This window comes from Oncorhynchus keta, chromosome 7 (assembly GCF_023373465.1).
Source record: "Oncorhynchus keta strain PuntledgeMale-10-30-2019 chromosome 7, Oket_V2, whole genome shotgun sequence".
NCBI classification, from domain to species: domain Eukaryota; kingdom Metazoa; phylum Chordata; class Actinopteri; order Salmoniformes; family Salmonidae; genus Oncorhynchus; species Oncorhynchus keta.
Genome location: NC_068427.1, coordinates 9,699,738 through 9,760,685, shown reverse-complemented (window position 1 = coordinate 9,760,685; position 60,948 = coordinate 9,699,738). Strand labels below are relative to the sequence as shown.

General features: G+C 41.3%; 2 protein-coding genes and 1 long non-coding RNA gene across 3 annotated transcripts; 1 reads left to right on the top strand and 2 right to left on the bottom strand.

Annotated features, from left to right (window-relative positions):
* Positions 1-4,259: 4,259 nt before the first annotated feature.
* LOC118385958 (aspartate--tRNA ligase, cytoplasmic-like) lies at positions 4,260-32,554 on the bottom strand. The gene is made up of 18 exons (XM_035773229.2): positions 32,387-32,554; positions 23,890-23,992; positions 23,649-23,678; positions 23,419-23,476; positions 22,672-22,764; positions 18,711-18,813; positions 15,556-15,658; positions 15,182-15,262; positions 11,723-11,782; positions 9,687-9,798; positions 7,492-7,626; positions 6,594-6,741; positions 6,252-6,398; positions 6,041-6,083; positions 5,356-5,436; positions 5,151-5,262; positions 4,917-4,988; positions 4,260-4,736 (listed from the first exon to the last, which is right to left on the bottom strand). Exons 1-18 carry the CDS (start codon positions 32,407-32,409, stop codon positions 4,645-4,647), a joined length of 1,596 nt encoding a protein of 531 aa, XP_035629122.1. The 5' UTR covers positions 32,410-32,554; the 3' UTR covers positions 4,260-4,644.
* Positions 32,555-38,272: 5,718 nt separating this feature from the next.
* On the bottom strand, positions 38,273-40,248 carry cxcr4b (chemokine (C-X-C motif), receptor 4b). Its single transcript, XM_035773228.2, has 2 exons — positions 40,152-40,248; positions 38,273-39,850 (listed from the first exon to the last, which is right to left on the bottom strand). The coding sequence occupies exons 1-2, from the start codon at positions 40,167-40,169 to the stop codon at positions 38,795-38,797; spliced, it is 1,074 nt and encodes a 357-aa protein (XP_035629121.1). The 5' UTR covers positions 40,170-40,248; the 3' UTR covers positions 38,273-38,794.
* Positions 40,249-40,256: 8 nt separating this feature from the next.
* LOC118385957 (uncharacterized) lies at positions 40,257-42,344 on the top strand. Its single transcript, XR_004826133.2, has 2 exons — positions 40,257-40,878; positions 41,140-42,344. It is a non-coding gene; the product is annotated as an uncharacterized LOC118385957 (long non-coding RNA).
* Positions 42,345-60,948: the final 18,604 nt, after the last annotated feature.

Below are 60,948 nucleotides of genomic sequence, written 5' to 3'. Positions count from 1 at the left end.
GGCACATTGTTTTACATGTGAATGTTTATCCTTTTAAGCTTGGAAAGGAGAACGTTAAACCCAGACTTGGTTCACACACCCTTGTCTCCACCCTTCTCTAGGTGTCGCCCATCTTCCCCATTATCCCCTGGGTACTTATACATGTGTTTTCTATTTGCCTGTTGCCAGTTCGTCTTGTTTGTTCAAGTCAACCAGCGTTTTGTCTCAGCTGCTTTTTCCCAGTCTCTCTTTTTCTCGTCCTCTTGGTTTTGACCCTTGCTTGTCCTGACTCTGAGCCTGCCTGCCGTCCTGTGCCCCTACTCTGGATTAGCGACTTCTGCCTGACCCTGGATCTGCCTGCCGTCCTGTACCTTGGCCCCACTACTCTGGATTATCGACCCCTTTCTGCCTTGACCTGTTACTTGAACACGGTCTGCACTTGGGTCTTACCTGAGACCTGATAGTTCCTTTATTAAGAGTCTCCTTATGTTAGTACCTAACATTTTCATAGGAATGTTCCAGTGATGTACAAGGAATGTTTCTAACAGACCATTCCCTTAATGTGAAACAGACCTTACCCAGGTGCTGGGTCTCCGCTAGGGATGTCCTGGACTCAGGCCTCATATTAATGTTCTAGACATGTTTCATGGGAACGTTGCAAGAACATTCTATTTCTTTGGGACCGCCTGGAAAGGTCCTGATGACTGACACACAGGAATGTTCTTGCAACGTTCCCATGAAACGTATCTAGAACATTCTTATCTTATATTCTGAGAAAATGGCAATCATGTTCTGTGTATGTTTGGTGGGATGTTGATGGAACATAAAAATGGTATGTGGATGAAGGTCATGCTTCGGTAGAAGATATTTATTTGGTAAAAGACCGAGTCCATATTATGGCAAGAACTTATCAGATAAGCAAAGAGAAATGACAGTCCATCATTACTTTAAGACATGAAGGTCAGTCAATCAAGAACTTTGGGTAAGTTCATTAGAGTTACCAGGTCAAATAGATTCTTCACAGAGTTCAAATAACAGACACAACTCAACATCAACTGTTGTGCTAATTAATTACTTAAAAATCATACAATGTAATATTCTGGATTTTTGTTTTAGATTCCGTCTCTCGCAGTTGAAGTGTACCTATAATAAACATTACAGACCTCTACATGCTTTGTAAGTAAGAAAACCTGCAAAATTGGCAGTGTATCAAATACTTGTTCTCCCCACTGTATATGAAGTTAGAGTTCATAGTCCATTCATGTGCCATTTTATGAAACATTCCAACAATTGGACCTTATTGATTGTCTTATGACCAATGATGTGAATAACATGTAGCTATGTCTATGCTTACGGCAGGTGGATTTTACATCTTGTGGGAGGGGGGACTTTTAGGTATTCTTGCCATCGTAGTCTTAGTTACTGGGATAATCACCTCCATAGTACTATCCTTCACGTATGTAAGTGCCTCGGTGTAGTCAAATGTTGAACTATTGAAAAAAAAGCTGAAATAATAATATGCTTGCATCTTTTTCACATCAAATGCACTTCAATAGTAGGGCGTATCTCTATTTGTAAGTACACTATATATACGAAAGTAGGTGGACACCCCTTAAAATGAGTGGATTTGGCTTTTTCAGCCACACCCGTTGCTGACAGGTGTATAAAATTGAGCACACGTCCATGCAATCTCCATAGACAAATATTGACAGAATGGCCATACTGAAGAGCTCAGTGATTTTCAATGTGGCACCGTCATAGGATGCCACCTTTCCAACAGGTAAGTTCAATACATTTCTGCCCTGCTAGAGCTACCCCGGTCAACTGTAAGGGCTGTTAATGTGAAATGGAAACGTCTAGGTGCAATAACGGCTCAGCCGTGAAGTGGTAGGCCACACAAGCTCAAAGAAAAAGACTGCCAAGTGCTGAAGCGTGTAAACATCATCTGTCCTCGGTTGCAAAACTCACTACCAAGTTCCAAACGGCCTCTGGAAGCAACGTACTGTTTGTCGGGAGCTCCATGAAATGGGTTTCCATGGCCGAGCAGTAGCACACACGCCTAAGATCACCATGTGCAATGATAAGCGTCGGATGGAGTGGTGTAAAGCTCACCGCCATTGGACTATGGAACAGTGGAAATGCATTCCCTGGAGTGATGAATCGCGCTTCACCATCTGGCAGTCCGACTAACGAATCTGGGTTTGGTGGATGCCAGGAGAACGCTACCTACCCATATGCATGGTGCCAACTGATTTTTGTGGTTCGGCCTAGGCCCCTTAGTTCCAGTGATGGGAAATCTTAATGCATACTATGACATTCTAGATCCTTCTGTGCTTCCAACTTTGTGGCAACAGTTTGGGGAAGGCCTTTTCCTGTTTTAGCATGACAATGCCCCTGTGTACAAATTAAAGTCCATACAGAAATGGTTTGTTGAGATCGGTGTGTAAGAACTTGACTGGCCTGCACAGAGCCTTGACCCCAACCCCATCGAATATCTTCGGTATGAATTGGAACGCCGACAGCGAGCCAGGCCTATCACCCAACATCAGTCCCCAACCTCACTAATGCTCTTGTAGCTTAATGGAATTAAGTCCCCGCAGCAATGTCTCAACATCTAGTGAAAAGCCTTCCCAGAAGAGTGGAGGCTGTTAAGCAGCAAAAGGGGGACAAACTCCATATTAATGCCCATGATTTTGTAATGAGCTATTTTTATTTAACTACCGGTAGGCAAGTCAGTTAACAAGTTCTTATTTACAATGACGGCCTACACCGGCCAAACACGGATGACGCTGGGCCAATTGTGCGCCGCCCTATACCACATACTTCTGGTCATGTCTTGTATCTGATAAATGTAGGCCTATACATACAGTACAGAAGGTCCTGTGTTTTCTTCCACTCGCAGGTCCCACGGCTTCACGTGCTATATGTTGCAATCGGAGCTGTCGTTTACACACTGGTGAGTTCATTGAAAACCCTCAGTATTTCAGAGGGAACTGGAGAAATGTACATTTCTCTTGAACCAACCTGTATGGAATGAACCATTTCTTGAAATGTTTAGCACCTAGCTACTCCTCGGAAAACGTGAGCTTTCCGTCATCCCAGATGAGTGTTTTTTGGAGCACTTTCACTTTATGTTGACATCGTCCAGATCTTTATTTTCCTCTTGCAACTAGTTGGCGCTTCCACAGAACAAAGGCAGGGGGATGACGTTTGACCTGGTGTGGATCATCCTTCTATTGTATTTATTCGCCCAATCTGTCACTGCTCCAAAACAAAACAAAAAATGTCTTTGTCTTTTGACGCCGTTAACATGGTAACCTTATGAGAGTGCTGCACAATTTCAATTAAGATTAAATATATACCACAGTATATTTATTATTCCCACTAATGGATGTTATGAATGCAACAAGCTTGTCTGAATGACCTATGACTTGACCTAAGTATTTTTGTCAAAAAATGTCCTTACGTTGCCTTTTCTCCTGAAACAGTACACATTTAAAACATAATTAAATATGAATTGTCAATAGATTAAATGTTAAAATAGCTCAATAAACTGTGTGCTTGTATGCATCCATTGATACTATATTACAAATGACAGTATATTCTAACATCGCTTCTCTTAGAAATTGAATGTGATACACTGTAGAAAGGGATGAACTTTCCTTGAGATATACATTTCAGAACCCCTCCTTAATCGAGACAAGTACATATCAAAAGGTCTCTGTAGTTCTGCAGTTCGGTCTGTGAAAAAGCAATTATTCCATGGGGACTTAATTACAACCCAATCACCAACCTAACTGATTTAGGATGGAATAGAGGGGGGGGGGTGTAATGAAAAAAAGCATGTTCTCATATACAGCTTATCAGTATAGGGACTTTTCCAATTATGAGCCTACTGATGAGTTCTTCCCTTGAGTTGATTTCAGACACTATTCCTTTCAGGTGCCATTTCACCATGGTGCTTTTCCTGACAAAGGGAGCTTTATCATGTCCACCAATTATAAAAAGTATAATGAACCCTGAAATATGTTTCAAACATGACATCAGCCGTCCCCACAGGTAATCAAAAGACTTCTACATTGTTTCTCAAGTAACCAGGCTTGTATTGATAAAAACGCCCGAATGAATCAGTAGAGAAAAGCAAGCACATTCTCTATAGCAAAGAATGTGTTGAATACGATAGGGGTTGTTTCTCCCATAAAAAGAACGTAAAGAAATTAAATGTGCTTTTCAAGTTCTTAATACTTTTTACTTTAAAAACATCAAACAATTACAACAAATGTCAGCAGACCATGATTATTTATTAGTCATACCTCTGTAGTGTGACAAAGACTGGTATCAAAGTTGATCAACCCCATAGAAAAGTGTTAAGAGATACAACACAAGGTAAGTAATGCATAGGTGAGCCTAAGCCAACACATCCCTTAATCATATTCCACTTCTGTATTAAGACTCTTTCTCCCTTATATTATTAATCTATTTCTTCATGTGTCATTTTCTATTACTGAATACTGTTGACCGTAGTAGTACCCTGGCTTGATTCTCTATTTGTTAATCGCAGTAGCACTTCAGTGTCGTGGCACTAATTTCTCAACTCTGTCTGGTGTTTTGCAGATGAATATAGATTCCCCATGTCCTGCATCTGTCTCCAGTGGCGATGGCCGTTCAGGGGGTCAAGCGTTTGGGGTCACGGGGGAACATGGAGACCTGGCGGACATTGTGAAGACCCAGGTAGAGCATGCAGACTCTTTCCAGCCCTGAGGGAGAGAACTCACCGTCACCGTCACCGTCACAGTACACTAACGATGAGCATATTTAGAGTACCTTTACAATGTTTTTCATAATGACTATATTTACCATGAGTATATTTAGCATATATTTACATTGGATTTCATATTGAGAGGGTATGGGTTTAGAATAAGTATTTAATGTCTTACCAATGCCACCACCTCCGTGTGGGGGAGCTCCGTAACGGAAAGAGTCGATGTAGGACTTGATCTTCTCCAGATCTGCATCAACACTTTACATATCAGCACCAGCCACCAGTGTATTTGTAACATAGTAAAAATATGCTTATTCTCTAGCAATCGCTTGAGAGGAGGGAAGGAAGCATGATTTATTGAGTGACAAATATTGCCGCTTTGAATAACAAGGCAGAGTTGTCTAATTACCAATGTTGTGGTGAATGGCCCTCTCAGTAAGCAGCTGGGCATCGTGGATCCTCTGAGCGCCAGAGAGGATCTCCTCTCCTCTCATGAACATGTCGTAGGAGTTGGAGTATTTCTGAGGAGGAAACATAAGTCGTATAACAAGTTCAGTGAATGCCACAATGGTGTCATGAGCATGTGTTGTGTGCGTGTTTAGTGACGCGCATACTTTGTCATTGGGGTCAGGCATGGTGTAGAAGGGCCTCACAGCCAGGGGGTACTTGTCCAGCACATAGAAGTCAGTGTCATACTAACAGAAAGGAAACAGAGATGAGTTAGTCCGCTTTACAGCTAGATATGACCTGCATGTGTACCTACAGGTAACTGCCAAAAATAAAGGAAACACCAACTTTCGTGTCTTAATAGGGCATAGGGAAACCACGAGCCGGCATGGATTCCACAAGTGTCTGGAGCTCGATTGAAGGGATGTAATGCCATTCTTACAAAATAATTTCCATAATTTGGTGTTTTGCTGGTGGTGGGAAATGCTATCTCTGGCGCCGCTCCAGAATCTCCCATAAGTGTTCAATTGTGTTGAGATCTGGTGACTGAGACAGCCAGGGCATATGCTTTACATCATTTTCATGCTCATCAAACCATTAAGTGACCACTCGTGCCCTGTGATTCGTTATCCTATGGGGGCATAGCCATGGTAGCCAAAATAATGGCCTACCCAGCATTTTATACATGATTAACTCCGAAACCACACCTGTGTGGAAGCACCTGCTTTCAATACACTTTGTATCCCTTGTTTACTCAAGTGTTTCCAATATTTGGGCAGCTACCTGTAGATACAGAGAGTAATATAACTACATGTGTTGTCACCCCGAGAAGTCAATGGCATGATAACATACCTTTTCTTTCACCAGACGACCGAGCAACTTCTCATTTGGAGTGCTGTGAAAAATGTTAAACAATTGACTTTAGATCAATTAAAAGATAAACAAGAAAAACATCAGTTCCCGACTTAAAAACAAAGCCGTCTTTATTTGAACTTTACTTGAAGGTGTTATCAACAACATGCGTAAACGTAACACTGCTGCAAACTCTTGACCCGCCACGGACCTGAGGTCCTCCTCGTCTCCCATGTCCACCCCGGCCTCCCGGAGCATGGCCACGCCCTCCGTGTACTCTAGCCTCAGAGTGGGCTCCAGGAACCTGAAGGGCTCACTGGAGTACTGCTTCCCCACCGTCTGGATCTCAGTCTGGAACCTGGACAACATACACACACATAAACAAACAAGCGAGCGAACATACACATCGATGCCGTGCCCTTTCAGCGGTGTACTTTCTATAGGGCATCATCCATGTGTTCCAGTTATAGCCCTGTAACGGGCCCTCTAAAGATTCAACCGTACTCATTCACTTTGCTTGCAAATATGGGTTAGAAGTGCATCAACATCTTACTTTTCTCTGAGCCCTTTGAAGATCTGCACCATGGTGTCGGTGATGGACTCGATCACTTCGTGGTAGTGGTAGTTGAACGCCAACTCAATATCCAGACCTACAAACTCTGTCAGATGACGATGGGTGTTGGAGTCTTCTGCTCTGAACACTGGAACGGAGAACATCTTCAGTTAGTATCAGCGCCATTGTATTTCACTAAGAGGATTAGATCCATCACCTCAGAGGTATACTAGACATCGGCGGCAGCGTCTCAAATGGCACCCTACTCCCTTTATAGTGCACTATTTCGACCAGGGCACATTGACCAGACATACGAGACTGCAGTGGGGGGAGAAGTCATTACTCCCCTGGTTATGTGTGGATCTGGCCAGGTGATGTCCCTGTTGAGCTACCTCACAGAGAAGAGACTGGGGACATTATGCAACCAAGCACAAGCCAGTGAGATAAATGTTTCCTATGGCTCAACATGTGCGCAGTCACAACACCATCTAAATATGCATGAAATAATCTGTGTATATGTGGTAATCCGCCCAGGTTTAATATTGTGTAGGTCACTTTTCCTGAATAGTGTTTGTTTGTTGACTACATAACTAGCGACTGATGTATTCAACACAACAGTTTCATTCATTCCCATTATTGGATAGTGTTCATTGGGGAGTGAAAAGGGGTTAGGTGAAGGGCTTAGAGATGTTGTCTTTTCAATATATATCTTTTTATAGTTGACACTTTATTCAGATGGCTTGAAAGAAAAGGGGAGAGACGGTCAAGCAGGAACACAGAAGTAAGGGGGGACGCGAGGATGGAACCCTTGTCTCTGGGGGTGGGGGGTATAAAGTATATGTGCCTGGCGGGAAGCATTACAGCTAGACCACAGGTTCTGCCCTAGATATTGACTCACCTGGTCCCACACAAAACACCTTGTCAAAGTCAGCACAGATACACATCTGCTTGTAGAGCTGGGGAGACTGGGCCAGGTAGGCGCTGGTTTTGAAGTAGGACACAGTGAAGACGTTCGCGCCACCCTCACTGGCAGCTAGAGAGGAGAAAGATACCTTTGAGTCAAACTATCCCAGAAGAGAAGCAACACATGACCCAAAATAATATTTTTGAACTAACCTTTGTGACAATTCAATTTCCTAACAATGTAAGCATTTCACTGTTAATCTACATCTGCTGTTTACGAAGCATGTGAGAAATACAATTTGATTCGATTTTGATTCCAATTATTAACCTTTAAAAGAGATTCTACATTACTTTTAGCTAGTAGTTCTAAAAGTAGCGGCCAGGTCCAAAAGTGGTCCCCGGAAAATGCGTATTACAGCAGATATGTGCCCCACTTCATTGCTCTCTCACTCTCTAAAATGTTTATATTTTTTTGGTTTTTAAACTCATTTACCGACTTCGGTACAATTATTTGAATTCCATTATGTTTTTTTTCTTTCTGTGAGCTCAATGTGCAGTTTCTGTAGAGATAAATCAGATCAAGCCTAAACTGTGATATGTAGTAGGGAGTTGTAGTTTCCAACAGGCCAATATTCTACATAGTTTAAGGCAGAAAAGGTGGTAACAACAATGACCATAATCCATTGTGCGTTTGCCTACTTGTGCGGTCTGTATTGAGCTATAATAAGAACAGTGTAGGAAGACAACTTGCTTCGCTACCCGAAAATACCTGATATAAGTGATTGATAGTTGGTATTCAGTAGTCATAAAAGCATGCCTTGTTTACTTTTAAGAACTTCTAAAATTGTGATTTTGTCAGACAGCATAGGAAGCAGCTCTATAGAGGAGACGATGACTAGGAATTAAATAATAAAGTCATCAAATAAAATTAAGTAATGTGAATAAATTATGGTTAATAAGTAATAAGCAGTAATGGGCACTAACCTTCATTTTAGATTTTTTAAAACTTGTATTTAATGTAAAGAAAGAAGAAGATTGAAACCGAAACCCGTGGTTATTTTTTGTGGAATCTAACTGTAACCGAATGAACCTCAAAAAGCACTAACATTGACACATCCAGCCCAAAGCAGGACGTTTAAAAAAAAAAAAAACTTAGTAGGCGCCACATTTCTGGAGCATGTCTCTAACTTACGTATGAGCCATATTTGACAAAGGTGTTGTCCTTTACAGAAGGGTGGTCACAGAGTACATTTTGTACAGTGTACGTGTGATGGGTGTTGGCAGAGGAAAATACGTTTTTTATTTGAGTAGTAAACACTGTTGATACACAGCTGCTTGCACCTAAAAAGGCGGCAATTTTAAATGTGTCAATGCCAGGCTGGGCTTATTTCATTGGCTCCTACAGTTGAGGAAGTGAAAGGAACACTTGTTACACCCCAGCTCAGTACACTACACGAGGTAGTACATGTTGTGATGTGGTGGAATGTACAGCAGTAAACAACACTTATGTCTTACGTTGGTTTAAAGCTTATTTCTATAGCTACAAAATATGACACACGCTCACTCATTATGTGCTCACACTTGTGAAGTGCAGTTTAGCTCATCAATAAGAGCACGAATGACCAGACAAAGTCGAGCTGGCACTGCTCCACAAGGTAACTGGTAGACAGTAATCCTACTGTGAATTATCTCAAGGGTATGTGAACTAGAGACCCTATCAGCAAGAGGAATGAATGGCCTTTTGAGCTTGAATTTCTACACTGCTCACACTCTACTCCCCACCTTCCATTACCCAAACCCATCTGAACATGAAAGAGCATGTATCCTTGAGACAGTTTGCAATTTGCAGACAAAATAGTGGAAAAGTACCTTGTCTTCCCTACTACCTGTAAATAATACAAGTCAAGTAGGAATCTACTTGACTTGGGGTGGCAGCGTAGCCTAGTGGTTAGAGCGTTGGACGAGCGTCAAACCCCCGAGCTGACAAGGTACAAATCTGTCGTTCTGCCCCTGAACAGGCAGTTAACCCACTGTTCCCAGGCCGTCATTGAAAATAAGAATGTGTTCTTAACTGACTTGCCTGGTTAAATAAAGGTAAAATAAAAAAAATAAAGGCCAATATTGTTGGCCTTTAAACTTTTAATTGACAAATAATGTCCAGTCTGAGACACAGTGGCACGTTGGTGGTACCTGATATGATTTTGGGGGTCTGGATCTCCACAAAGCCCTTGTTGGTCAGGGTGTCTCTAAAGAGCTGGCAAACTCCCGACTGCAGGCGGAAGATGGCCTGGCTGGTTGTTGTCTACCAGAGGAGCAACAAGCAGAAACAACAAGAGTCAACAGAGGTATTTATTACACAATGCCAAAGATGAGTCAATAACACTGCTTTGAGTCACATCTTGCCTCATACAGTCTCGACACCTTTCATTTCATTAAAGGGAGTGGAAATAGTAAGGCTTGGCCTATTTCATAATGGAACACTCAATTTTACCTTTTTATTTTACTTTTTCAATTGTACTTTTTGCCGTTGATTCAAGTTAGAGTAGGGTGCATTTCACACTAATGTAAGCCTTTAGAAAATAAACATGAGATATAAAGCTTTGTTCTCTTTTTAAAACCTAACATTAGCAAACAAGTTCATCTGAAATTCTCTATTCACATACAAACATATAGTCACATATAAAATCAGCTTTGAGCAATCTGGTTGTATACAGAGGTAAACTTAGTTGCATAGAAAATAACCCAATCATCAAAACAACTCGTGATGAGGCACGTCAATGAGCTGGGTATTACACAGAACGTCTGGGAAAGAGCAGAGGAACCGTTAAAACACCCCCAACCCTATGACCGTTGGGCTACAAACAGCATTGTGAATAGGTGTGTTCTTTCTTAGTTCTAAGTTGACTCATTTCTTAATATGACTGGTGTTATTAGTAAGGATTTATTCAACCAGTTCTATCTGGCTTCATGCATCTACATAAAGCCAGGGTCAGGCACTTTGATGAACCTCCTGATTGAAAAAAGGCTCACATTTCTATCTTCTAGACTTTCCCAAAGTCCTGAACGGGAGTTTTCTGTGTGACTATCCTATTGTCAGACAATGACTCTGGGCCAGTCAGACTTTAGTTCAGGGCCCTGTTAGAAATGGTCAACTGATATTTTAGTCCATGAACCCCCCCGCCCCAGCTCATGGATTATATGTATAGTTGACAGAGGTCAGAAAATAACTACTGCTCTGATGAATAAAAACACTTCTGAAGAACCCTAGAAAAAAACACTAGACAAATACCATACCCGGCGAGCCAACCAACTGCTATGATAGCCTGAGTAGGAACTGACATATCAAAAGTATTTACATAACTCAAGGATTTCCTGTGTAAAACACCTCCACTGTGAGCAGATGGGCGGGGCTGTGGTGTCATCATAGATCACTTCTCTTTCGACATCCTCACACCAGGGTGGAGGGTATAAAAGAGAGTGAGAGCAAAATAGCTCAGTGCGTCACTCTCGTTGACATTCAAGCTCTCAAAACAAGTGTCTAACGGGCCATGGCTTGTGGTTTTGGTCACATGCCACCACTCAGATTGTGACTTACTGCTATTGTCTTTCATTAGAGTGCAGCAATTTATTTTCAGCAAAAATGTCTAGCTAGTATATCTATTTCTCAGAAAATTCTGGGAACTAATCCTTCCATTTTCACAACAACTTGGAAAACCCGAGCCTGGTGTGTTAGGAGCTGTTTCATTACTTTTGACCCTTGATTGTTGAGCCGGGTTTGGGGTCTGTGTGAAAACCGCTTTATGGGTTTACTGTTCATTTAAGTGTGGTTGTGATAACAGGCCCAAGTCCATGAGCTCAAAGAGACATTGTGTAGAAGCAGGTGTTGTGACAAAGCCAGTCTGAGGCGAGCGCTAAAGCTGTTTTCCTGCTGCTGCCACATCAGTGTGGGCGCCTCAGAACAGGGCACAACAATGAGACCTCTAGCAACCCTTTCCTTCCCGAATCCCTGCAGTTCTATACTGCACTCTACAAGCAGGCTAACTCAGTGCCTTCCTGCGAAAAGGGACATATGATTCTGTCACAAATGGCATCTCATCATTACAATATCTGTTGATACAAATGTAATGTCTTCAAAAAAAAAAAAACTCATTATGTTTCGTTTTTGTGTAATTAATTTGTCATCGAAGAAGGTAACACTGGCTTATGAGTGATAGTGTAGAACTTACTCTGAGATCAATGACTCGGTTGTCCAGTCTGGTGTCCTGGTTGACCGTCGCTCTTCCGTCCTGAGGAGACACACAACAATCATTTCACCACATTACAAAACACTGAAGTATTTAACACATCTGAAGAACATCGGAACAAGCTAAGTGTGAAAACTGTGCCTACGGTGTGATATTCAAAATGTATCAAATGTTGTGTGTCATACAGTACACTGAGTGTACCAAACATTAGGAACACCTTCCAAATACTGAGTTGCGCACCCTGGATTCACCTGTTCAGTCTACATCTTAGAAAGAAAAAGTGTTCTTAATGTTTTGTACACTCAGTGTATATCTATGTCTGTATGTTTTTAAACAAAGCAGGTCTATAAGGTTTAAAAATTGAACAGGATAGAACACAATATAAAAATATATATATTATAATAAAATGTAGTGCAGCAGTAAATATACAAATAGTATGTAAACATTATTAAAGTGACCAGTGTTCACGACTATGGTCATGGAGCAGCAGTCTCTAAGGTGCAGGATAGAGTATCCGGTGGTAGCCGGCTATTGACAGTGACTAAGGAGCAGAGTAGGGTACTGGGCAGAGGTCGTCATGTGGTGGCTGTTTAAAAGTCTGATGGCCTGGGGATGGAAGCTGTTAATCAGTCTCTCGGTCCCAGCTTTGAAGCACCTGTACTGTTGCCGCCTTCTAGATGGTAGTGGGGTAAACAGGCCATGACTCCGGTGGCTGAGGTCCTTGATGATCTTCTTGACCTTCCTGTGACACCGGGTGCAGAAGTTGTCCTGGAGGGCAGGCAGTGTGCCGTATGATGGTGAGCTGGGCAGACCGCACCACCCTCTGGAGAGCCCTGCGGTTGCAGACGGTGCAATTGCTGTACTGGGGAGTTATGCAGCCCGACAGGATGCTCTCAATGGTGCATTTGTAGGAGTTGGTGAGGGTTTTAGGGAACAAGTCAAATTTGTTCAGCCTCCTGAGGTTGAAGAGGCGGTGTTGCGCCTTCACCACACTTATGTGAAGGGACCATTTCAGGTCCACAGTGACGTGAACAACGAGGAACTTGAAGCTTGTGGATGGGACGTGCACTCTCTGCTGACTCCTGTAGTCCACGATCAGCTCCTTCGTTTTGTTGACGTGAAGGGAGAGATTATTTTCCTGGCACCACTTCACCAAGGCACTCACCTCCTCCCTGTAGGCTGTCTCATCGTTGTTGGTAATCACCCCAACCACTGTTGTGTAGTCAGCAAGCTTGATGATTGAGGCTGGAGACGTGTGTGGCCACACAGTCATGGGTGAACAGGGAGTATAGGAGGGGGCTGAGCGCACACCCTTGTGGGGCTCCCGTGTTGAGGATCGGCGTGGTTGTGGTGTTTGTTACCGTAAGCCACAGTATTTGGCTGGCAGCCACATGCATGGCCATCATATTTCTAATGTTTATCATATAAAGAATGTAGGGCACAATGCTACATTCTTTATATGATAAACATTAGAAATATCATGACGGCCTCTGCCCAGTAAGTACCCTACTCAATACATTTCCACTGTTTTGCTTAAAGTTCATCTTTAATCTTACCAGAAAAAAGTAGGTTGGATACACTGGATACATACACAATATACAGAAAAAAGTAGCTACACATCAGTCAGAGCGCTGTCTGCTGACCGAATGCCCGTTTGTAAATTCTCATCTGAGTGGAGAAGTGCAACAGAAGGCCAAAATGAGTCTGATGCCGAGCAGAAATGACAAGAAGCACTTTATATCTGCGTTTTATATTTTGTTTTTCCTGTGTGGAAAAAAACACAGAATTCTGCGTTGACACGACCTCTAAGTTGAAGCAAGTGGCTGAATAAATAAGGTGACGGGGCATTATATAGTGTTCACTTTCTACCGTGTTTGAGAAGTCCAAGCCCATTGGACGAGTTATCTGTACAGCTGCCACTGCTTGTTTTTTTCTCCTCTCTGTTCTCGGCCTGTCTGCTCCTCCCCCCTCTTCTCCGAGCAGAGCCGGCAGGCCCGTTGCCCTAACGACCCCATACGCCACACAGACAAAGCGTGTACACTGTACTGTTCTTCCTTCAGACAAGCATGTGTCAAGAATTTGTTCATTAGCACAATGTCTCTCGTTCACATTCACTTGTATATGACCAAACTCGTTAGACCCTACCTACATATGTGTAACTTTATAAGCTGGATTGCCTGTTTTAGCATTTTGTTTATTTTAGTTTGAGCTCCATGGAAATTCGCTATTACATGTGCTAATTTTGTTAGCATTCAGGAAATAGACACCCAATGGGCTGTTGCGTTTTTGGCGACCCCTTATGTACTAAGCCGGTAATACCGTAAATCCCGGTATGTGAGGAGGACGGTATGACGATATGAAAATCTGGATAGCGCCCAACCCTACGAAACACCTTCACCCATTTCAAGGAAAACAACAAAGCCACCGACGTGGTCCCCTGCCACTCTTGAGGACTGTGTGCTCCCAATCTACGTGGCCGACGTGAATAAGACATTTAACCCTTGCAAGGCTGCCAGCCCAGACGGCATCCCATGCCGCGTCCTCAGAGCATGCATAGACCAGCTGGCTGGAGTGTTTACGGACATATTCAATCTCTCACTGTCCCAGTCTGTTATCCCCACTGGCTTTAAGATGTCCGACATCGTCCCTGTACCCTAGAAAAGAGTAGGTAACTGAAGTAAATTACTTTTGCCCCGGAGCACTCACTTCTGTAATCATGAAGTGCTTTGAGAGGCTATTTAGGGACGATATTACCTAGATCTTACCCAACACCTTAGATCCACTACAATTTACATACCGCCCCAACAGATACACAGACAATGCAATCACCAATGAACTGTTTGAATACAACCAATTCCAATCATATAAAAGATTAAAAGAGCACAGAAGCTCCTAAATATTAGAACACGATGCCCAAGATTGTCAGGCTTCCTGGAACTCACGTGGGGTTAAAACAGCCTTTGAACACAGTTCACACATCCTGCTCAGACAGGGAGACACAGAGCCAGCCCTCCCCAACGGCAGGTGCTGTAACTGACAGACAGAACAGACAGGCCCAGCCCAGAGTCTCCTCCCCAACGGCAGGTGCTGTAACTTAGTGACGGACAGACAACACCTGGGCCGCATCTGCAGCTGGGTTTTGCTTATGGCATAAACACCGACACCCTTCAGCTGTCTCTGAACTGAACCACACTAGAGAGAGGCGACCCTTGAGACAGACACCGACCGAGAACATGGCAGTATAGGACCAACACAACTCCAAAACAACAGCCACAGGCATTGAGTGTGGGGACCAAGTCATGCATTTTTCATCCAGTGTCTGTGTTTGAACTGGAACAGCATTAGAAGAGAGGATCATCTCTGAATGCAATGAGTTTGACATTTGATCAGCTACAAAGGGCTGCCTGCGGGAGGCCCAGGAGGCCTGGCCCTCATCCTCACCTCATCCCCCTCTCCATCCGGCCTCACACAATCCTCCAGCTGCAGGGGCAGGCGAGGCTCGGCCTGGCTGATCACAAAAATCTGAGACAGGGGGGAAGGTGATTTAGTTTTATTTATTTTTTTTAGAAGGGAGATGTTGGTTCAAATAGATTTACAGTTAGAGTACCTCTACATTCATGGTACTTTCCAAGTTTAACTGCTGAGTGGAAAGGAAAGTACCACAATTCCAAAATCAGAAAGCAAATCAAGTCTCATACAGTTATCTTTTAACCAGTAGTTTCTCTGATTAATAATGAGAGTCAATGGCTTTCCCTTCGTCACAGTAAGTCTGTTGGACTGTGGGTGTGGTCAGGCGGAGCATCAGACAGCCCTACCCTCTCAATGTGCAGCTCCACATCCTGCTGAGTGCAGCTCTCGATCTTCTGCTCCACTTTCCTCACCATCGCCTCCACGTCCACGATGCTCTCCTTGTTGATGCTACAGGCGGGGGGGATGAGAAGCACAGCGCTTAGAAGTCTACACAGTTCAATTGGAGTCAAACAAGTGGGAGGCTAGCTGAGAACTGAAAGTTTCCATTCAAAACCCTGATTGAAGTTCAAACAGTCACAGAAGTGTTTCAAAAGCTGAGAAAATTGTGTTTGTGTGTGTGTGGGGGGGGACTGAGATTTTAAAAAAAAAATAATAAAACAAATCATAACACTGACTACTCTTCCTGAGGTAAAATGTCACAGGATCACATTGTTTGGATGGTTTCGATATGACCATATTGACAGATATATTTTGATTGAATCAGTCTATTGGGAGAACGTGTAAAAAAAATGTTTTAAACATAATGAGACACCAATATGAACTACAGTAAAACACCAGTGGCCACACAACAATAAGTCAGAGGTTAATCAACTATCTAAAAGACATGTTGAGAGAACACCGGAACAGGCCACCGCTGTCCTTTCTCAATGTTCTAGATCCAACAGAGCCTTATAGAAATATGATGAGCTATCAATACCAATTGTCACATAGCATGGGGCCAGATGGAACAAGCCCAGTGTAATCCTTCACCTCTTCTCATTAAAAAGCAGTAACAAGAGACAGGACAGTGGTGAATGGTGATCCCAGTCAGTCCTCTGCAGCTGCCTCAGTCACAGACATCCACTACGAGGATCAGCTAGACAAATAAAGCCCACATTAATAACCTCCTCCCTCAAACATCCTACCAGCCTGCCCGGGGACAATAAACACTGCCCATCAACTAATGAGTCATACAAGTAAGGCTTTTGATTGACCGGACTAGTGTCTTGTCCACGGGCTGTACTTGTACATCAAGCTGCCTTCACAATACAGAAAAAGGAGATCCTATGGACCGCTCTGGCTCAGACATGGCTACTTACTATAGTCTTAGCGAACAACAGACTATATATTATAAAGATATGTGAAACCTTTCAATGCATTGTTTAACGTGCTCTAGTAAGAGAAAGTAAAACGAGACACGTAGAGGAAATTGTTGACCGGGACGCAGAGGATACCCTAACCCTAATTTAACTCTGTATGGGGAAGTTTAAATACTATATGTGACAGGTGTTGCAAGCTCTTCTCTATATATCACCACTAACCTCAATCAACCTTGATGAATATGAAAGGACTCCTGTAATGCAAAGCTTACTAAGCGTCCATAGAATTCAAGGAACATAGAACATTAAGAGGCTTGATTTGAACAACTTGTTAGGGCCAAGTGTGTGCTTTGATAGATGCTGAGTGTGCTTTGATAGAAGCTGGTTTGTGACTGATGCTTAGTCATGGATCAAATGGGTAGTATCCCAAATGGCACCCTATTCCCTATATAGTGCACTACTTTTGATCAGAGCGGTCAAAAGTAGTACATTATGCAGGGAACAGAGTGCTATTTGGGAAGGAGCCATCCATGGGGTAAGTGGTTGCATGCAATAAGTGCAATACAATCAACTGCCACATCAAACCACATGACATTACACAAGCAAAGGAAAAAGGAACCAAATTATTTGAGGAATCGCACCACAGGATTTCTATGAAACACACAATCTGATAGACAAGATCAAGCCAGAGCATTAATGTCCTTAAAGAAGTAAAAACCAGGGTCGTATTCACTAGGAACCAAGCGAAAGCAAATGGGCCAAAACAGGGGTCTTGCTAAATTTGTCCAATAAGAAACGCATGTTTTTGTTCTCGGTTGCAAAGAGTTTTGCTTCGGCCTGCACTAATGAATACGAGCCAGCTCTGAAGCAACCTTCAGATTGTATCACTACACACAAAAGGTTGAGAGGAAACAGAGTGGTCAAACCACTCTGATACAACTTACAAGGCTGGTCAGAGGTTTCCGTCAATGAGGTGGACCAGTGTGACTTGAGCCTTGGCCTAAATAACTTGTGTGGCCTTTATTTGTGGTCAGTTTCCTTCCTTACCAGTCTAAGCCTGACATAGACCTAGTTCAGCAGGAAACCAACAAGTGGCTGAGACCTGGTAAGAGCTTTTCTGGGGTCTGGCAAACATGTGACATTAAGTGGAATTCATTTTTATTACCTTTATTTAACTAGGCAAGTCAGTTAATAACTAATTCTTATTTTCAATGACGACCTAGGAACAGTGGGTAAACTGCCTTGTTCAGGGGCAGAACGGCAGATTTGTACCTTGTCAGCTAGGGGATACAATCCGGCAACCTTTCGGTTACTAGTCCAACGCTCTAACCACTAGGCTACCTGCCGCCCCAAATACGCATGGAAGGTGCGTCACAATCGCTACATGTAAACAACTGGAGACACTGCCATTTTTGGAGACATGTTATTGGCAAAGCAGCGCTATTGTAGCTAGAATAAGAGTGTAGGAGTGATTGTTAATTGTTAATAATTTTTGCTGGCTAAACGTGGGTCTAACTTTAAACAATTCACTTATTTACCGTTAATTAGCCACCACAAATCTCTTTGCTAGCCAACGTGACATTGTCTCCAAGGTGTCTCCAGTAAAGTTAATGTTTTGACGTTTGTTTCCACATTCCAAGCTTATTGGACTGATTTACTGATCACAAAACAAGTGGCGTTTGACCTATCTCGTCCTCCCGTTTACACTTCATAGTTTGTAACGAGTGTTAAGAGTCATTCATTACTGTCAGGTGCAATCAAGTCAACTGAAAGAGATGAGAACATGTCACATGCTTGGTATGGAAAAGTACAGTATCCTCTTATTGTTATGCTTTTCATAAAAAGCTCCAGTAATGGACTAATTTGACTCTGACCCCAGAATGACTAATGATGCTTAGGCTCTAAACAACCTCTTCAACTTTGATGTACTGTATATATTGTATCTACTCTTATCTGGGCAGGAACGGCTCCATTAAACACTTGTGTACTGTATCCCATCTGAAAAAGTGGACCCTTTTGTCGGGAGCGGAAAAATTAACAATTCTTTCAGAATGTGTGAAAATGAATCGGGAGCCCATTAGGATCCAGCTTTTCCCACCATTGTTTGTCGGGGCCACCAGGAAATGCAGTCTTGTACTCACTTGGCGGCAAACTTCACCATCTGCTTGCTGGCACGCTCCCCCACGGCGACTAGGGCCTGCACGTTAAACTGCTGCTGACGCAGGACCAAGAAGCACTGCTTCCCTATAATGACCACAACAACACAATAGACATCAGCTGGGTACATCTAATTGGGTATAGCAACTCCTAATGCACGTGTCAAAAAAGGAGCCATGGTTCTACACAATGCCAGGTCACTATCTCAGGCCAACATGGCAGAGGTCATACCTGCTTTAGATACCACCTCTCGCCCCCAAAAAAACAAAAACATTTTCAATGCATTTCCAGGTAACGGTCAGAGAGCAGTGAACGGACGACCCTTTAAAGAAAGTGTAAGGGGGGGGTGGGGGGGGGGGTCGAGAGCCAATTCCCAAACCACACACCTTGAGACCAAGGTAAACTATCATGCCAATATCAGAGACCACCCAAGTGCTTTGATGTGGTTTCCTCTGTTCATTGACTGGAGGAGGGCCGATTACAAAAAAAACATTCACTTCATCCCAGTGTAAATCAGGATGTTATTCTGCTCTCAAGGACATCCTTCACTGTAGAGTTGAATGAATGGAGGGGTTTTCCTGGAAGGAAGCCGCCACGAGATCATCACAATATGATGGTTTATTGATTAGCATATTGTTATCACAGATGTGTACGTGCTCGATGTTTCGAATCATTCTGGATGGGATCCGACTACGGCAAGGCTCACTGAGTTCATTGTATTATAGCCTCAAACTCAGACAACCTCGGAAAATGACTACATGTAATCCAAGTTTGTGGTGCCATTTAAATAACTGAGCTTTGGTCTGAGTTTTCAAACTTTTCAAAAAGGAACTTGCATGTGCCTGTGTAATACCTACAGAGGAATCTGTACTGAACAAAAATATAAACATAACATGTAAAGTGTTGATCCCAAGTTTCATGAGCTGAAATAAAAGATACCAGAAGTGTTCCATATGCACAAAAAGCTTATTTCTCTAAAATGTTTTGCACAAATTTGTTTACATCCCTGTTAGTGAGCTTTTCTCCTCTGCCAAGATAATCCATCCACCTGACAGGTGTGACGTATCAAGAAGCTGATTAAACAGCATGATCATTCATTACACAGGTGCACCTTATGCTGGGGGGCAATAAAAGGCCGCTCTAAAATGTGCAGTTTTGTCACACAACACGCCACAGATGTCTCAAGTTTTAAAGGGCGGTGTAATATGCATGCTGATTGCAGGAATGTCCACCAGAGCTGTTGCCAGATAATTTAATGTTTATTTCTCTACCATAAGCCACCTCCAATGTCATTTTAGAGAATTTGGCAGTATGTCCAACTGGCCTCACAACAGCAGACCACGAGTACCACACCAGCCCAGTACCTCCACATCCGGCTTCTACACCTGCGGTTCGTCTGAGACCAGCCATCCGGACATTTGATGAAACTGTGGGTTTAAACAACTGGAGAATGTCTGCACAAACTGTCAGAAACTGTCTCAGTGAAGCTCTACTGCGCGCTTGTCGTCCTCACCAGGGTCTTGACCTGACAGCAGTTTGGAGTTGTAACCGACTTCAGTGGGAAGATGTTCACCTTCGATGGCCACTGGCATGCTGCAGAAGTGTGTTTTTCATGGATGAATCCCGGTTTCAACTGTACGGGGCAGATGGCAGACAGCGTGTATGGCATTGTGTGGGCGAGCTGTTTGCAGATGTCAACGTTGTGAACAGAGTCCCATGGTAGTGCTGGGGTTATGGTATGGCAGGCATAAGCTACCGACAATGAACAGAATTGCATTTTATCGATGGCAATTTGAATGCACAAAGACACTGTGACGAGATCCTGAGGCCCATTGTCGTGCCATTCATCCGCCGCCATCACCTCATGTTTCAGCATAATAGTGCACTGCCCCATGTCAACAGCCTGATCAACTCTATGCGAAGGAGATGTGTCGCGCAGCATGAGGCCAAGGGTGGTCACACCAGATACTGACTGTTTTTTCTGATCCACACCTCTACCTTTTTTTTTTTTTAAGGTATCCGTGACCAACAGATGCAAATCTGTATTCCCAGTCTTGGGAAATCCATTAGGGCCTAATGAATTTATTTCAAATGACAGATTTCCTGACATGACCGGTAACTCTGCGAGTTATATAAAACTTTGCACTCTGCGACCCCCATCCCCTAGGTCCCTCACCACCCGGGTTGCAAATAAGGTGAAAAACTCCATTCTGGTACCATGCAGTTATTTTCCTAAATTGTGTACATTTCTAGTAGCTGTTGACCACATTTGCCAACCTGAGGAGAGTTGACTGAAAATAATGTCTATTTCACCAGCCACGTTGGCGGGTGGTCAACTTGCAGGGCTCCACAGTGTGAGCGTTATATTTGAGAATAACAATGGTCAAAGTCAAGTATGTGGAAGTCAGGGTTAGAAAAAAGCTGCAGTAGCCGTTCTCAAAGTTTTTCTGCTGTTCTGTTTCATAGCTGCTAAACGCACAAAGAAATAGGAATCCTATAACCCACCTCGCAAAGTAACACTGCTTGGCAGGAAAGCTGTGCGAACTGAGTGAAATGCTGATAGATTCATTTTTGGAGGCGCTGCACACAGGCATAAAAGTTGGTCTAATTTACTTGAAAGTTTACAAAGTGAAACTTTGTCCTCGTGTTTCTTGGCTATTTACATTTAACTAATTTAGCAGATGCTCTTATCCAGAGCGACTTACAGGAGCAATTAGGGTTAAAATGTCTTGCTCAAGGGCACATCGACAGATTTTTCACCTCGTCGGCTCGGTGATTCGAACGAGTGACCTATCGATTACTGGCCCAACGCATTGAAAATGTACATTGTTTGTTCACAAGCTTGGTTGTTTTTCAACGTTAGTTTGAGTCTGCTGCTTCAACTGATAGCGAAGAGACGCCCTAGTCAGAACTCAAATCTCAAACACACAATGACTCGAGTGGACCCGTTACCACGGTAACTGCACGCCCTTAAAGGGGCAGCTGAACTTTTTGGTTAAAAGACTCCAGTAACAAAAACTGAAATTAAATTGAGCAATATACCACATTACTTCTTACGAATACATTTCTTGTTTCAGAAACAATAGAAAGCATGGTCATCTGTTTTGTGTTTTTGAATGTAATTTATGGCAAATAAATATTTTTGTTGGTTAAAGATCTGAGTGACTGGAAGATTTTTGATCTTCCTGCTACAGTGACTGGTGAACCAAATAGTTCATTTTAGGCCCTGATATTTGGCACAAGGACAGTTGATGATCTGTTTGGTAAACCCTAAGGTTCAGTTACAGAGCCATTTAGATTGGAAGCAGTGGTGTAAGGTACTTAAGTAAAAATACTTTAAAGTACTTTTTTAAGTATCTATACTTTACTTATATTATTGACAACTTTTACTTTTACTTCACTACATTCTTAAAGAAAATATTGTACTTTTTACTCCATACATTTTCCCTGACAACCAAAAGCACTTGTTACATTTTGAATGCATATCAGGACAGGAAATGGTCAAATTCACACACTTATCAAGATAACACTTGGTCATCCCTACTGCCTCTGGGCTGGCGGACTCAAACACACAAATGCATCTTTTATAAATAATGTCTGAGTGTTGGAGTGTACGCCTGGCTATACGTACATTTTAAAAACAAGAAAATGATGCGGTCTGCTTTGCTTAATATAAGGAATGTTAAATGATATATACTTTTACTTGGGTATATTTTAGCAATTACATTTACTTTTGATACTTTCGTATATTTAAAACCAAATACTTTTAGACTTTTACTCAAGTAGTATTTTACTGGCTGACTTTTACTTCGAGTAGCTTTCTATTAAGGTATCTATACTTTTAATTAAGTATGAGAATTGGGTACTTTTCCCACTACTGATAAGAAACATGGCTGTGGCCTGAGGAAGTGTGTTATAAAACTGGACAAAGATGGAGAATCTCACCTTTAGCTCTGCTGGTGTGAATCCTGGCACGCACCCAGATCAGCTGGTCAGCCTTCTCAGGTGTCAGCTTCTGGACACGCACCAACACCCTGTCTGGCTCACAAGGCAGAAAAGAGCAGCTTTCAATACAACTTAAAAGACCATATATCCCCTTCCCCCCACACACACTCATATTACGAGGAGAACAAAAGTCATAAATATGAAACACTGCATAGAAGTCGCCCCATTCTCTGTGCCTTATGACAAATGGACTCGGCTTTGCCGTGTCACTCTGAGGCATGCTTAACGTTATTACGATCAGCTAGTTGAGACAGAGAGCGGCCTCATGCGCCCCGACGGCTGTGAGCCGCCCATTTGGCTGAACCTGATTCCACCCACATGAAAGGCAGGCTGGCTGTCTCTATCGTTCCTCATCCCCGAGGACAGGCATGCAGGTGAGAAACAAACTTTGTTCTCTGCCATTGGAGCTGAAAGAGTAGGCAGACAGGTGGACGACCCAGTTTCTTTCACGTTTATCTGGGAGCAATGGCAGGCTATTAGTCACCACAATCATCTTTGATGTCCACAGGCCGTCTCTACTACTGCCACTACTGACGCCATGTCCCTGAGTCACTCAGATATAATCACGTTGTCTATATTACTTAACAAGTAGTAGTAAACATGGTTGTTGAAATGGAGATATCCTCTGTATATAATATGTTTGTTTTGAAAAACAAAGAGGAGGAGGAAGTTGCTGACTGTACTGACCCAGTTTCTGCTGGGACTGGACCATCTGGGGGACACCGTACCGATCCTTGGCAAAGTCCTGCACAAATAACAAATAATCTGCTAAGCATTTAAATCCAATAGCATTAAAGGAATCATCAGAGGTGCATAAAATGTAATATTCATTTAACATTTCACCATATAGAAAAGGTGTAAATCAATAAGTAACATCTGAAAACTGAAAAAGTGAATTGTTCCTCCAGGATATTTACATCTTCATCTGTGCTTTGTGTGTCAGCAGCCTGAAAACAATAGAGGCAAAACAGTTAGTTAATGCAACGGGACATCCTGATGAATCCTGATAAAGGGCCTTGTATTGGAAACAGCTAGTGGACTGATATTATGACAAATATAACTGATAAACAATGGAACCCCCCTCCCTTGCCCGATTGTGCCCTCCGCACGTCACGTCAACAGCTGTGAGGGGCAGAGAGGCAGATAAAACCCACTGACCAGCTTGGCCTGCTTCTCAGCTTTCTTCGCCGCTTTCTCTGCTTCCTTCTGCTGTTTCTTCAGGCCTTTCTTCGACTGGGCCTGGTCCGCCTCCTCCGCGGCTCTGCAACAGGAAGTGCAGAACGCAAAACATTTAAGTCCACTTCCTAGGTCTATTTTTCCAGCTTCCTGTAGGAAGTTTTTGACCAGTTAATTCAAGCCATCACCACCTCTGGCTTGCTGTCCCAGTGACAGGCTTTTAAGTTTGTCTACCTTTAATCCTATTGTTTTCACATGCTTTCAAACACAGCAGTTAGCATGTGAACTCTGGGATGGAGCGGGGAAAGGTGTTTACACTGTCACACAGTGAGATTAGATGGATAAACACAAAGCAGGTATGAGCTGGGGAGTAGAACAATGCGTTTACTATTCCTCTCTAATCCCCTCAAAAGGAGAAAAGCCCTCGAAATGAATAGTAGATACGGATAACCGTGTTATGATAGCATTCATCTGGATAACTAGTGGTGCCTTTATTTGCAAACAATGTGTTATGCTGACAATTCAATAACTCAAGGGGAGCTGGACAGAATACAATCAGTCTACTGTGAAGACAAATAAGGATGTGGACATTAATTGCTGACGACATAGCCTGGACAGCAACATGGCTCATCAACCTAACAATGGACACAACTATTAGGGAACTAATAGGTTGCTTCAAATTCTTGGTCAATGGGATTAAGGACTACAAGGGTATCAAGCCTACAGTTGAAGTTGGAAGTTTACATACACCTTAGCCAAATACATTTATACTCAATTTTCCACAATTCCTGACATTTAATCCTAGTAAAAATTGCCCGTCTTAGGTCAGTTAGGATCACCACTTTATTTTAAGAACATGAAATGTCAGAATAATAGTAGAGAATGATTTATTTCAGTGTGTATTTCTTTCATCACATTCCCAGTGGATCAGAAGTTTACATACACTCAATTAGTATTTGGTAGCATTGCCTTTAAATTGTTTAACTTGGGTCAAAAGTTTCAGGTAGCCTTCCACAAGCTTCCCACAATAAGTTGGGTGAATTTTGGCCCATTCCTCCTGACAGAGCTGGTGTAACCGAGTCAGGTTTGTAGGCCTCCATGCTCACACACGTTTTTTCAGTTCTGCCCACAAATTATCTATAGGATTGAGGTCAGGGCTTTGTGAGGGCCACTCCAATACCTTGACTTTGTTGTCCTTAAGCCATTTTGCAACATCTTTGGAAGTATGCTTGGGTTCATTGTCCATTTGGAAAAACAATTTGCGACCAAGCTTTAATTTCCTAACTGATGTCTTGAGATGTTGCTTCAATATATCCATACTTTTCCTCCCTTATGATGCCATCTATCTTGTGAAGTGCACCAGTCCCTCCTGCAGCAAAGCACCCCCACAACACGATGCTGCCACCCCCATGCTCCACGGTTGGGATGGTGTTCTTCGGCTTGCAAGCTTCCCCTATTTCCACCAAACATAACAATGGTCATTATGGCCAAACAGTTCTATTTTTGATTCATCAGACCAGAGGACATTTGCAAACCGTAGTCTGGCTTTTTTATGGCAGTTTTGGAGCAGTGGCTTCTGTTTTACTGTGGCTAGAGATACTTTTGTACCCGTTCCCTCCAGCATCTTCACAGGGTCCTTTGTTGTTGTTCTGGGATTGATTTGCACTTTTCGCGCCAAAGTATGTTTATCTCTAGGACACAGAACATGGTAATAATATTACTAACCAGTTAGGTGTCGCAAGACAGGAGGTATTCTTCTAATACACAACCTGTGATAGTCAAGAGGTTTCATTGTACTCAGACAGTAAATGGTCTACAGGAAATAACACTGATCGAGGGAGAACGGTGATATAAATAGCAATATAAAACAACATTCACAACAGCATTAGATGACGTTGTGCACATGATTTTAAAAGAACGACATGAAGCACCTACCAGTATTTTTTAACAATTCCCGGTCAACTTGTTTTCTTTCGCAAAGGAAATCTTAATAGCTTTTTTCACTTTAAAATATACACTACCGGTCAAAGGTTTTAGAACACCTACTCATTCAAGGGTTCTCCTTTATTTTTACTATTTTCTACATTGTAGCATAATAGTGAAGACATCAAAACTATGAAATAACAAATATGGAATCATGTTGTATTCCAAAAAAAGTGTTAAATAAATCAAAATATATTTTATATTTGAGATTCTTCAAATAGCCACCCTTTACCTTGATGACAACTTTTTGCACACTCTCGGCATTCTCTCAACCAACTTCATGAGGTAGTCACCTGGAATGAATTTCAATCAACAGGTGTGCCTTAAAAGTTATTGAGGTCACATGATAAATTCACTTCAAAATGTAGATGAAGGGGAGGAGACAAGTTAAAGAAGTATTTTTAAGCCTTGAACATGGATTGTGTGTGTGTGCCATCCAGAGGGTGAATGGGCAAGACAAAAGATTTAAGTGCTTTTGAACAGGGTATGGTAGTACGTGCCAGGTGCACCGGTTTGTGTCAAAAACATCAACGCTGTTTTTCAAGCTCAACAGTTTCCTGTGTGTATCAAGAATGGTCCACCACCCAAAGGACCTCCAGTCAACTTGACACAACTGTGGGCAGCAGTGGAGGCAACATGGGCCAGCATTAGGGTTGCAAAGGGTCGTAAACTTTCTGGTAAATTTCCGAAATGTGTCTTTCATGGGAAGTTAAGCACGGGAATTTGGGGAATTTTGCTTAAATTCATCAAAAAGGTTAGCTTAAAACAGTGAACCTTTTTTTGTGGGATACACAAGGCAATCCTAGGTCTTGTAGCATATTTTGGTTAAACTATACCAAATTCAATGGAATTGCAACCCACTGCATGCACAGTACATTCTTCCATCACAGTACATTCTTCCATCACATGTACAGCTGATTCTCAAGATCTTGCAAACTAATGAGATTCAATTGAGCCCACAGTATTACACTGTCTGAGCCAATGACTACACGCTTTCTGGTAAGTTTTGATTACAATACTGGGTGGGGGGAATATATTGTATATGACAAACATTGTTTTTTTGTTAACTTCTTGAGTGTAGGGGGCAGTATTTTCGTTATTGGCTAAAAAACATACCCATTTGAAACTGCCTATTTCTCAGGCCTAGAAACTAGAATATGCATATAATTGTCAGATTAGGATAGAAAACACTCTAACGTTTCCAAAAACTGTCAAAATATTGTCTGTGAGTATAACAGAACTGATATTGCAGGCGAAAACCTGAGGAAAATCCATCAAGGAAATGCTGTTTTTCCTGAAAGCTCTCTGTTCCATTGGATGCCTTGCCTCCATTTAAAGGGATATCAACCAGATTCCTTTTCCTATGGCTTCATCAAGCTGTGAACAGTCTTTAGGCATAGTTTCAGGCTTTTATTTTGAAAAAATGAGCGAGAAAGAACCCATCGCATCAGTGGATGGCTGGATGCCAGCAGAGTTTTTCATGCGCAACAGCCATTTTCTCACGCTCGCCTTTCTACACACTTTACGGATACTATTTGGAATTTTCATCTGCGATGTCGTGACCGCTCGAGCCTGTGGATTTCTGAACATAACGCGCCAAACAAATGGAGGTATTTTGGAAATAAAAATCATCTTTACAGAACAAAAGGAACATTTATTGTGTAACTGGGAGTCTCGTGAGTGCAAACAGCCGAAGATCATCAAAGGTAAGCAATTTAATGTATTGTTTTTCTGATCGTGAACAATCTACTTGGTTGCTAGCTGTTTGTAATATTTTGTCTACTGAGAGATGTTCTTAGATAAACGCTTGTTATGCTTTCGCCAAAAAGTTTTATTGAAATCTGACACGCCAGGTCGATTAACAACAAGCTAAGCAGTGTTTTGCTATAGTGCACTTGTGATTTCCTGAAAATTTAATATTTTTTGTAATTTCATTTTAATCTGTCGCTGTGCAATTCAGCGGATGTTGATGAAAATGATCCCACTAACGGGATGGGTGCGTCAAGAAGTTAACTAGTAAATAGTAGCCTACAGCAAAGTGTGTTTAAATCAACTTGTTAACAATTTCTGCTGGTTCGTTTTTATATGCCATTTAGCAGACACTTTTATCCAAAGCGACTTACAGTCATGTGTGCATACATTCTACGTATGGGTGGTCCCGGGAATCGAACCCACTACCCTGGCGTTACAAGCGCCATGCTCTACCAACTGAGCTACAGAAGGACCGTTTTTGCTACCATGTGGGTTTGAGCTTGCTTGAGCCTGCTCACTGAGGAGTGTTAATTCACCTGTTTCCATACATATTTCATTTTAAAACATTTGTCTTACAAAGGAGTTGTTTAATCTAAATGCTTAACTATTTATCTATACATGGAATTGTATTTGGTTTTAACAGGAAAATGTTACGGGCACCATCTGATGTGTGGAGACATTTCACCTCAGTAATGTAGAAGGAAAAGTTTTGTACATTTGCAAATACTGTGCCAAAACAAATGTGAGGAATACAACAAAGATGCAGAATCATCTGGCCAAGTACATAAAGTTCCCTCAGCGCTCACAACAAGCAACCTCTGACAAAAGTCCCTCCTCTACTTCTAGTCGAAGTGAAAATGATGAATCAGACACCTTATCGAAAGCAACAGCTCATGGTCCTCCTGGAATAAGAAGTATTTTTGACTCACGCACAAAAAAACAATACACAGCAAAGTTGCTTAGAAGCTAGAAGCAGAGCTGCCATATCTGTCGGCACCATCTTGTTCTTGTTTGGTATACTAAGTGTATGTCTGCTGCAGAGAGACAAGAGAGAGAATGACAAAACATAATAAATCAGGGGATAAAAAAAAGTGCTAAAAACATGTTGGCTCACAATTAAAAAGATGAAGAACAAGCTATAGGATGAAAAATATCTGCGTTTTGTCGCAGGTATAGCCATCTAGCGCTAGCTGACGCTACCTACAGTAGCAAAAAAAGAAAAAAATATGTAATTGTAGTGATTTTTCACCCCCATCATTAGAGTACATTACATTATACTGTACTCTACTTATGTGGGCTCTACTGTAATGCACTATACTCAACTTTTATTTACTGTGCTCTACTCCAACTGTGGTTTGTAACTACTATGATTTCCCATTGTGGCCAATTAAATTGTAGTCATTTTGTTACAGATTATTCGGTCACTACGGATTTGGTAACAGGGTGATGAGTTTGAATCATTTGAAGGGGCAGTGCAGTTTTTTTTATTTTTATATACACACTATGGGATCAAAATAATACTGATATTGTGAAAATTACGATAATGCCATTTTTGTGTAAGGGCTGTTTTAAATAAATGCCTGGAATTTCAGCCTGTTCAGGTGAGATGGAACTTTTGGCCACAATGTGATCTGATTATAATAGACCAATGACTGTTCCTACGGGTAAGGGACTGGGCTCTAGACCACCCTATCAACCAATCAGAGCTTTGTATTTAAATATCTTTACATTTCTTTCATATCCCACACAATCAGACTGAGCATTTCAATGGACAAAGGAGGCTCAGGGAAATAAATGATTCAAACTATATCTTTTGGAATTATTTTTCATTAAATAAACACACATTGATTTATTCGATATACAGTGAGGATTTAAAAATAGAATGCTTGGGGGCTTTAATAATTCATGAACAAAGTTTTTACTGATACAATTTAACTAATTGGTAGGTCTACCTGTACTTGTTACTTCTGTGAACTTTCATAATCCTCCCTCCTAATGGGGTAGAGAAAGTGTCTTCTCATTCTGTTGGTAACAGAATGACTAGGCAATAATTCCTAAACCAACGAAGAGAAATAACTTCCGGCTTTTACTTCAACATTATTGTGTTTTGATGTACTTTCTAATACCTTAAGACTTTTTCTAGTAGATGTTTTTCAGAACCCTTTTCCATCTGTGTGACCAGATATCAAAGCTTTGCTTTATTAATCTTTTTTAGGATAGAAAAATGGTTGAAAGACATAACTATGCCTTAATTTCCCCAAAATATAGACTCTTAGCATTCATTTAATACCAAAATGGATATGCTCCTATAAACTTCAAATTGGTGCTCATGGGGTCTTGAACATGGAAATGACCACTAGGCAATCTTTCACCCAAACTCAAAATTCCTGACATTGAATTATGTGGCAAATCCTTCAATTCTGTAATACGATCATAGCAACCCCTGGGAACCATGCGAGTATGTCAATAGACAATATAGCCAGGATGAGTGAGGGGAATTAAGCACATTCACACCCATCTACATATCCAGTGGCATTAAAACACAATGAGGAGAGGAGGAAATTGGTGGTAGGACCCCTGACCAGGCTGCAATACAGTTAATGCCATCTAGCTTCACAGATGACATATTCCTCCAAATGGAAGACTCAGGGAGTCAGTCTAAATATGTTAACGGGTGCCATCATGCACAGACGAATAAAGTACTAATCATTAACAGAAACCAAATAATTGAATAAGTTAAAGTAAAATGACATTAACTGATTCATTAGGCACAATACTCATTCTTAACTTTAATGAATAGGCCTAGGCTACTGTACACATAGGCCTAGGCTAACTTTCACTCATTATTACAGTGTTTCCACTTTTTGGGACTTCTGCTGTCAAATCACTTCTGGACTAGCCTACACCTGCCGTGAGCATGGTCTTCATTACATTTAACCCCGCCAATTGTAGTTGTTTAATGCACAGTAGATGCAAATATATACAGTACCACTCAAAAGTTTGAACACACCTACTCATTCAAGGGTTTTTCTTTATTTGTACTATTTTCAAATCATGTAGTAACCAAAAAAGTGTTAAACAAATCAAATTAAATTTGAGATTCTTCAAAGTAGCCACCCTTTGCCTTGATGACAGCTTTGCACACTCTAAGACAGCCCTACAGGGAGGCAGAATTGTCCTCACAGTGACAGACCACGTGTAACAACACCTGCGGGACAGGTACAGGATGGCAACAACAACTGCCCGAGTCACACCAGGAACGCACAATCCCTCCATCAGTGCTTAGACTGTCCGCAATAGGATGAGAGAGGCTGGACTGAGGGCTCGTAGGCCTGTTGTAAGGCAGGTCCTCACCAGACATCACCGGCAACAACGTTGCCAATGGGCACAAACCCACAGTCGCTGTACCAGATAGGACTGGCAGAAAGTGCTCTTCACTGACTATTCGCGGTTTTGTCTCACCAGGGGTGATGGTCGGATCCACGTTTATCGTCGAAGGAATGAGAATTACACCGGGGCCTGTACTCTCGATTTGGAGGTGGAGGGACCGTCATGGTCTGGGTCGGTGTGTCACAGCATCATTGGACTGCGCTTGTTGTAATTGCAGGCAATCTCAACACTGTGCGTTACAGGGAAGACATCCTCCTCCCTCATGTGGTACCCTTCCTACAGGCTCATCCTGACATGACACTCCAGCATGACAATGCCACCAGCCGTACTGCTCATTCTGTGTGTGATTTCCTGCAAGACAGGAATGTCAGAGTTCTTCCATGGCCAGCGAAGAGTCCGGATCTCAACCCCATTGAGCACGTCAGGGACCTGTTGGATCGGAGGGTGAGGGCCATTCCCCCAAGAAATGTCCAGGAACTTGCAGGTGCCTTGGTGGAAGAGTGGAGTATCTCACAGCAACTGGCAAATCTGGTGCAGTCCATGAGGAGGAGATGCACAGCAGTACTTAATGCAGCTGGTGGCCACACCAGATACTGACTGTTACTTTTGACCCCCCCTTTGTTCAGGGACACATTATTGCATTTATGTTAGTCACATGTCTGTGGAACTTGTTCAGCTTATGTCTCAGTTGTTGAATCTTATGTTCATACAAATATTTACATGTTAAGTTTGCTGAAAATAAACACAGTTGATATTGAGGACGTTTCTTTTTTTGCTTAATTTATATACTGTATTCTATCATATTCTACTGTATCTTAGTCTATGCCGCTCTGACATTGCTCATCCAAATATTTATATATTCTTAATTCCATTCCCTTACTTTAGATTTGTGTGTATTATTGTGAAATTGTTAGATATTACTTGTTAGATATGACACTGTTGAAGCTAGAAACACAAGCATTTCGCTACACCAGCAATAACATCTGCTAAACACGTCTATGTGACAAAACTTGATTTGGTGCATGATGGCACGGTCAGAAGACATTCGCATGCATGATTAGCTTGCTAATGCTAGCTAGCTCCTATTAACAAGTTAGTTCACTGTCGTTAGTTGCTAATGTTAGCTAGCTGTCACACTTTAACTGTAGCTGCTATGCTTGACTTTTTCTATGCAAAAATGGCCAGTTACATGTTTGCAATTACCTAGCCAGCAAACTAACGTCCGTTTATTTATTGGTAGAAAACTGATCAATTCAATTGGTTTAGAAATCACCTGCATTAGCAAGCCAGATGCTAACGTTAGCAATTAACGTTAAAACATTGAGAAATGAGAACGCTGATCATTTTCTCTTACCCTTGGACAGCGTCTTTAGTCATGACACTTATGGTTATTTTGGGAAGTTAAGGTGGCTAGATATCAAACGTTTCTTGACTATTATTCTCTGACAGAGTCACCACATCATCTGCTCACATGCATTGGTGGTCGTAGAAGGACCTGATGCAAAGGAAAGGAGTTTCACTCAATCCGGGTAGAAACTGTGGCAAAGAACAATAGTTCCGCCAGAGCTGTGGAAATCTCTCTTTTTTTTAATAATAATAATTCAAGATCGATAATATGGATGTTCACACTTTTTATTTAAGCAATAAGGCACAAGAGGCAGTGCTGTATCATAAATACAGTCCCAGGTAAATGGCATTGTCGCGCCAGAGCAGTCAACCCATTTACCAGTGAGGGCCAGTCAACCAATGCCTCGCATGCCTTATTGCTTTTTTAAAACTGTTACCAACATATTTAAATAACAATGATTTACATATTTTAATGAACGTTATACCATGGCATTGTTGAATAGTTGTTTCTGATTGCCTTGAAGGTCATTCTGAAGCGTGCATTATTTCCATATAACACACAGTATATATGCATGGTAGAATTCAATGGCTGTAGGTCATATAAAAATGTCAATATACCACGCCTAAGGGCTGTTCTTACGCACAACGCAACATGGAGTGCCTGGATACAGCCCTTAGCCATGGTATATTGACAATACACCATAAACACCCACCATGCTATTATAAACTGCTTAACAACATAATTATATTAATACAAATAAATGTTTTGTCATACTTGTGGTATATTTAAGCAATAAGGCCAGGGGGGGTGTGGTATATGACAAATATACCATGGCTAAGAGCTGTTCTTATGCACGACTCAACACAGAGTACCTGGATACAGCCCTTAACCGTGGTATATTGGTCAAATACCACGAACCCCTGAGGGGCCTTATTGCTATTATAAACTGGTTTACCAATGTAATTAGTGCAGTAAATATGTACATGTAAGTATATGGATGAGCGATGGCCAAGCAGCATAGGCAAGGTGCAATAGATGGTATAAAATACAATGTATACATGTTATATGAGTAATGTAAGATATGTAAACATGATTAAAGTGGAATTATTTAGAGTGCATTGTATAAAGTGACTAGTGATCCATTTATTACAGTGGCCAGTGATTGCTGTTTAGCAGTGTGATGGCCTTGAGATAGAAGCTGTTTTTCAGTCTCTCGGTCCCAGCTTTGATGCACCTGTACTGACCTTGCCTTCTGGATGGTAGCGGTGTGAACAGGCAGTGGCTCGGGTGGTTGATGTCCTTGATGATCTTTTTGGCTTTCCTGTGGCATCAGGTGCTGTAGGTGTCCTGGAGGGCAGGTAGTTTGCCCCCGGTGATGCATTGCGTCTTGCGTCTCGACTCTGCATCTGTAAAAGTTTGTCAGGGTTTTGGGTGACAAGCCACATTTCTTTAGCCTCCTTCACCACACTGTCTGTGTGAGTGGACCATTTCAGTTTGTCTGTGATGTGTACAAGATCAATTGAAGTAGCTACCAAGTTTACTAGAGAGCTACAATAGTTGCCATGGTAACCAAACAAACATCATTTCTAGTTTAGCTAAGCAAACCATCCTAGCTTGCCATTATGAAAATCGAATTCAACAATGCCAATAATGTTTTCAATTCAACTTTTGCTTTCAAAAGCACCTCAAACGTCACCACAAATACCCTAGTTTGAATCCAGGCTGTATTATATAGGATGGCGCCCCCTTTTTTCCTCCAAACATAGCAATGGTCATTATGCCAAACAGTTCTATTTTTGTTTCATCAGACCAGAGGACATTTCTCCAAAAAGTATGATCTTTGTCCACATGTGCAGTTTTGGAGCAGTGGCTTCTTCCTTGCTGAGCAGCCTTTCGGGTTATGTCGATATAAGACTCGTTTTACTATGGATATGGATACTTTTGTACCTGTTTCCTCCATCTTCAGAAGGTCCTTTACTGTTGTTCTGGGATTTATTTGCACTTTCCGCACCAAAGTACGTTCATCTTTAGGAGACAGAACGTGTCTTCTTCCTGAGCGTTACGATGGCTGCGTGGTCCCATGGTGTTTATACTTGCGTACTATTGTTTGCACAGATAAACGTGGTACCTTCAGGTGTTTGGAAATTGCTCCCAAGAATGAACCGGACCGGAAATTACTTGTGTCATGCACAAAGTAGATGTTCTAACCGACTTGCCAAAACTATAGTTTGTTAACAAGAAATTTGTGGAGTAGTTGAAAAACAAGTTTTAATGACTCCAACATAAGTGTATGTAAACTTCTGACTATGCTGTATTCTATTCTACTGTATTTTAGTCAATGTCACTCCGCCATTGCTCGTTCTAATATTGATATTTTTCTTCATTATTTTACTTTTAGATTTGTGTGTATTGTTGTAAATTGTTAGATGCTACTGCACTGTTGGACCTAGGAACACAAACATCTGCTAAATATGTGTATGTGACCAATACAATTTGATTTGATTTGAACATGTGATCCAAACTATATATACAAAAGTATGTGGACACCCCTTCAATTTTTTGGATTTGGCTATTTCAGCCACACCCGTTGCTGACAGGTGTATAAAATGGAGCACACGGCCATGCAATCTCTGTAGACAAACATTGACAGTAGAATTTATGCCCTGCCAGATCTGCCCCGGTTAACTGGAAAATTCTAGGAGCAGCAACAACAGCTCAGCCACTAAGTAGTAGGCCACACAAGCTCACAGAACGAGACCACTGAGTTTTTTTTTTCTTTTTTTCCCCCACCTTTATTTAACCAGGTAAGCCAGTTAAGAACAAGTTCTCATTTACAACTGCGACCTGGCCAAGATAAAGCAAAGCGGTACGAAGCGCGTAGTGTTAGTGCGTAAAGATATTCTGTCATCGGTTGTCATCGGTTGCAACACACTACCAAGTTCCAAACTGCCTCTAGAAGCAATGTCTGCACAACAACTGTTTAGTAGGGAGCTTCATGAAATGGGTTTACATGGCCGATTAGCCGCACACAAGCCTAAGATCACCATGCGCAATTGTCATGTAGGATATATTTAATCTCCAATGTTTTTTGAAAACAAATACATTTGCACAATGAGCACTTGTTGTCTCTCAAATACATCACTACATTTATTAGTTAGCTAGCTATCAAACTTTAGCCATATTAGCATTGACATGAATTCAGTCAAAACACCTCGAAACAAGACATGATGTCAAAAACAAGATTAAACTATCTGACACCACTCACTTAAGATCCCCTACATTGCATTTTTTGTCATTGTTGGAAGCTATCTGGCCAACCAGAATCACAACAACATACAGACTTTTGCCCCATTGAAGGTGCGCATTGTCTTCATGACATTGTTAGCGAACACATCTTTTGTACCAGTCATATTAAATCAGGTACAGCTCAAGTATTTGAAATAAATTAGTATCAAGTAGTTTATGTGTTTGACCCAGGTCCGATACACAGATTTACACAGTGTTGTTTTTCCCCAGTGTGTGACCCCGCTGACATTTTCTTTTACATTAATGGCCTCGGCAACTAAATTACTTTGACACCCCTGCTGGGGAAGCATGAGTATTTTCACAGGCTGTTGGCCACAGGAGCTCCTGATGCAGGAAACAGTCTTCCTGCTGGTTACTTCCCAACTAAAACAATGTAACCGTTAATAATAGGCTAACGCCCCAGAGGTACCTTGTCTGTTTGTTTTACCAAAGCCCCCAACTCACAACACTATGTGACACTTCCATAAGGTTAATATGAAGGTGGTCTTGCTATTCCCCAATAATGTCATCCCACAAGTTTCACCATAGCTAAGGATAAAATCTTGCAATGGAATGGATTTTTATTCAGTATGTCCATCGATTGGAACCCATCAACAGTTGAATGCATATTGATAATGAACCCAGTTTCAGACACAATATCCTGTGCATGTCAACAGCTTCAGCCTTTAACCCCTCAAAAGGGCAAAGCATCCTATCCAAATGTTGACTCAAAGTATTTTGTCAAATGTTTACCTTAAAACCAAAAATATTTGAATTTCAAGTCATTGATTTGTGTTGTAATCAAGGTACAGCTAAATTGTTCTGTCTAAATTAGAGGATAGTGATGATCGTGATGGTCACATTAAAACTGAATTGATCTTCTGACAAAATAAGCAAATAATTTCTATGTCATTTCAATACAATACATTTTCGATCACATATCAAAGGAATTGATATTCCACCACCAAAATGTTTAGATGGTGCATGAACAGAAGTGCTTGATCAGTGACAAGCTTTGTATGATGGCATGAAGTTGGGGTGTCCTCTAAAGTAGTCTGGAAGCCTCCCATCTGTCATATAGAGCAGGGGTTCCTAAACTTTTTAACTCGGGGCCCCCTTCCAGCATTGGGAAACACTGTTCATGACACAAACTGTTCACACCCCTTTTGTTGGTGGAGAGAATTTTGCAGGTTTAAAGCTTATTTCCTGCAATTCTCTACATTTTGCCACGTCTAATGTGAATTGATATGTTATTTAAGTAACAAATTAATTACAGCGATATGGGCTAAAAATCCTAAATATAAAAACATTAGCTGACATGGGCTAGTTGATCTGGACATTTCTGACAAGTTATAAATATCTCTCTAAGGTATGCAATGGCTAACATGACAAGGTGAACTACCCAATTTCGAAATTGCACTTTGTGCATTCCACTATTACAATTTTCAAGAGTAAGTTTAAAGCCAGACTGAGTTCCTTTAAAAAATATGTATATTTATTTTGTTATGGGGGGGGGGGTCCACCCCTTGCCCCACAGTTTGGGAACCACTGATATAGAGGTTTCCAGGTGAAGGTTAAGAAGCAAAAGTGGTGAGCACATCTGAACTCAATAGTGTGAATGGCGCAATTCTCCATTCAGCTCATTCAGGCAGCTGAACTCTCATGCTAATAGGTGGACCATTCCAACACATTAACAAATGAAAAAGCACTTCTCATTGCATCCTGTTTTATTGTGAGCAGACTATAAAAACCTAGACAAAAAAATAAGCTTCTGGGACTGATGGGGGTACTTGATACCTTTTTAATGTAAAGATATGGTAATGCCTCCTATTTGGACTCTGGTGAAATGACTGTGAACACCATAATGCAGTGAAGCCATACAGCTACTTCATTCGCCATGGCATCCTTTGTTGTGGCTGCCTCCAGTCTCCAACTTGATCATCAGCCTTTCATCATTTCAAATGAATACATTCACCAATGGCTTAGGAATGATTAACATGTCTGTCTGCTTATTTGTTTCAAATTCTATGGGCATACATAATCAGTGTGTTCCCTTATTGTATTACTATCCCAATTTTACTTTAGCCTTTAGATTTCAAAAAGTCTATTATTAATCTCAATCTTTGTTTGTCAACATCAACAAAGCACCAATCTGGGATTGGTTGGTGGACGTCGTTCAGCATCTCTAATCATAAACTCAGATAGTTTAAAAATGACATCATTGAGTTGAAACACACTGGGCCATTACGCGCTCGGTACATTATTGGGGGAGGGGTGCAGTCGGTCTTATGAAAACATTGTAGGCAAACTAAACTAAACACCCATTATTCTCTTACTCCAGCGGAAGCCATATGGGTGCTCATTTTGACTCAACCTCAGAGCTTTTGTATTGCCGCGGATGATTAAGATGTTAAAGTGCACAGATGCCCTTGCAATTACAAGGCTCTCAGTCCTCCTCAGTCAGAGAAGGTGGAGGCATTTGTGTTGGAGACCTGACACACCTCCCCCCTCTACTCACACCTCTCCTTTGCCCCCCAGGGGACATCAGTCACCCACTTGGAAGAACATTTTTTGGGGAAGAAATCAACACCACACAGCCATCACATGTCCTTTCTCATTTTCTTTTTATTTTAGAACATTTGAGAACACACAAAAATGCAATGACTTTGAAATGATACAAACACTTAATAACAAAATTTAAAAAAAGAATAAAAAAACGTTCAGCATGAGCGACAGCAATAAATAGTAACTTCTTATCGCACAACTTAAGTGCGAACACAAAGGCAAACAACTATGTACAGATCTTTAGAAGAAAACAGATAGTATCCCATAGCAGGTATGAAGAAGAATTGCATGTCCCATCATATTGCTAGAACAATGCATCCTTTATAATGATCTGCAAGGAAATGTAGCAGGAGTAATATATACATTTGACAAGTCAATGGCCACCAGGCTCTGCCTGTAGATTTAAATCGTCTATTTACATACAACAATTTGATTTAGGGAGAACGAAAACTCAAGTGGCAACTACAAATAGACAAATCTTTAAAAACTGTACAAAATGTAGTTTGTCCCTGAAAATATAGCTTAGTTTTAACCTGAAGGTTAAAAGTCATTGGTTGGTGACTGTTAACTGGACAGGGCACCTGAAGACTCAGATTCAGTAGACACAGATGAAATGGGTCCTCTCTTTTTTGTCAGTATCTTATGACTTGATCTACTGCTGACAGTCAGTGCATTCCGGGCAGATTTCTTAAATTTAACACCCAGGAACGCATAAAGGATAGGGTTGAGACAACAGTGAAAGTATGCCAGAGCCTCTGTGATTGAGATCCAAGTCTGCAGACTCTGCTCCAGGGCACAGCTATGGGAGATCACATTGAGCAACATCAGGGTGTCCACGAAGATCCCCACACAGTATGGCAGCCAGCAGCTGAAGAAGCACAGGACGAGGATGACAGTGGTCTTGAGAGCCTTTCTCTTCAACACCTGACCCTTGGACCCCTGGGACAGCTTGGCGATGATGATGCAGTAGCAGGTGAGGATGACCAACCCGGGAAGGACAAAGCCTACCAGAATGTGCTGGAAACGGAACCCCGCCATCCAATAGAAGCTAGTTTCCTGGGGGTAGATGCGTTGACAGATGGTTCTGGAGACTCTATTCTGAGCTGTGGCAAACACTATGTCAGGCAAGGTGAGAATCACAGCAGGTAGCCATACAGCTACATAGATCACTCTGTCTGCAAGAAACGTCCTGGTGGTTTGACTATTGGTGGCATGCACCACTGCCAGGTACCTGTCCATACTGATAAAGGCCAGAATGAGGACGCTGCTATACAGGTTGATGGTGTAGATCACATGCACAGTGGTACAGAGGAAACCGCCAAAGTACCAACTGCTGGCCGCATCCACCGCCCAGAAAGGTAGAGTGAGGACGAATAGGAGGTCGGCCACCGAGAGATGCAGCCTGTATTTATCAGTCTTCGTTTGGACCTTTTTCTGGTAGCCCATCACTATCAATACCAGTCCATTCCCGACGATTCCTAACAGGAATATTATTCCGTAAACTGTCGGTAAGAAGATCCTTTGAAAATCATCACCACTGACTCTGTTGCACGGCTCCTCATAGCCCAAGTCATAATCCCCTGATTCTTCCGAGCTGTTGTCGTTGTAAAAAATGATGGTCTGCAAAAAAAAGGGGGAGAAAGTGTGAATGTATAATAGTTTATAATAAGTCTATTAAATCGAATAATTTGCTGTTTGTGAAAATATAATGTATGGGCTACATCTGCTATATTTGAGAAACTTCCATTATTCACTTGGAGAAAATTAAATACACACAAAAATAGCGGTCAATTATTGATGATATAATCTGAGAAACATTGTCTAATTGATTCTACAGGAAAACGATCTATAGCCCTATCCCTATATTACATCTATAGAGAGTATTAGCTACGTTTTTGAATGACTGAAATGGTAAACTCACCTCGTAATAAGAAGACATCGTGACTGAAAGAGAGCACTGTTTCTCTGCGGGTGCAGTGTATGAGCAACTTTGGTGACCTGAAGATTTGAATGCGCCTAAATAGCCTACTCCCCTTGCAATACCCCCTTGCGCTCCTCCCACAGGCGGAGCCCTTGGTGGCGTGTGACACCATGTAGTTTTTAGGGTTACCAAAGAAGTGGCCGACGCCCCCTAAATGCATAGACTATGAGAAAACTAATTAGCCCGTATTTTACATTGGACCGATTCTACGCATGATTTTGAATGACGCGTAAATTGGGTTTGGAATCTCCGTGCACGGTGCAGCTATGTATTTTTCTCACAATAAATCAACGATGCTCCTCTCAACATTGATTTGGAGTGCTGTCAGGTATTTGCTGTGATGTGATTTGTCTGATAACAGTTTTTCCCCAAACCCAGCCGCGGCTCTTTCCACAGGTTGTCACTTTCTAAATAGGCTACTGTTGTGTCTACACTTTTCAGGTGCTGATTGACCCAACGGGTTTGAAATATCCCTCTCTCCCTTATGTACTCATTCCCAAGACAGATCATAACCCTGAACTCTGTTCTTCTCGCCCTTTTTTCAACCAAAGTACTCTCACCATCTCTTATTTCAGTTGAAGTAATCCCCAGCAAGGGTTGGGTGATGACAAGGGGGCAGGTCACTATGAACTTTAGTGAAGAAAATGGTCACTCTGTAACCAAATAGGTGAGTATAGCATGCAAAGTTATCCTCTTTGAAATCTGATATGACTGATTTATTGAACGACTCCATCCACTTCACCAGTTCAATGTATGTGGGTTGTAAAAGCAAGTGTTTTTATGCACCACACTAATCACATCAGATACTATACATAGTGCAGAGTGGAGACCACCAGTTGATGTGGATAGGAGGAGAAGAGGAAGCAGTTTTATTAGGAACCCTTCTAATATATTTTTTTGCACTTTGGTTCAACTCTGTTTTCTGCAGGTCCCGGACTCCTGAGGAGAGGGGCCGGAGAGAGAGGGAGAATGCCCAATGTATGGGAAAGGATGCCCTGCTCTTATCAAAGCTAGCCACTGGCAAACAGTTGTTTTCTGTCCCTTTGAAATCGAAATCTGTGGTTGAAGAAGTGCTGATGGATTAAATGTAGAAGGGGTGTCTTCCTACATAAAACCCCACACTCTAAAACCACTTCACGCCACACGCAATGATGAATAGAGATTGCAGAGATTTTTTATTGCGAAAGCATACCGTCAGAAAAGAAATAGTGAATTTGACAGTTTGTCAGAGTCCTCCTTCGGGGGGGAAGTGAATGCAGACTTGAAAACCTTGTTCTAGGGCTCACAGAAGGTAAAGAAGACCATTACAAACATGTTTTGTGCCTCCAGTACAAATGTTTACCCAACTATTCATTGCATTTTATGTACACTCGTGTTTTAGTAGATACTCCACCATGCATGGGACAACACAGAAATGACTGTGAAATACATTATTCTTGCCCACATTGTTTCTAGTGACTCTTGAATGTAAATCAAACCACTTTGGTTTTAGAGACCCTAATGCTAGATTGAGAGATATAATGTATGTTTAGATCATTTAAAAAATAGAAATGTAGTTGATATTTTCACTCTCTTTGTTGTTTTCTATTGGCGTGCACTTTTCTTTTTTGCACAATCTCTAATGTTTTTCTCTTCCAAAAGACTGCGGAAAAAGTCTGCAGGTCTGCAAACCCCAATGTAAGCTGCAGGAGCTTGTAGATAGCATTCGGAAATCAGAATACAAAATACCTATGAGCTACTTACAATGCAAATCAGAAGTGTGAACAGCCGTAAGAGGGCTCTTCAGTCAAGAATGGGTATTAAAATGAAGTAAGAATGCAGGGAAGATAAAGAGAAAAATAAGCAGAGTCTTGTAGAGGTTGAGTCAACAATGGTTGTTTTCCAGTCACAACTCATCCATGGCCCACAGCAAGTTAGCAGAGAACATTTTCATCACGATTGAAGCACTCCAATATCACCTTCACCATTTTTGTTACCACATAGAAAAGGAGGTACACCTTTTTGTTGTTGACTTTTGGGTTTCCCCCAAAAATAAGGAGTTTTTGAAATATGCTTTTCATCTGTCTGTAAGGAATGCCAACTGGTTGCAGCATATTTAAATGGGTGGGTCTTCAATAAAAGTGTTTTGATTAATTACGCAATATGGTACTTCTATGGATATTTGTCTTGAATGCAAGTACATACCCATTCGATTCCTATACTGAAACATTAGGAATACAGAGCTTACAGAGCTTTCCTCTCTCTGTTTATTCGTGTTCTCTTTGCCGATAGGTTGATTTACCAACGTACAACATCTGTTAAAGACTCTGGTTTATTTTGTTGTTCGTTTCAACATGTCTGAACATTAAGGCATTCTCAGTATTCCTATTGGAATGTACAACTCCAGTATCTAAAATGATTTTATCGGGGTACTACTGTTCTTCATGGTCTGTGGAGTCTTGGGGGAGGGGGAAGCTGTTTGCCATCTAGTAGGAGGTAGTAGGGATGAGAGATCTCCTCGTGCTTGTTTTGGCCTGCTCCCTGTGCTTTTGTGCAAACGTTTGTCTCCTTGTAAAGAGAGATGGGGTGAATAGAACCTGACACCTGAGTAGGTGACACCTCACCCATATGAACAGTGGTGATGTAGACAATTAGTCATAAAAACAAACATGTTTGGCTTTACATAGCTCCAAGTAGCTGAAGTTAATCGGAATTCATGTAGGAGGGTGCCAGCAAAAAAATGTAATTGGCACTTTGAAATATCTTAAAGATTACATTCTTCTTGTGTAGAATTTTTTTTGTTCAGAAAGCTTCCGGAATGCATGTTTGAATGCTTGTGTTTATAGAAAGCCCTAAAAATGTAAACAATAGACCCGCTTTAAGGACAAAGGTTGTCCTTATCTGAGGAAGGCACCTTCAGAAACGTCCTACTTGGGTGTGGGGTGACTGTATTGACTTTAGGAAAGCTCCTCCACTGACATCATTGGTCACAATATGCTGGTCAGCAGGGCCTTTGCAGTATATGAACCACCTGTCTGTCAGAAACATCACTTATTTCTGAAGTTCTGTTGAAGAAAAACAACAACTTAAACCTTAGGTATGAATTGGAATGTTTCAGACAGTTGTGAAACAAGAGGGTGAGACACGGGCAGGTGGGAGAAATAGTGGGAGGATGAGGATAGAAGAACCCCGGTCTCCGGTGGGGAGATGCATATGTGTGGTTAGAGCTGGGGGGTTGTTTACAGCTACATCACAGACTCTGCATGTGAAGTTCTGTTTTATCAATAGAGCAGATTCTCTTTAGAAAAAAAAAATGTATTCTGCCGTATTCTGCTGTTTTATGAACAATAGCCTATTTGTGACAGGAGGAACGCACCCAAACTTGTCTGAACAAAAAGAGGTTTTGGTTTCACCACCTGTTTAGGGTGAGACCTGTCTAACAGTATATAATTCTTACAAGCCAGCTCGTTGTTGCTGCTGGCCAAGGAACAGCCAGACAGGCTCTTAGCTGATGTTTAGCATGGTTCCTGTCACAGAGTTGACAGTCTACTTCAAATCAAAGACGGCCTCTGATTCATTGTTTAAATCTACAAATCAGTAATATGCAACATATTGGTGAAAGAGCTCACTGGAAATAAACTAACGCAGTCGGCGTAACTCATTGTTGAAAAGGACTGCATTACTGCATTTTGCTGTGATAGCAGGTGCCTACATCAGATCTGGCAGTGAAAGTTCAAGTGATGACTGTGTCCATCCTTCACGTCATGCTTATACGCGGTCATTTAGCGCTTCTCATACAGAAATATAAAGAGGCTTGTATAAAGTCAGCAAACACAACTTCCTCTGTAAAGGTGGGGTCAAACAGGAAGTGGTAGGTTTTCAGAACATCTCTTCCTCTACCTACCTCTACATCTATCAGTTCTGTATAGAGCCAAGCCCTTGTGGAATGCTCTGCCACCAGAGGTTACTCAGGCAAAAAGCAAGTTTAGTTTAAAAAAACAAATAAAAAATATATTGTATCACAGTACCACTCCTCTTTCTAAATATCTAATTTAACTGTACTGTATACAAGAATACGAATATGTGTATATGAATACTGTGTAAATAGTATTTTTGTTGTTTCTTGCTGTCTTTTGTATATCTAAGTCTTTTTTTAAATTTTATTGAATTTTGTGACATATTGTATGTTGTTCTTGTCTATTACTGTTCTGTACTTTGTCATGTATTTGTACGTTTTGTGTGGACCCTAGTAAGAGTAGCTGCTGCATGTGTTGTAGCTAATGGATTCTAATTAACTAAACCTTGTTGACACAAATCCTGCCACTGTGTGACAGGACATGGGTTCACTGAGTAGTAGAAGTTTGAAAAAAGGCATGAGCCAATAAAATTGAAATAGGTGGCACTTCCGGTGAGGCTGTTGGGGAAGTGTATATCCAATTGGCTTGGAGCCCAAGTATAAGCCACAGCAGTGGTTGAGAAATGTAGTGCTATGTTTTATAAGGGAAGGGTGTTTTTCATGTGTGTCCATGATAAATGCAACACGGGTTCCCTTTCCTTTGTTCCTAACGGCTAAACTGTGGTTTGCGGTGTGCAATAGCCTTAACCAACACCCAGTCTTCTTTTGTGAGATCTCAAATACTACAGTTGATATTACAAAAATAGACCATGCAGTTCAAATAATTCTGCATTTAGGCCTATCCCTCTCTATGTAAATATTAATTTCAGTGGTTTATAAAATAATTATAATTTAGTTATTTTTGTCTAGAACACTGATTCTCAAACCTGGTCCTGGGGCTGCACATTTTTGTTTCTGCCCTAGCCCTACACAGCTGATTCAAATTAAAAACGGATGATTTGAATCAGGTTTGTGGTGCTAGAGAAAAAACAAAAATGTGCACCCCTCTGGGTCCCCAGGACCAGGATTGAGAACCACTGCTCTAGAAGATAACTGTTTTCTGCTTCAATGTTCAATGAAGGACAGGTGATTTAGCATATAATTCAATAGCTCCCCATCAGTCTGAGTGATTCTCCTTCAGTGCTCCTTTTTCCATGGGCAGCAGGAGAGCTCTTTGCAGCACCTATTTGTGACAGAAGGCAACGAAAGGGATCACCACAGGCTGCCCTTCAAGCTTTCACTGGTCTGAGATATCCATATGGCCCGGGTAGCTTTTAGGAGAGAGGGAAGGCCCCATCCAATGTATAGGCAGGTCAGCACTGCCCTGATCTACTTAGATAAGAGGAACAATAGTCCAGATGACAGTAGATAAGGTTTATAGACAGTCTGAGGAGATCAAGTCATAAACCTGCTGTTAATCCAGACTTAATTCAAATCCCCTGCATTAGCACTCAGTGAGACATCAACATGCGGATAAGGCTCACTATTGAGCACATTCATATCTTCATTATTAATTGGTGTTAATTGTTAATTGTTTCTGCTCTCTTTCACAGGAAGTGAGCAATAATTATGAGCCCCCAAGTGAAACTGTACTCCTAATTATAGTGCGTTCAGTCGTCTGGTGCTCCCAAGGAGCCAGTAGGAATCGGTTGCCAGCTGGGGTTTGTGTTTGAGTAGGAACAAAAGCAGTTCCTCAGACTGATTATTGGTAATGTTCATTATTTCACAAAAACATTTTTGATGTGAATGCGACAGTTGATTTTAGGCGTCCTCTTTAGATCTCAAACTAGCAGAAGTGCACAGTGGGATGATACAACACTTTTTTTGAAGATTAAGGTAGTTTCCCTTGGGAATAATACAAATGGTGGGTTTTTAAGCAAAGTAAACAACACTCCCTCCCCCAGTGGTATAGTTTCCTCCTTCTGTAGTCTCTGTGGACAGATCCTAAAGGATCTCACTCTGGGCCCGAGGGCTTTGTAATCTGCTGGCTTTTGGTTTATTTTCCCAAAGTTTGAGGCACAATAGAAATATTTTCTTGCTAAATACTTAAGATCCCTTTGCTGATATGGAGGGTTTATTTTCCTTTCTTGCTCCCCTGAATCCTTCGAGGATTGTTTTTGACTAAATATAGATCTGGTGTAAATAATACATTTGGTTTCACTGCTCATTGACCAGTGTCCTGTCTACCTTGTTGATGATTTAATAGGGGTAAGTTAGGCCATTTAAAACAGGAGGTAAATGATGGTTTACTGCTCATTGAACATCAACATGTCTTTTTATGGAACACAAACATAGCCCTTTAATGTGTCAGAGCTTCTTCTTTGGTTGGTTAATTGTTTCATGAGGTGCAATTTGTGGAAAACTCAGCTCAGTTATATTGGCAATATCTGTGTGAAATTTATTTCTGAAGTAAATCTGTTTTTACTCATTAGATGTGACGCGCAGGTATTTTGAGAAAGAAAATAGGACTGTCTGGAAATGTCCCATATGTCTCTGTAGAGATGTTGGTTGAACTCTCTCATAAGACTCCTGAGCTTAACGGCAAGAATGAAATGATCTTTTATCTATCTTCCAACCTTGAGATAATCAAGGATTTTACAGAGCTTGTTAGCAGCCACGTATAAATTGATACTGTATTGACTGATTGTCATCTGCCAAGGACCTGGACACTTTGATATTTGTTTTGGGCTATTGGCATCTAAGGCAGACCACAGGCTTATCAAGTGTCAGCAGCAGACACTCTCGGTTATCAGCTGCATCTACATTGCTGTAAGAGTTGGGTCCTTCAGTTATCTTTGTCTACAGTGGTCATGTGTTTACTCCGGTCCTGTATCAAGATAAGCCTGGTATATTTGGTTGTTTTATAATACATTAATATACTGCAGCTATCACATACGCTATACACCTGTGTCATTCCCATAGTGGAAATATCTTGTATCACAACATAATGTAAAAACATTTGTGTGCCTGTTTTAAGCACAATGATCCAAATGGGTCCTGATTGGACAGTAATCGCAGAGAAATTGTACATATGTAGTTATAGCCATGTTCATGAAGCAGAGATTCCTTTATATTTCACACTTATTTGTAGCAAAGGTGATTGTTCAGAACAGGCTGCCTGCCAACTTACAGTACTGCAGTGAAACCTCTGGACACTCATCATTCAATCATTGTTCACCTCTCCAACAGAGGGCACAGACGTCGGCTTTCATTCTTCCTTCAAATCAAATCAATGTCTGTTCCATCATGGAGCCCCATTGCTTCAGGGGCTAGTTAGGATCAATCTGCAGGGTATTGTCTTGCAGGATGATGTCTGTTCACGAGCTAGTTGCTTATATCTGGTACTGAGGCACGTGTGTCTATAGACTAATTGAATTATCAGGAGTAGTACGCTCCCTTGGGATATTTCCATATGGTTTCATATGTATCTGACAATATTAGGTGACTTAAAGATATATGGGGTGACAGGTACCCTAGTGGTTAGAGCGTTGGGCCAGTAACCGAAAGGTTGCTGGATCGTCTCCCTGAGCTGACATGGTAAAACTCTGTCCGTCTACCCCTGAACAAGGCAGTTAACCCACTGTTCCCCACTAGGCTGTCATCGTAAATAAGAATTGGTTCTTAAGGTTCTTAACTGACTTTCCTATTTAATTAAAGGATAAATAATATTTTTGTGTTATTTAATTGTATATATCAGAACTGTCTTCTGTGTCTTAGGGGAGATTCTCAGTGCATATCAGGTAGTCCTTAGACGTTATTCAATTATTGTGATTATGATCCAAAGGAGATCTTTTATGTATTTCAAATAACTTGCTTTTGTCCTCTTCTGTGACCTCCTACACCCCAGTGTGTCAGTCAGTACATCAGTCTTCCTCGCCTAACAATGTCCAAAAAGAGTTACTCAACCACAGACTCACCACCTGTGCCTCTCCCTCAAGACAACAGTCTCCCATTTCCAAGCTATTCTCTTAGTCATGATTCATTGAATGAAGTACTTTTCGTGCCCACGGGCAGGTTTTCATAATAGGCTAAAGAAAAGTTGTTTAGTAAATCATAATTTATCTCAGGCCACTTCAGGGCATTCTCTCCAAAGGGATTGTGATGGCATATTCCCTTTGTAACTGAGAGTAAAATGAATACAATAAATCACATTATAAAATGAATACACTTGCAATCAGTTATATACTGTAACGTTGGGTCTCAGACAACTATTTCCTTTGTTCTACTGCTGCAAAAATGCTCTTCTAGTTGTTTAATGTAGGATCAGTGTGGCAATATCTCATTCCATCCAAGCACAAGGCCTATCTTTATTTCAGAGGGAGATAATCCCAAAAAATCCAATCCAGGAAAGAACATATATCCTTTTCAAATATCAACAATTTGAACAAATGGTGCAAACAGACGCTCTGTTCAACATATGGTTGTGTGGGAGAATATACAAATCACTACCCGTTTATGTTGTTGGCATCACCAGTTAATCTTGGCCCAAACAAGCACATAAACACACAGTGAGATATACCTCAAGATGGGTGCAGACATGCAGCTTTTCGTTTAGTCTCTTTTTTTGTGACCAACTTTTTATTCAGTTGTGTCATTGTTAGGATGCCACCTTTCCAACAAGTCAGGTTGTTACATTTCTGCCCTGAGAGAGCTTCCCCGGTCAACTGTATGTGCTGTTATTGTGAAGTGGAAACGTCCAGGAGCAACAACGGCTCAGCCGTGAAGTGGTATGACACACAAGCTCACAGAACGGGACCGGCGGGTGCTGAAGCACGTAGCGCGTAATAATTGTCTGTCCTCGTTTGCAACATCAGCAGCAGCATACCACCCTGCATCCCACTGCTGGCTTGCTTCTGAAACTTAGCAGGGTTGGTCCTGGTCAGTCCCTGGATGGGAAACCAGATGCTGCTGGAGGTGGTGTTGGAGGGCCAGTAAGAGGCACTCTTTCCTCTGGTCTAAAACAATATTCCAATTCCCCAGGGCAGTGATTGTGGGCATTTCCCTTTGTAGGGTGCCGTCTTTCAGATGGGATGTTAAACGGGTGTCTTGACTCTCTGTAGTCACTAAAGATTCCATGGCACTTATTGTAAGAGTAGTGGTGTTAACCCTGCTATCCTGGCTAAATTCCCAATCTGGCCATCATACCATCATTGCCACCTAATCATCCCCAGCTTACAATTGGCTCATTTATCCCCCTTCCTCTCGCCTGTAACTATTCCCCAGGTGGTTGCTGTAATGAGAATGTGTTCTCAGTCAACTTACCTGGTAAAATAAGGGTTAAATAAAATAACACTGCCTCTGAAAGCAATGTCAGCACAATAATTATTAGTCGGGAGCTTCATGAAATGGGTTACCATGGCCGAGCAGCCGCACACAGGTGTAATATCGCCATTTTGACTCTGGAGCAGTGGAAACAAGTTCTCCGGAGTGATGAATCACACTTCCCCATCTGGCAGTCCGATGGACAAATCTGTGTTTGGCGGATGCACCAATGAATAGTGCCAACTGTAAAGGTTGGCGGAGGAAGAGTAATGGTCTGAGGCTGTTTTTCATGCTTTGGGCTAGGCCCCTTAGTTCCAGTGAAGGGAAATCTTAACGCTACAGCATACAATGACATTCTAGACCATTCTGTGCTTCCAACTTTGTGGCAACAGTTTGGGGAAGGCCTTCTCCTGTTTCAGCAGGACAATGCTCCCGTGCACAAAGCAAGGTCCATACAGAAATGCTTTGTGGAGATTGGTGTGGAAGATTTTGACTTGCTTGCACAGAGCCCTGACCTCAACCCCATCGAATACCTTTGGGTTGAATTGGGACACCGACTGCGAGCCAGGCATAATCGCCCAACATCAGTTCCCGACATCACTAATGCTCTTGTGGCTGAATGGAAGCAAGTCCCTGTAGCAATGTATTAATCCAGGGCTTTTGGTCAGGGAAGCGAACCCTCACCGTGGGGCAACGTCACCAATGAATTTCCTAATGAAGCCAGTGACGGAGATGCTTAGCTCAATGTTATCAATGGAGTCTCGGAACATATTCCAATCAGCGCTAGCAAAGCAGTCCTGTAGCATAATCTCTGATTCTGGTGACCATTTCTCAACAAAGCGAGTCACAGGTACTTCCTGTTTGCGTTTCTGCTTGTAAACAGGAAGCAGGAGTACGTAATTATGATCTGATTTGCCGGAAGGCGGACGAGGTAAGGCCTTGTATGCTTGCTTGTGGGTAGAATAGCAGTGTTCTAGGACTTTATTGCCCCTAGTGGCGTTGAAGACGTGTTGATGGAAGTTGGGCATCAAGTCTCTTAGTGACACGGAATTAAAATAGCCGGAAACCAGAAAAGTAGCCTCTGGATATAGGTTTTCTTGTTTGTTTATAGCTCATAGTTTATACCTTCCACCTCATTGGAGTTAGCACACTAGCTGGTGTTGATGTAGAGGACCCCCCCCCCCCCTTGATTTCCCTGACATCACTTTCCTGTCCGCCTGGTGAATGGAGAATCCATCAAGTTGGATAGTATCTGTCCAAGAGCCATGTTTCAGAAAAGCAAAGAATATTGCAGCTTTGAGAGTCCTGTTGGTAGCAAATCCGTGATCGGAGGTCATCCATCTTATTTTCAAGTGACTGTAGAATGGAGGGAAGAGGTGACCGGTTTCTCTCCAACTTAATATCACCAGCACCCCCCTTGCCTCTGTAATGTCAGCGTTCCCTCTTGGGGAGGCCCTGAAAATAGGGCTGGAATTACAGAGAGAGCCCAGGGAAGATGAGCAGAAGCTGAAGCTGGGATTGGGGTAAGTAGCTGCCAATCTGATGTTCAAAATTTCTTGTCGGTTGTAAGAAATAATAGAGGATACATTTTGTGAAAATAAAGTAAAAATAAACAACAAAATAATGACAAAATAACAATGTTGGGTCGGAGCTTGCAAAACGGCAGCCATCCAGTACGGCACCATTTTTGTTTAAGGGATACATCAGTGAAGAACACCTCTTCCAGGGCAATAGGAGACACCATATTTCTCTCTATACTCAACCAGGGGCAGAAGAATCATGTTTAAACAGATTTAAGATGGGGCAAAATGCTAGTGCATGGAAATACAATTTAAAGTTAGGTACGAATAGTCCTCCTACGTCTTTCTCACTTAGTAAATGTGTTCATTGTATCCGGGATTGTTTACCTTGCCATATATATTTTGAAACCACACTATTCATATTTTCCCAATAGCCAGAAGGAGGAGGAGCCATGGGAAGCATTAAATGACAGAAATTCAGCCATAGCAATATATATTTTTTGACAATAGATATTATGCCGGGTAAAGCAACTCAGATTTTTATTCCAGCTACTGAGGTCGGGTTTAATTGATTTGAGCATTCTGTTCAAGTTTCTGGCAATGGTTTTATCTAAAGAAGGAAATATCTACTCTCAAATATTTAAAATGGGAAACAAGCTAGATTCCATAAGTAGAGATCGAGTCCACCATTGGGGTTTTGAGAGGAAGTAGGGCTGATTTGGCTAGATACATTTCATAACTTGAGAGGAAGCTGAATTTATCTATGATCTTCAATGAGCTTGGGAGCAATTGAGAAACATTTTTCTAGATATAGCAAAATATTTTCTGCGTATAATGACATGAAGTGATCAGTAGATTTCAGTGAAATTTGTGTTATTTCCTTCAATTAACAAATTGCCTGGGCCAGGGGTTCCACGCATAACAAGAATAGTAGAGGTGAAATTGGATAACCTTGTATGCTGCTCCTAGTGATTCTGAACGGAGCATAACAGATATGGCCTGTTATAACTATGTCTGAGGGATTGGCATATAGTACTTTAATCATATAAATAAAATTGGAGCCAAGTCCCACATGTTCCAAGACAGACCAGAGAAATGACCATTCAAGCCTATCAAAAGCTTTTTCTGCAATGAGAAATAATACAGCCAAGGAGCTGTTGCCAAGTAAGTCTCAAGACAGGACGACAACATTTTGGAAAATCTGTGTTTATCAAAGATAGTGGACGACAGTGGCAACACTGGGTGGCATCCTTACCTTTTATCTTCTTTTTTTTTTATAAAAGTGAAATTAGTGCTGTATTCACATCTCTCTCAAATTAATCTTTGTGAATGGCTCTATTAATAATGTCAATCAATAGTGGACCTAATTGAGTCCAACATTTTAAATAGACCTCAGGAGGAATACTGTCCCATCCAGGTGATTTGCCTTTATTCATGCTATCCAATGGCTTTTTGAGTTAATTGAGAGAGATTTGGCTTCCCAGCGAGGTGGCTTCCTCTGTTCAGATTACCATGGAAGTAATGGTGGAGTCTTACTCGATGGATGGCAAATTCTGTTCTCTGTCTTATCAATAAATTAATCCATGTCTTGACTTTGGTAAGAGTAATAGCTACCTTGTCTAAAAAGAGTATTTGCTCTAACACAGCTAACAATATTTCCAATTCCGATATTTTCTTTAATTGTGATTTATTCAACCCATATCCAAATGCAGTTGCATTATTTTGTATAAAATCTTTGGTGGCATCCCATAGAATCCGGGGGTCATCGACTGAATGACAGAATGTAGAATTTTGCAGTAATGATATTTTGTGATAATGAAATGCTGAAATGCCCTGTTGGGGCTCTTTTAGGTGGGATTCTGAAATTTGAAGTTGGCAGTAGTAAGCATGGTGGTCAGACAAAGCTCATATGTGGGATTTCAATTTTTTGGATCAAAGAAAATAGATGTGTAGATAATAGTATGATATCAATTCGTGAGAACGATTTATGCCTGTTTTAGTAGAAAGTGTACTCTTGCTTTAGGATTATGTGCTCACTAAGCATCAATAAGATTGTAATCAGAGTATATGCTGGAAAGCCTTGGTTGCATGTGGATTGTAGTTGATCTTATTACATTTGTCCAGCGTGTAATTATTATTATTTTTTATGTATGCCTGTCCCAATAACCTGATGGAATTCGGTTAGTTCATAATTCATATGAATTTGGATCATATACATACATTTTCTTTCCATTATGGATACATGTAAGGAAAGTGATTCTTCCTTCTTATTCTTCGCCTTTACCCAAGATGGTAATTTTGAGTTTCTTATGTATCATTACGATTACACCTTTAGTTTTGTTTGGGACTGATGGAAAAGCAGCCAGTTTGCACAAATTGTTCTCTGTTCTATTTTTTACTGTCTCTCCTGACAAAACTCCTACTAAACAGTCAGCAGCTGTTACCTCGAACGACAGTGGTGTCCCACGGCTTGTTGTTCTTCTCTGTCTGCTTACTCATTACTGATCACACCACAACTTTACTTCTGTCTGTCTGCTGAATGTTGTGTGTCCTCTGATAGATGAGCCAGATGCTGAGAGCCGAAGGGGCTGCTGTGAAATCAATAGGCCTCACAGATTGATGAGTCACTATCACACAGACTCATCTACCCCACCCCTTTGCACTTCCCTGATCTTGGTTTGTGTGAGAGCTAGAAGAACAAGAAAGACGAACCCAGCTAACAACAAACGTTCCCACAACAAGAGAGAATGTTCCCTTATGAGTCTCATTAGTTCATTACCTAACGTTTTCATAGGAATGTTCCAGTGATGTTTCCAATAGACCATTCAAACAGAACTTACCCAGAACATGGTTACCGTGTTCTCAGAATATTCCATATTAATGTTTCATTGGAACGTGTTTTCTGAGGGTTAGGAGAATATCCATCAACGTCACACCTAACATACACAGAACATGGTTGCCATGTTCTCAGAATATAAGATATTAATGTTCTAGAAAGGTTTCATGGGAATGTTGCAAAAACATTCCTGTGTCCAACTATGTTTTGGTATTTTCTTCATTAATCCACTGTTTATACAGTGCCAAAAGGTTTTGCATGTCAGCAGTCAAGTTTTCAAGATAATATCTGTCACTTGCCACATCATCATTATATCGTTTTTGAGTGGTTGTACCTTTTAAGTGAAAATTCTCCGAACTCAAAATGCAAAACATGCTAAATAAATTCTCAGGCGGTTTTTAGCTAACATACATAGAATGTTCCCGTAACTAGGGAACATAGTAACTAAGGAAAACGGGACACTCAAACACCAGGGGAACATACAGGTAACATTACAAAAACGTTCTCTCTCTCCCTATAATTGTTAGTTGGGAAGTGAGTGTACTTGTTTTTGTGTCTGCTGCATGCACACTGTCGAACTGATGACAGATCGTGTCAAAATACTTTTCCTGTTTACACCATCATTAATTGTTAGAGACCGTTTGGAAATGAAGGACCTGTCTAATCAGGCTAAAATCAGTAGTCTGTAAAAAGGTAATAGTTTACCAAGTGAAAGTCTCCTTACAATACTGTGGAACTAATCCTGTGGAAACAAGTGGTGAGTTTCACCTCCCACGAATTAACTAAACCAAACAATCTCTGTACCGACGGCATTAACCCTTAAAGAAAGAGACACTGGATAAATATTTAATGGCTCTGAAGTCTTCCTCATTAGTGCGTTCCTCTGATTTGGTCATTGTGCTTGTATAGTACCCTCTATAAGGCAGATGGCCTGTTCTCTCAGTTGAGGATGGGGGAGGAGGGGGGGTGAAGTGTGCCTGGTCTGTAGTCAATGGCCAGTGCTTAGCTCAACAGGCCATAGACACAAAGGCCAAAGGCATTAAGGCGGTGACATCCCCAGGCCACTGTGAAAGCCTACGAGTGAAGCCCGGTCAGTGTGCTTTGTGGCTCTGGACAATGCAGGACGGCATATATGGAGCAGGGCCATACTCAGCTCAGTGTGGCAACCCTCCTACTGAGAGGCTTTACACCAGCTGTTCAATGAGCAGAAAAGGACATATCCATGGGTTGTGTTACTTCCAGACGATTGGCGTGCAGTGTTTATATTTGTTCAACTGAAATTAGGAATACTCAGTTTAGCCACACATTCAAGGGACTACAGAAATGAGACATTCAGAAAATACACAGTACAATACTTTGTTTTGGACTGGTCAACTGAAAACTGTCTCTGTGATGGTAAGGGAAAGAGTACCCTGGCTGGCCCTTTCAGAGATTATGTGTTTACTCAGTGTGTGTCAAGTTATTAGTGTAACTAACAAGCTCTTACAGGTGCCTAAGCTCTCACAGGTGTCTAACTTTAACCCTTCAAGTGACCCGCAAATAACGTACATAAAAGAGTTGCAAATGTGAGTAGATGCTCTTTTACACTGTCACCGTGGTTCATCCATCCAAACTCTGATAAGATTTAAAGCTTGGGCAAGTTAAAACAGTAGACATTTTAAGGTCATCAGTCATTTACAGATTATATCACCATCTAATTTGTAAAGATGACACAATGTTAGACCTCTGGTTTTGGTTTTAAAGTAATATATAACACCACTGGAATGTGTATAATAATTAAAGAGGTGGTTGGAATAGCATCAATCACAGTGAAATGTAGTAGGTCTACTAGTTCTAAATGACAGTGGTGAAAAAAGTACCCAATTGTCATACTTGAGTAAAAGTATAGGTACCTTAATAGAAAGTTACTCAAGTCAAAGTGAAAGTCAGCAAGTAAAATGCTACTTGAGTAAATGTTTAAAAGTATTTGGTTTTAAATATTCTTAAGTATCAAAAGTAAATGTAATTGCTAAAATATACTTAAGTATAAAAGTAAAAGTAAAAGTATAAATAACTTACAATTCCTTATATTAAGCAAAGCAGACTACACCATTTTGTTTTCTTTTTTAAATTTACGGATAGCCAGGGGCACACTCAAACACTCAGAGATTATATACACAAGATGCATTTGTGCTTAGTGAGTTCGCCAAGCCAGAGGCAGTGAAGTGCGTGAATTTGACTATTTTCCTGTCCTGCTAAGCAATCAAAATGTAACAAGTACTTTTGGTTGTCAGGGGAAATGTATGTAGTAAAAAGCACAATATCTTCTTTAGGAATGTAGTAAAGTTAAAGTAAAAGTTGTCAAAAATTTCAACAGTAAAGTAATGTACATACACCATAAAAAAACTACTTAAGTAATACTTTTAGGTATTTTTACTTAAGTACTTTACACCACTGCTAAATGATAAGAGATATCTTGACATTAGGACCCACTGTGGTTGACACAAATATTACTATATAAATTACTATACAAAATTCTTGCAACTTTTAGAATGTTATATATATGGGGATACAATCTTCCCAGCTCTGCAGATTCTGCTGTGAGGAGGCAGAGTCATTAGATAATTTATTTTGGTATTGTCCATATGTAGCTCGTGTTTGGTCACAGGTCCAGGAATGGCTGAAGAAACGCAACATTTGCCTAGAACTAACGATGCAGACAGCAATACTGGGTGATTTGAAAAGCCATAGTCAATCAATAATATAATAATTATTTGAGCAAAAACGTTTATTTTTAATTTACAATCTGTAGAAGCTATGAGAAATGTTAAATTTGTTTGTGAAGCATCACAGCACAGTTGAGAAATATATGGCAAATAGAAATCCAAAATGGATGATGTTGAGAGATAGATGGGAGAGGTTGAATAGAGCTGAAGGGGGGGACTAATAGCAAGATAAACCATGTAAAACATACGGGGTCTGTAAAATGTATATATGTTCAGAACTATCTATCAGAAATAGGGGAAGGACTAAAAACAAAAACAAAAATAACTACTGTAAAATAGACTGTGTATGTCAAATGTGTATAAGATGTATAAATTGAAGGTAAAAGCCGAAGTGTTTATTAGTTTACTCCAATTGGGGGATCGGTGGTAGGGTTTGCGGGGAATAATAATAAAGGTATATTCTTTTAAAAAGTATGTATGTCTATATAGTTATGTGTATGTATATATGTGTATATGTATGCATGTGTGTATGGATATATATATTTACCAAAACATATATGGGGGATTGGAAATGATGCAGACAATTACATTGATGGAACCAATATTCTTTCCGCAATATTAAGCTGATCCACCTCTTTAAAAAAATATATATATATATTTTAAAGGGGTATATATATATATATATATATATACAAATAAAATAGTTAACATTGTTGGGAGAAGTGGTTCTAAGAGAGCACAACTCAAAACACAAACACTGGAAACAAGGTGTCACATGACATTCAATGTTGTTTTTGAGTTTTATTTTTTAAGAACTATTCTCATGCTGGGTTTCAAACATGTTCTCCCCAGTTTCAGCTAAAGCTGTCACTATAGATTCTTATTAAGTTGAATTTATAACGCAGTAAGTGAGGTTCTAAGCCTCCCTCTCGGGTCATCTAGGGTTGGACATATGACACAGTGACCATAAATCTCTGCCCCAGCGACCCCTTGTCACTCTCTAATGCCTGTGATTGGTTAACAAAGACAGATCAGGGTCAGACCTGGTTGTTTTGACTTCAGTGATAAAATTACTCTGCCTGTTAGAGGTTCCCCACCCCCTGCTCCAAGTCACAGAAACACACAAGTAGCATGTGCATTACATGTTAGACAACTGTCTATTGCATAATTATGTGTGCACTGTTGTGTTTTTGTTTGTGTATACTTTTCACTTTCTAAAGAGAAGCACCAAAAACACAGAGACAACTAATTCAAGCCCTGGCAGGGAAAACTATGTAGAGAATCACCCTTGGGTGGTATTTTATGATGCCTAGACCTCTGTTGTAAAAGAGAATCCTGTCTGTGCAGTGAGTGCTCTTCTATTCTGTCTGTTGTATATTATGTGGAAGGACTGAAAGCCATTGGAGGAATTGCCTGTATGCTCCATTGTATCTGATATGAATTATGTTTCAGGCCATGAAGAGAAAAGCCAATAGATGGTGCTAATCTTTTCCTTTATTTATTCATTTATATAATCATTTCGTATTTACATAACTCATGCATACTTCTACTGATCTAGGATCTTATTAACAACTAATTCGTAACATATAGTACGAATTGGATTCGTTACACATATCATAAGAATTGCAAAACCAAAAAAAGGGCAGAAAATAACACATCATATGAAATTGATGATGTAAGTACACAATTTGATGACAGGGTACACAAAAAAGCAGGGACCACAAGTGTTAGAGTTAGGAGAACATTCCCCTTTCCTGCAGTCAAATGGCCGAGTGGCCTCATGGGTGGAATATTATAAATATTCGTAATAATTTCATAATTCAAAAACATTATTAAAAAAAAGGAAAAATCCAGTGTTTCTTTGTCAAACGGTTTTGTTATACAGTATTTCAGTCTTCCGTAATGTAGATAAAGTGTAGTATTAGGATGCAAACTCAACATTGAATACATTTCAATCCTATATCTGACATAGTGCAGGTGTATTGTTTTTTTTAAGCCGATAACCATGTATGTGAGGTGTATACTTTTGTTTCAAAGTATATTTGTTTAAGACTACCAAGAAAGACTCTGTGTGACACTGATTTAGCCCACTGCAGTAAAAGGTTAATGTCAAACAGAACTTACCCGGAACGTGGTGGCCATGTTCTCAGAATATCTAATATTCAATTTTTTTACTTTTACTGTTGAAAAGTGATATCCCAGGGATAAATACAGTAAAGTACACACTAAAGGGTAACAAAAATTAGTTTTGAGCAAAATAGTGCAAACTTCAAAGAGTAGGGCATTCAAGGAGTTGGTCTGATGGTAATCCGTGATGTCATCGGCCTCCCCCCTTGGTTATGGAACAATAGAGAAGCAATAGAGAACAAAAGAGGAAAAGCCCACCACCCACTTGTGCTATACCATGACTTACCGTGACCACCTACTGAGATTTGCCTTTTGTTAAGTAAATCTAATGTTAAAAAAGGTGAAAATGAGACTGGAGTTCCACTCCCAACTCACAATCACAGCTTCTGCTCCCGAGTGGCGCAGCAGTCTAAGACACTGCATTTCAGTGCCTGAGGCATCACTACAGACACCCTGGTTCAAATCCAGGCTGTATCACAACTGGCTGTGGGAGTCCCACAGGGCAGTACACAATTGACCCAGCATTTGTCCAGTGTAGGCAGCCAAGGTAAATAAGAATTTGTTTTGAACTGACATTTCTCGTTAAATAAAATAAAAATGATGTTCTAGACATGTTTCATTGGAATGTTGCATTAACATTCCTCTGTCCAACCACTTTAAAACACAGGACATTCTGCCATAGTCCCCTGGAGGTGTTTGGCTTGCTCAAATCAAATCAAACTTTATTTGTCACATGCACTGAATACAAGTATCAAGTATTTTACCGTGAAATGCTTACTTACAAGTCCTTAACCAAAAGAGAAGTTCAAGAAGAGTTAATAAAATATTACCAAATAAACTAAAGTAAAAAACTATAAAAAGTAACACAATAACATAAAAATAATGAGGCTATAAACAGGAGGTAGCAGCAGTGTACAAAACAAATGGGGGGCGGTCAATGTAATAGTCCGGTGGCCATTTGATTAATTGTTCAGCAGTCTTATGGCTTGGGGGATAGAAGCTGTTAAGGAGCCTTTTGGTCCTAGACTTGGTGCTCCGGTATCGCTTGCCATGCGGTAGCAGAGAAAACAGTCTATGACTTGGGTGACTGGAGTCTGACAATTTTATGGGCTTTCCTCTGACACCGCCTATAATATAGGTCCTGGATTGCAGGAAGCTTTGCCCCGGTGATGTACTAGGCCATACGCATTACCCTCTGTAGCGCCTTACGGTAAGATGCCGAGCAGTTGCCATACCAGGTGGTGATGCAACCGGCCAGGATGCTCTCGATGGTGCAGTTGTAGAACTCTTTGAGGATCTGGGGACCCATGCCAAATATTTTCAGTCTCCTGAGGGGGAAAAGGTTTTTGTCGTGCCCTCTTCATGACTGTGTGTGTGTTTGGACCATGATAGTTCGGTGGGGATGTGGACACCCAGGAACTTGAAACTCTCGACCCGCTCCACTACAGCCCCGTTGATGTTAATGGGGGCCTGTTCGGCCTGTCTTTTCCTGTAGTCCACGATCAGCTCCTTTGTCTTGCTCACATAGAGGGAGAGGTTGCTGTCCTGGAACCACACTGCCAGTTCACTGACCTCCTCCCTATAGGCTGTCTCATCGTTGTCGGTGATCAGGCCTACCACTGTTGTGTCATCAGCAAACTTAATGATGGTGTTGGAGTCGCGTTTGGCCACGCAGTCATTATTGAACAGGCAGTACAGGAGGCGACTAAGTACAAACCCCTGAGTGGCCCCAGTGTTGAGGATCAGTGATGCAGATGTGTTGTTACCTACTCTTACCACCTGGGGGTGGCCTGTCAGGAAGTTCAGGATCCAGTTGCAGTGGCAGGTGTTTAGTCCCAGGGTCCTTAGCTTAGAGATGAGCTTCGTGGGCACTATGGTGTTGAACGCTGAGCTGTAGTCAATGAACAGCATTCTCACAAAGGTGTTCCTTTTATCCAGGTAGGAAAGGGCAGTGTGGAGTGTGATTGAGATTGCGTCATCTGTGGATCTGTTGGGACAGTATACAAATTGGAGTGGGTCTAGGGTATCCGGGAGGATGCTGTTGATGTGAGCCATGACCAACCTTTCAAAGCACTCCATGGCTACAGACATGAGTGCTACGGGGCGGTAATCATTTAGGCAGGTTACCTTCGCTTCCTTGGGCACAGGGACTATGGTGGTCTGTTTGTAACATGTAGGTATTACAGACGCAATCAGGGAGAGGTTGAAAATGTCAGTGAAGACACTTGCCGTTGGTCCGCGCATGCTTTGAGTACACGTCCTGGTAATCCATCTGGCCACTCGACTTTGTGAATGTTGACCTGTTTAAAAGTCTTGCTCACTACCGAGATCGTTATCACATAGTCATCCAGAACAGCTGGTGCTCTCGTGCATGCTTCAGTGTTGCTTGCCTCGAAGCGAGCATAAAAGGTAT

Coding starts and splice junctions, on each gene's coding strand:
- LOC118385958 (XM_035773229.2), bottom strand. CDS start 32,409: ATGACTAAAGACGCTGTCCAAGG. Junction 18,814..22,671: donor TCACACCAGCAGAGCTAAAG/GTGAGATTCTCC, acceptor TGGTCATTATAG/GGAAGCAGTGCTTCTTGGTC. Junction 5,263..5,355: donor TGCCTGACCCCAATGACAAA/GTATGCGCGTCA, acceptor TTTCCTCCTCAG/AAATACTCCAACTCCTACGA.